Source organism: Nicotiana tomentosiformis, chromosome 2, assembly GCF_000390325.3.
Source record: "Nicotiana tomentosiformis chromosome 2, ASM39032v3, whole genome shotgun sequence".
Lineage (NCBI taxonomy): Eukaryota > Viridiplantae > Streptophyta > Magnoliopsida > Solanales > Solanaceae > Nicotiana > Nicotiana tomentosiformis.
In genome coordinates this window covers 166,671,910-166,743,998 of record NC_090813.1, presented here as the reverse complement: position 1 = coordinate 166,743,998, position 72,089 = coordinate 166,671,910, and the positions used below count along the sequence as shown (strand labels likewise).

General features: G+C 40.1%; 2 protein-coding genes across 2 annotated transcripts; both read right to left on the bottom strand.

Moving 5' to 3' along the window:
• Window positions 1-34,378: 34,378 nt before the first annotated feature.
• LOC138906022 (uncharacterized) lies at window positions 34,379-34,750 on the bottom strand. Its single transcript, XM_070194540.1, has one exon. It carries the CDS (start codon window positions 34,748-34,750, stop codon window positions 34,379-34,381), a length of 372 nt encoding a protein of 123 aa, XP_070050641.1.
• Window positions 34,751-39,198: 4,448 nt separating this feature from the next.
• On the bottom strand, window positions 39,199-49,100 carry LOC138906021 (uncharacterized). Its single transcript, XM_070194539.1, has 6 exons — window positions 48,770-49,100; window positions 46,753-47,082; window positions 46,369-46,527; window positions 39,861-39,964; window positions 39,657-39,767; window positions 39,199-39,594 (listed from the first exon to the last, which is right to left on the bottom strand). The coding sequence occupies exons 1-6, from the start codon at window positions 49,098-49,100 to the stop codon at window positions 39,199-39,201; spliced, it is 1,431 nt and encodes a 476-aa protein (XP_070050640.1).
• Window positions 49,101-72,089: the final 22,989 nt, after the last annotated feature.

Genomic DNA, 72,089 nt, shown 5'->3' with positions numbered 1-72,089 from the left:
CCAAAGTTGCCCGCGGACCGGGCTTGCTGGTACCCTCTCCCTCCATTCTGTTCTTCAACTAACGGTTCTCTGTAGCTTGAGCAAATGCTACCATCCTCCCATAGTTCATATTTGAATTCAAGGTAGCTGTAGCGGACTCATTGATAACCAAGGGGCTAAGGCCCTGTACAAACCGGCGCACTCTACCCTCCATAGTAGGCAACATGAGAATGGCATATTTTGACAGGTGCGCGAACTCCATGTGATACTCCCACACACTCCTACTCCCTTGCTTAAGATTCTCAAACTCTACGGCATGGGATGTCCTAGTCTCGACAGGCAAGAAATGGTCTATAAAGGCATCTGCAAACTCACTCCATCTCGCTGGAGGGCTACCCTCCTCCCGAGAGTCCTCCCACAGCTCAAACCAAGAATAGGCCACCCCTTTCAGGCGGTAGGAGACCAACTCCACTCCCTCCGTCTCAGTAGCGCGCATAACCCGGAGAGTCTTATGCATCTCATAAATGAAGTCCTGTGGGTCCTCCTTGGGATTAGCACCCGTGAACACTGGAGGATCCAATTGCAAAAATCTGTTCACCCTTGAACCACTAGAATCCCCTTGTTGGCTAGAAGATGTGGGTGCAACATTCGACCTTTGGGCCTGAGAATCCACTTTCTGAGTCAGCATATGAATAGCTCCCCTAAGATCCCCATCAAAAATACCAAAGACAGAAGCTGGGGCTAGAGGTGGAATCAGAATATCAGGTGGAGGAACCGTCGCACCCTCAGTAGGTATAGGAACTGGTGTGGCCTGGGCCGGTGTAGTAGAATCAGGTAGTGTAGCAGTCAGGGGATTATCCTCACCCCTCGGGTATTCACCCGCATCATCAAATAAAGGGTCAACTGCCATTCCTAAGGCGGCGTTGGCTTCTTGTCTAGTTCTTGCTTTATTCTTAGGTGCAATATACTGAAAGTTAAAGGAATGCATGAGTTAGAGGAGGAACAATTGCACAATTAGTTTCATCGCACGATCCAGAATATCAAAGAAGGGTATTGTTCCTAAATGTCCAAGTAGCCTCCAACTTATAGATGTGGTGGACAACAGGACTCTTCTAGACACGGCTCGAGATATCCTAGGATACTTTAAAACCTTAGGCTCTGACACTAAGTTTGTCACGCCCCAATATCGGGAAGCGTGACCGGCGCTCGACCGAGTGAACCCAGCCGAGCAAGCTGTTAGATACTTTCTACCCAATTAACCCATGATCAAGAAAAGACGTGATTTCATTAATTATACAGTAGGAATCTCATTCATATAATCCTAAATCGTTTCATTAGTCATTGCGCCTTTAAGTCTCAAAATATACATTTCTTATAGTTCGAGTGGAACAAGTGATCAAACACAACATAACTTGTTTAACATTCTCAACACCCATGTACAACCCACATAGTGTCTACGGATCCTCTAAAGATACAAAAGGGAGTAAAAATGGTGTCGGCAACAAGGCCCTGGCTATACCTCAAAAAGTGACCATAATATAAGCAAAAGGTATAATACATAACCCCGTAATGAAATGGGGCTCACCGAGTTCGTTGAGAAGCAGATGCAGCACTATCTGTGATCAACACTCTCTGCTATGTAATCACCTGCATCCATTTAAAGATGCAGCGCCCCCGACAAAAGGGACGTTAGTACCGTCGAATAGCACTAGTATGTATAGCTAAACACCACTCAATAGAATGAATAATAATACAAGAGGAACAGTCAAAAATTCAATAAGAGCTTTCAAATAATATTAAAACATCAATTTAAAGGTCACATAAGTTTTCAAGTAAACTTCCACGTTATTAGGTTGGGTGATCTTTTGTGCCGATATTCGACAATTCACAATGCCTCTATAATCTTATACGGATTCCGATCTTGACCCGATCGGTTAGGTCGTCTCATTTGAGACATCAACCATAACCATAATTTTAATTATCATTTCCAGCACAGTACCACCATGTGTGCGGCATGGCATCCAATCACGGCCCGATCGGCTAGGCCGTCTCACCCATGACGTTACCATTTTTAGTCAACCATCTCACATCATATTTCTTTCATATCTTTCAATTCATTGGCACTAGTGATCATGATTACAAAGTCATTCTTGGCACTTGGCCGTATTTCATAATTCCAGACCCCTTTTCCACGTTCAATATCATTATCATTATCAACAATAATAAGGCTTCCCATTCAATACATTAAATTCATATATGAGCAATATGGGAATCTTAGGCACATAGAGGCTTTTCATACAAATTGGGCATAACAACCTTTATTTCGATCTTGACATGAAGTTTTAACATTTCTAACACATATTCCACATTTTTGAATACATCCTCAATAATAAGATAACATGATAAAGCATTTAGAATAAATATTGAACTTACATCCTTCAACACAAACACATTAGAAATCGCCAATTCTATAATGATCAAGGGCTTACTCCAATTACATAAATACCGTGGGATTCGATTCTAAGAAGAAGGGGGTTTGACCAACATATCTCAATTGAGCTTCTTAAACTCTAAGATGTTCCAGAATATTAGCCACTTCAATCTATTTTAACAGTATAGCAAAATTGAACCAAAATTAGGAAGATGAACATGGTTTTAGCTCATTCGAGAATATTATCAAACACTAGGTGTGCATCAATGTTTTAAGGCCCTTTTTGTGGAGGATTCCATCATTCCCCAACCCATTCTCTATCATTTTTAGCTCACAATCTTCCCACATACTTCAAGGATACATGCATGCAAGACAACAACCCCCATACCCAATAATTACCTTTCCAATTACCCTATTTTTGCAAAATTTCGAAATTGAGAGCTAGGGCATAGACTCTTACCTTTAGGGTGAAGACTTCCTTTGTTAATCCTCAATGATTGAGCAAGAATTGATGGATAATGGTTGAAGGTTGCCCCCCCACTCTAAGAACTCTCCATCCAACTCTAAAATATCAGAAATGTGCTCAAAATGGTCTATGGTCGGGTTTAAAAACCCCAAAAACAAAGCTCCGGAACAGGTTCTGCGGTCGCATATGCGACCGCATAGTGGTTATGCGGTCCGCGAAATGACCGCAAAAATGGGGGCCAGAACTGGAAAGAATCTGATCTGGTTTGTGATCACTATGTGGCCCGTAGACCTTTTCTACGGTCGCATAATGCACCGTAGAACGGTTCTGCAGTCGCATAGTGCACCGCAGAACCTTGCACTCCATCACCACTACATTTGATGTAGCTACTTCTCACTCTTCCACTCCATCAACTTCATCTCCACCTTTACCATCACCAGCTACTGCTATATCATTCCCATCTTTTTTCACTCTTCCAACAACGGTTGCTACATCATCTCCATCGGCCGCACCTGACTATGAAGAAGGTATCCCTCCTCCACAATCCCCAATTCATGGGAATTTTGGGCAAAATTATGCTACCCCTTCTGAAGATCCACAAAGGAGGAGGAGTGTTACCCTTTCGGTCTCCACCGGGTACAACTTGCTTTCGAGGCCAGTGGAGCTTGCTAACTATTTGAAGCCTTTGGCTTCAGAAAAATACTAGGAGAAGATTTAGACACTCTCAGGGGAGTGTTTGTTGAACAATTCTATGCATAACACCACATCGGTATGTTTCTTTCTTCCTCTGTTATTTCCCCTACTTTTGAATGAATGCATTTTGAGTTTTACCTCTTCTGGTTTTGCAGGCCAATTTTCTTGCTTCTGATGGCCTTCAAAGTCTGATTCATAAGAAGAAAGAACTTACTTCTGAACGGGATCAGCTTTTGGCGGAATGGGACCAGACTGTTCTCCGCCTCTCAGAACTAGAAAACAGAGCCACCAAAGCCGATGTTTTGGAGGCTCGTTTGTAGCAAAGCGAGCAAGAAGTGATAACCCTCAGCCAAGAAGTTGGCCCGTTGAGGGTTAGATTTGATGAAGCCAAGGCTAAATGGGTTGAAGTCCTGGACGCCATTCTTGCTGCAACCGATCGTGAGGCTGCCTCCGCTGAAAGAGTGATTAACTTAGAGGCAGCCTTAAACTCCAAAAGCGAAGAGCTTGCTGCTGTGGTAGCGAAACATGCCCAGTTGGAGGAGAAGTATAGGAAAACTTTCGAGCATAATAGGCTCTATAGTTCAACTATCTGTGAGCTCGATGTCAGTCTCAAATCTGCTAGGTCAGCCCAGGAAAACCTTTCCGCCGAAATTAATCAAATCAAAGAAGAACGCAAGCGCCGAGCAACTTCCCTCATTGTTGAAAAAACTTATTCCATGTATAACATGAGGAGAAAAATCTTGGAAGAGTCCAAGACTAGTATCATTGATATTGATGCCAAAATTGCTAAGGCCCGAGAGCTTGAGTTGGCTACAAAAAATGGACTCCCGGCGCAGTCTAACGCTCCAGGTTCTTCTGATTCCGGTTCCGAGTTTTCGAAAACTGAAGAGGGATCAGAAGGTGATGATGTCGAAGACCAAGCTGGGGAAAATGTTGAGCTATCGGTGGAACCAACTCCCGGGGATGCAGATACTTCTCTTCCTCCTGATTCCGGAGATGTTGCAACTTAGTTTTTTTCTTTCTTTTTCTATTTTGTACCTTTATCACTCTGACGCGCCCTTGTAAATAACAACATATTTTTTGATCAAGTATCGTTTGAGTCTTACTTTTATTTTGAATATTCATGCATGCTTTTAACTTTCGTACTTGCTTAGGTATTCTACGCATGCTGTTCTGTTTGTGCTTTATTATGTGTAATCTCGGATGCTTTTTCTTCGAAGCATTTCGATTCCAAGAATTATCCCTTTTATATGAGGGTTTAAATAAGTATTTGCGCAAGTTTGCTTTTTGCGTCTTTTTCGTATGCAACTTCGGGTGTATTTTTCCCCGATGGCATTATGGATTTCGGGCATTTATTCTTCCAGAACCAACCCTTTAACATGAGGGTTTTTATAAGAGAGGGCCCTCTTATGTTTACGGTGCTCTTAAAGAGGACGTATCCTGTTCATTACGGCACAAACATTTGAAGTACTTGTTTAACTTTCAAATGATAAAATTAATCATCGTTCAGACAAGAAACAAGATAAAAACAAAAAGATTTTATTTCATTTAATTCCTTCTATTTTCAAACGTACATAAGCATTTTGCTATGCAAAAAATAAACTGCCATGACTTGTGGCTATAAAGAAATTGCCATGTCTTGTGGTTATCTTGTGCAACTTATTTCTACGGGGCTGGCTGCGCAGTCCCCGGTCCCGATGATGTATTCTGTTCCGGATTTACGTTCCCCGGTTGATGTGGCATTCAGTTTTTCCTGGCATTTAGTGTTTCCATAACCTCATATCATTCCCCCTAGTGTTCGAATACGAAGAATGCGAAGAATGTGAATTGGAACACTGGAAGCCTTGTACCTTCGAAGATCCCACCAATGAATTGCTTGGTAATCCTTCACTCTGCAACATATCTTGTTTCCCATTAGGAACCCATGCTATCGAGCGAAAGAATACCTAATAATCCTCTAGTGGTTTGTGCTCGTGAACGATCGGGTAACCTCTTTTCGGTAGCAAACTTAACTTCCCGGTGGGAATTTGCTATCGAAGCAAAGATTATCTAATCGTCCCCGAGTGGGAACTTGCTTATTGGCCTTGTTATCAAAGGTTTTATCACTGCTGTCTTCGTAGTATGATTTCCGTCGCTTCCTCGTTAAAAACCTTGCCAGAAAAATCCAATTGGGACAAAAACTGAACGAAGGAAAAAAAAGAGTGCAGAACATACTTTCCGTTTGACTGTTATTCGTCAGCAGTAATATCTTTTTGAGGTGAGCCACGTTCCAGTTGCTGGGCAACTTATCTCTATTTTTGTTCTCCAACTTGTATGATCATTTCTCAGTGATAGCTGAAACCTAGTAAGGGCCTTCTCATGTTGGGCCTAACTTGCCCGAGTTAAGTTCCCGGGTGTTTTGAGTTACCTTCCTCAAGACCAAGTTTCCTACTTTGAAATATCGGAGGCTGGCTCTTCGATTATAATAACACTCCATTCTCTGTTTTAGGGCCGCTATTCTGACATGCGCCAAGTCCCTACGTTTCTCGAGAAGCTCCAAGTTGATTAGCATTGCTTCGTTGTTCGATCCTTCACTCGCCTCGAAATACCTTAAGGTTAGTTCCCCCACTTCCACCGGTATCAAAGCTTCTTCACCGTATACAAGGGAAAAGGGGTATCTCCTGTGCTTGACTTGGCCATTGTTCGGTCGGCCCATAGAACCCCAGGTAATTCTTCGGGCCAGTTGCCTTTTGCTGCTTCCAACCTTTTCTTGAGGTTTTGAATAATCACTTTGTTTGTTGACTCCCCTTGACCATTTTTGTTCGGATGATAAGGTGAAGAGGTAATCCTCTTTATCTTCAAGTCTTCAAGGAACTTTGTAACTTTTGTGCCGATAAATTGCGGCCTATTGTCGCATGCAATCTCTTTTGCTATTCCAAACCTGCAAATTATATTTTTCCACAGGAAGTCGACCACTTCGCGTTCTCCGATCTTCTGATAAGGACCTGCTTCCAACCATTTAGAAAAATAGTCAGTCAAAATTAAAAGAAACCTTACCTTTCCAGGAGCCGGTGGCAGTGGTTCGATAATGTCCATCCCCCATTTCATGAATGGCCACGGGGACAGAACCAAATGTAGGGGTTCTGCCGATTGATGTACTAGTGGTGCGTAGCGTTGGCACTTATCACATTTTCGTTCGAAGTCTTTGGCATCTTATTCTATACGGGGTCAGTAATATCCTGGCCGAACTAATTTCAGTACCAAAGAATCTGCACCCGAGTGGTTGCCGCACATCCCTTCATGGACTTCTCTCATGACATAGTTAGCTTCTGATGCTCCTAAGAACTGGGCTAACGGGCCTTGAAAGGATTTTTCTGTACAATTGGCCTTTCTTGAAGCTATAACGTGCAGCTTTGGTGCGCAACGCTCTTGATGCTTTTGGGTCTTCGGGCAACTTTCCATGCTTGAGATAATCGATTATTTTGTTTCTCCAGTCCTAGACCAAACTAGTCAAATTCACCTCATTGTAACCATCTGTGTCCAAGGCTGAGTTCATCAGTTGTACTATCATCCCTGATTCATATCCTTGGATTTCTGTTGAAGAGCCCAAATTTGCTAATGCATCTGCCTCCGCGTTATCTTCCCTCGAGATATGAGTTATTGACCACTCCCCGAATCATGCCAATAGAGCCTGAACCTTTACCACGTATTGTTGCATACGTTCCTCTTTGGTGTCAAAATTTCTGTAGACCTAATTTACCACCAACTGTAAATCACATTTGATTTCGATGACTTCGGAGTCAAGTCCCCAGGCCAATTCGAGCTCAGCAATCAAAGCTTCGTACTCTACTTTATTGTTAGTTAAAGGAATTGTTCTGATGGCTTGCCTTAAGGTTTCCCCCGAAGGCATTATTAAAATTATTCCGAGCCCGGACCTTTTTACGTTTGAAGCTCCGTCCGTAAATAAGGTCCAAACTCCCGATGTCGATTCTGACAAAATTATTGCCTCCTTAGCTACCAAAGGCAATAGACCCGGACTGAAGTCGGCCACAAAGTCAGCCAAGACTTGCGACTTAATTGCAGTCCTTGGTTTATACTCTATATCGAATTCGCTCATTTCGACGGCCCATTTGGCCAATCTACCCTAGAGCTCGAGTTTATGGAGGATATTCCTGAAAAGGGAAAGTAGTTACCATAGCTATCGGGGTGGCATTAGAAGTAGGGCCTCAGCTTCCGAGCAGCGACTATGAGAGCTAAGGCCAGTTTTTCCAGATGTGGGTAGCGAGTTTCTGCTCCCGTTATAATATTGATAACATAATAAATGGGAGATTGCGTACCTTTGTCTTCTCTCAAGGCTTGCTGATACTCCGGTGTTCACTCGAAATTGTTTTTCTTTTTGAGTAGTGCGAAGAAGCGATGACATTTTTTCGATGAACGGGAAATGAACCTGCTCAATGCTGCCAATCTCCCTGTGAACCTTTGGACTTCTTTTATGTTAGAAAATTGATCCGGGATGTCGTCTATGGCCTTGATTTTGTCGAGATTTACCTAAATTCACCTTTGCGATAGTAGGAATCCTAGGAACATATCCAAACTGACCCCGAACACATACTTCTCGGGGTTAAGTTTCATATTATGCTCCCTCATGATGTCGAATGTTTCTTGCAAATGCTTCAAGTGGTCACCTGCATTCAAAGACTTAACGAGCATATCGTCTGTGTATACTTCCATAGTCTTTCCTATTTGTTTTTCAAACATCTTATTCACGAGCCGTTGATAAGTGGCTCCGGCGTTTTTTAGCCCGAAGGGCATAACATTGTAACAATATATACCAAAACTCATTATAAATGAAGTCTTTTCCTGATTTTCTGAGTTCATCTTGATTTGATTGTACCCGGAATAAGCATCAAGGAAACTCATTAACTCATGCCCGGCCGTAGCATCAATCATCTGATCGATATTTGGTAATGAGAATGCATCTTTCGGGCATGCCTTATAAAGATCTTTATACTCTAGGCACATGCGAAATTTATTATTTTTCTTAGGTACTACTACTACATTGGCTAGCCAGTCCGGATATCTTACCTCTCGGATTGAACCAATCTTAAGTAAACGAGTTACCTCTTCTTTGACGAATTTATTCCTTGCTTCAACAATAGGGCGCTTCTTTTGCCTTATCGGAGGTATGTTAGGATCCAAGCTTAACTTATGTACGGCTATCTCCGTTGGGATGCCTGTCATATCTTCGTGCGACCATGCAAAACAATTGGCGTTAATTTTAAGGAATTCAATAAAAGCAGACCTGTGCTCCGGGTGTAGTCCTGTTCCCAAAAGGAATTTCCATTCTAGGAATTCTTCAAACAATGCAACCTGCTCTAGTTCTTCTACCATGGATTTCATCGCGTTCATCTCTTCCGATACTTGAAAATACCTTGGTACCTGATATTGTTCTGACTCTTCTGTCCCTGAATTATCTTCCTCTAGCTCGAGGGCAGGTGCTGGTTCCGATAATTGCTATGTCACATGGTCCTTTCCTTTGCTACTGGAAACCGAAATTGCATTCATCTCCCTTGTTGTCGGTTGATCACCCCTTATCTGTTTGATCCCCTCGTGTGTCGGAAACTTTAACGGTTAGTGATATGTTGAAGGCACAACTTTCATCTCGTGTAGCCATGGTCTTCCCAAGATGATATGATATCCCATGTCTCCATCTACCACTTCGAAGAGAGTTGTCTTCATTACTCCCTCAGCGTTCGTGAGCAGCAAAATTTCTCCCCGAGTTGTCACGCTTGCGAGGTTGAATCCAGCATGGAGTTTCGTTGCCGGAATAATGCTTCCAGTGAGTTTAGCTTGCTCCAGTACTCTCCATTGTATGATATTAACGGAATTTCATGGATCCACTAAAACACGTTTAATTTTAAAATCCAACACATTTAAAGAAATTACCAGTGCGTCATTGTGCGGCAACAGTAATCTGTCTGCATCTTCATCCGTGAATGCGATATCGTCTTCCCGAAACCTTTTACTATGAGTTATTGATACTTTTGTCATCTTTGCTACCGAAAAGTTGACCCCATTAATTTCATTCCCTCTGAAGATCATGTTGATCATTTGGCGTGGAGGTTCTTCTCCTGCTTTTGACGTTTCAGCGTTGCCTATGCTCCGACCATAATTGTTTTTAGCTCAGTCGCTCAGGAATTCTCTGAGGTGACCATTCTTTAACAGTGTTTCCACTTCTTCCCGGAGGTGTCGGCAGTCCCTTGTCCGGTGGCCGTTAGTGCCTTGGTATTCACACCATAAACTGGGATCCCTCTGGCTGGGATCGGATTTCATAGGTCTTGGGAATCGTGTCTCTTTGATATTCCTCATGGCCGACAACAACTCTACTACACTGATATTGAAGTTATACTTTAATAACTTTGGGTAAGAAAAATCTCTCGACCCCCAGATTTCTTTATCCTTCAGCGATCTGTTGTTTTGGCCACGATCTGTCCTTCTATCAACGGTGAACTTGTCTACTTTCCGAAAACTCCTGCCGCGGCCTTCTGTCCGCTCGTAGGGCTAAAACTGGACCCTCAAAGTCCGTCTATCCGTGTCAATATCATCTTTCATTTTTTATCTGTTCTTCTCCCGTCCTTTGGTCGACGATGGGAAGCCAACCTGGTCATCTTCGATCCTTATTTTCGACTTGTATCGGTTGTGGACATCCGCCCAAGTCGTCGCTTGGAACTCGAGCAGACTTTCTTTCAACTTCCGGGAAGCGTCTGAACTTCTCGAATTTAAAACTCTGGTTAATGCTTCAGTTTCCCATTCATCCGAAAATGCCGGTATTAACATCCTTTCCTTCTGGAATCGGGTGACCTACTCTCGTAATAACTCGGACTCTCCCTACGCAATCCTGGATATGTCGGCCTTTCGGGCCTGCACCTTTTTGGCACCACATGAGCCTTGATGAAAGAATCTGCGAGCACCTCAAAGGAATCTATGGAATGCTCAGGCAATAGTGAATACCACGTTAAAGCTCCCCTCGTGAGAGTCTCACCAAATTTCTTCAGCAACACAGACTCAATTTCATGAGGAGCCAAATCATTTCCTTTCACAACTGTTGTATAAGTGGTTATGTGCTCCTGCGAATCTGAAGTTCTATCATACTTTGGTACTTCGGGCATTTTGAACCGCTTTGGGATTAGTTCCGGGGCCACACTCGGCTTGTACGGTAACTAAATATACTTCTTCGAGTTCGGGCCCTTCAATACTGGTGGTGCACCCGGGATTTGATTCATGCGGGCGTTTACTTACTTCATGAACCGCAAAAGTTCCTCCTTGAACGGGTTGTTATCATTGTTGAGGTCGGATCTACTCCCCCCGGCCCCATCGGAGCCAAATTTGCCCCTGGGAGTGTTGTTGTTGACTCTCTGCATTGTTTGGTTTGCGGGAACCTCGGGAGGAATTGGATCTCGCCTGTTCGCATTATTTGAAGCACCTGATAGTGCCTGTTTTAGTTCCGTCATAACCTGATCCTGCCACGTGAGATAGCCTAGAATGATTGCTTGTTTCTCTTGCAGGACCCTCACGACACCCGCTACATGTTCCTCATCAGCATCATCACGAGTCCTCTCCCGAACCTGTCAAGGGTATCGCCCGTCATGCGTCAGTGTGGCGTCGTTCTCCTCATTGCGAGTGTCACTGATTGTATCCTCGAAATGAGGATCCTCCCCTTGAATTTCAGGGTTGCTTGTGCCATTAATACTGTTATCTGCCATTTCTTTTGTGATTTTTGCTAAGACAAAAATAATTAAACTTGTTAGTAAGAAAGGCAAGGATCAATTTAATTGCACGGCTATCTAGGACCCACGGTGGGCACCAAACTGTTTACCCAAAAAATGGTACAGTTGAATTTATTCGTGATTTCTAGACAAGTGAATTAATTTGATCCAAAAGGTAATGAATTAACTAATGAAATATGAAATACTTAGCCTTAGAATATAGATGAAACAACAGAGCTAATGAGTCCGGGAACAAGGTTTACGGGCACAACAATGATAAGTTCAAAAGCGAGAGAATCAAATTGTATTAAAATGCTGTATAGAATGTAACATAAGTAAGCCAGAAAATTCCTCCCTTTACAATGATAACTGAGCTCTCTATTTATAACTATATATAGGGAAAGAGGTCATAGGATCATGCCCGTTTTTAATGTCAATTATGAGGGTCATTGATGAAGATGTAACGTTAGACATAAATGCTAAATTCCTTGTAACGGGCCATCATCCTTAATGCTGCAAAATATTCCGTATTAAATGTTACCGGGCGCAAAGCATTTAATACTCTTTTATGATCATTATTTCTTCCAGTGACAAACGGAATAGCTATGTTCGATGGCTATCTCCATCTTGTGTTTCACGTGTCCTTCTTTTAAGCAGCCACGTGTCATGTCGTATTTTCCCTATACAGTTATTTAATTCTAGGGAGTAGCTAGCTCCACTTCTGGTCTACCCCCACGCCTGGTGACAAATACAAATAATATCACATTCTCATCAATAGTTATCTATATGGATCTAATGAATTCAAGGTGGAATGCGTGTCCATGGTATGTGGCTCACCTCTCTCGATGACTCGTAGCTCCCCAAAATATTTAGTCACAATCATAACATATTCTATTATGTAATTTTCTAAGGCATAAGCCAATACAAGTCGCATGATAACATTTCTTGAAAGATTTCATAATCATCTTTCGAAATAATTGTCACATACTTTGTAATCATTTCAGTAAAACTCTTTCATGCAATGAATGCAAGACTTGGAACATATTAGCAGTGGTATTATAAGAGTTTCTAAGTTATATACTTCAATTAGCAATGGAGATCTCATGAGAGCTTGTCTGTCACGCTCATAGGATCCCTTTTAAACATTTAAAACTTTAAGTCCTGGCTTTGAAAGCCCAATAGAGGAGGCCGACTAAGCATACCTTATGCTTTTCCTACAACCTTCAATTGAATGCTTGACAATCGCTATTGCAGTCCTCAACTAACTCTATATAACCAAAAAAAATTATATTTTTAAGTCAAATTCTATAAATGGGATAGTTAGGGTTTTGGTTCATAGGGTTGAATTGGTTTCTAGGGTGTTTGGATTAATAAAACATTCGTATACTCCTCAATTAAACACTAATCAATCATTAATTTTATTTAAAACCAATCTACAATCCCGAGGATTTATCCTTTTTTTTTTAAATCTTGAATTCTAGGGTTTGTGATGAATCTAGGGATTGAATGGTATCTAATCTCCTTAGAATCAACTAGAATTAATGTAGGAACTTACCTCTCTAAAGCCCTTGATGACCCTTGGTGAAATTGACTCAAAACCCTTGTTACAGCTCTTAAAACAAAATGGGAGAAATAAATTTTGAAACTGGCATATTTATACCCGCCACTAACATACGATCGCTATCCCTTGACATATGACATGTATGTCCAATATAGGGTCGTATGCGGCGGCCGTATGTCGAGCCTCAAATTTTAACACTCTCAATACTCCATATACGGTGGCCACCTACGGTCAAATCTCGTATATTGCCCCATATGTTGAACCTCGAATTTCACCGCTCTCGGTATTCCACATACGGTGGCCATATATGGTGCATATCCCCCATATACGGTCCGTATGTTGCCCCTTATTTCCATTACCGACACTCACATACGATCTATATCTCAATTATACAGTCAGTATATTGGCCCGTATATATCCAAAAATGCCAACTCTCAGTACTCAACATGTGGAGCCCATATACGGCATGTATACCACTTCCGTGGACCGTATATGGCATCCGTATCTTCAAACCTAGGAACCTCAAATTTTCAACTCTCAGTCACTCAAACAGACAGTGGGCATATAGTATGTATGTCCATTCTATGTGTCCTATCTTCCACGTACATTGACCTTTGACACTTACATTGTTTCCCAAACTTTCAAATTTTATCTATGTCGAACATAGGGTCTCCCTTCAGAACTGAAACTTTAATTCCTTTGGTTCTTTTCAATTTCATCACTTCCGTACACTTCCTACATGACTTATTTATGAATTTGCACTGTCCTTCGGGTAATGGTTAATCCTGATGGGATTTAATGCATTTACGCTAGTTAGGACTTACGAGGTCTCACATTATCTCCCCATTGGAAACATTCATCTTTGAATGTCGGCTAAGTTTGGGAATTTCCATAATTTTTTTACAGAATTTCCTTTGTAACTAGGGCTATCCCAAAAGTCCAAGCTCAACCAAACCAACATCAATTAACAGCATAATCTCCTCATAGAGAGTTACACCATATATCATAGCCAATTCAACCAAACATAACCAAATTCACAATTCACTGATTATTCTAAAACTCATTTTCAAAGATTTACATACCTTCATTTGGAATAAGTGAGGATACCTCCTCTTCATATCTTTCTCTGCCTCCAAAGTTGGTTCCTCAGTCTTTTGACTCCTCCAAAGCACCTTTGTAGATGCTACATCCTCTGTCCTAAGCTTTCGGACTTGGCGATCAAAAATCTGAATTGGAACCTTTTCATAGGTCAACTCTTCATTCACTTAACTGTTTCCAAAGGAATAACTTGGTCTGGATCACGAATACAGTTCCTCAACATAGATACATGGGATACCAGATGCAGGTAATTAATCTATATGCAACATCACCAACCTTCTTAAGAATCTTATAAGGTCCTACAAACCTTAGACTCAGTTCCCCTTTTTACCGAATCACGCCTTTCATATGCGAAACATTGAGAAATTTCACATCACCTTCTTTGAACACCAAATCCCTATGTCTTCTATCAGCATAGGATTTTTTATGACTTTGAGCAGCTTTCAACCTTTCTTGAATCACCTTGAATTTTTTTATCGTATCGAACACTAAGTCTAGACCAATCAACTAAGCTTCACTGACGTCAAACCACCCAATAGGAGAACAATAATGTCTACCATACAATGCCTCAAATGGTGCCATCGTAATGCTTGAATGATAGTTGTTGTTATAAGTAAACTCAATAAGTGGCAGAGGTTCATCCCAACTATTCTTGAAGTCAATAACACAGACTCGCAACATATCTTCTAAAGTCTGAATTGTCACGACCCAAAATTCTAACCAAGGGGTCATGATAGCGCCTAACACCGCTTTTCTAGGCAAGCCAAAACATAGTAATAATAAGTAAAGCATGTTTAATAGTAAAATGTATTATAATAAAGATAAAGAGCAAACAATCATAAATATATAATAAGGCTACAACCCAACGTTCTTTATTCCTCTTTCCAATATTTGGTATCGCAAGTACATGTGCTACTAAGAGTACCAAATATAAAGTCTGAAAGAAAATACAATACTATCTGGTACAATGAACAGTAATGAAAGGATATGAAGGGGACTCCAGGGTAGCAAACGCCATGCAACACTAAATCAAGTCTCCAGAAAAGTCCAAGCTAATTACCCCTGGGAGCACCGCTGGGACCAACATTGGGATCAACATAAGAAGTATAAAAGTGTAGTATGAGTACAACCGACCCCATATACTCAGTAAATATTGAGCCTGACCTCGACGAGGTGGTGACGAGGCTGTGAGAAAATACTTACTATAAACCTGTACAAGTATTAAGCAGAAAGCAACGACAAAATAGAGAGACGAGTAAAGTCATAAAATTAAATAAGAGAATAAATAATAAGGTTCCCATAAATAACATCACGATACAACTTTATAACACAAACATCATAACAGAGAACAATAACCAAGAATAACTATAAGAAATCATATATGTTGCGGCGTGCAACCTGATCCAAACACATACTGTTGTAGCGTACAACCCAATCCAATCACAGTCCTATCAATACTTAATATCATTGCAGTGACAACCCGATCCAATGTCAATATTATTAATAATCAACACCATTACGACGTGCAACCCCATCCAACATACCAATTCATATGAAAACGCCTAATAAATAATCAAGTATGGCGAAACTCACAACTAACATAAACGAGAACTAAAATACATAGTTCACCAAGGAAATATGATCGCGAACAAAGAATGATTGGCAACCTAATATTCAAGAACTAGCCTCACACTTATATATGACAAGAAAGACTTCAGCAAGTCATAGCTACGAGAACAATCTAAAGGTCACACAATACGACATAGCATAGTAGAGTAAATCAAGAAACGAGTAAAGGCATAAGGCAAGTAAAGCATGAGACAGGTAACGACATTAAGCAAGTAGAAAAATCTATCTAATAACATGTAACAAATAAGGGCATACACATAATAAAGGCATAAAGCAAGTAGAAGCATGTGACAAATACGAAATGTAACAAGTAAAGGCATATATCAAATAGAAACATGTATCAAGTAAGAGCATATAACAAGTAGAGCATGAAATGAAATAAATAAGGACATGGTGTAATTAAAGGGATGAAATAAGCTAGTTCTCCCAGAATGACTTAACCCATGGCAACACATATACACTCGTCACCTTGCATATACGTCATCCCCTCACATAGATCAAGTAGAAAATAGATCAACCACATCTTAATTCCCTCAAATCATGATTAACCACAATACTTACCTCTTTCCGAAACAAAATCAACAATCCAACAAAGTTTTTCCTTTAGAACAAGCCTCCAAACCACTTGAATCTACTCAAATCATTCTCAATTAAGTCAAAACAAGCTTTAGAAACTAACCTAGTATAAAAAAAGGTCAATCATTAACATATTTGGAAACGTCAAGTAAAAAGTCAACCCGGACCCACATGGTCAAAATTTGAAATTAAGACCAATTCCCATTTATCCATTTTCTCCCAAGTCCAACTATGTGAGTTGCATCAAGATTGGACCTCCAATCGAGATCCAAATCCCTAAAATGTCACGACCCAAACTCTCTCCGTATAACGTCGTGATTACACCTAGTCTCTACGGCTAGGTAAGCCTAACAAATTATGGAACATAACAAAACGAAAGTAAAACTTGGAAACTAATAGCAGTGGATAACTAAATAACTAGTAACAATGCTGTTCAACATGTACAATAACCAATGCTCTATAAATACACAATTTTTCCAAAACCCGAAACATCATAAGTCACAAGCTACAGGAGGAAACTAGTATCTCTATACACCATAGGCTAAATAAAGAAATAGATGAGATAATGGACATGGGGAAGAGTAGAAAGAGACTTCGAGGTCTGCGGACGCGACAAATATACCTTGAAATCTCCAAATCTATCTCGACTCACTAATAATGCGGCTGGTAAGAAGTACTTGAATCTGTACCCGAAAATATGTGCAGAAGAGTAGCATGAGTACACCACAATTGGTACCCAGTAAGTGCCAAGCCTAACTTCGGTCGAGTAGTGACGAGGTCAGGTCAGGCCCACTGGTATATAATAAATAAGCAGGAGAATATAATAATATAATAAGAGACTGGAATTTAAACAAAGAGAACATAGCAAAGTAGCAATGCAAAACACAGGGATAAACTGTAAGGCCCCGGAAAATTTTTCTAATGATTTAATATTTTAAAGTATGCCAACGGTATTTGGGAATAACGTGTTAGAGTATTAAAGGAGACTCATGGGATAGAACCACATTATTTAGAAATTAAAAGTATATTTTTAAGGTGTGTTGAAACATATTAAGGAGTTTTGTGAATGGAAAGAATTCGTGTGGAACAAGTAGGATACATTAAGTGGAAAGGATGTCTCAATTCGCACAAGATCCTATTTCAAACGTATATTGCTACCAAACTATAATGACTTATGAGGTGATCTACTAATCAAATTAAAGCCCTTTGAGTCTTGTTTCTAACACTTTAAACCATTCGTTATTTAGACATTCCTACAAGAAGTTATGATCAAATACCCAAAGGCTGGCCTGTAGCTCGCTACAGAGCTCGCGAGGCCAGGTGTAAGACCAAGCCTGTAGCACGCTAAGACCAGGCGAGGCCAGGTGTAAGACCAGGCGAGGCCAGGCCTGAAGCACACTAAGACCAGGCTTTAGCCTGCCGAGGCCAAGTCTGTAGCCTTGTCCGGAATTTCAGAGTATCCATTCTTCTATTGTTATAACCCGACCCAACTTCAATAAATAACCGTTGAAGTTCATTTTGGAGCAAAAATCTGATATTTTTAGAGAGAAGTGAGAGTGTTCTAGAGAGAGAAAGAAGCTCAAGTGCTTTGTTCATCAAGATCTTGTCCAAGCCTTGAAATCCAACAAGAAATCCATCAAGTTCTTCATCTAAGATGTAAGGTTCCATACCCTAGTTTTCAATTTCGAATTTGGGTTAAAGATGATTGATTTGGAGTATGATTCTTGGGTGTGAGAGTATTATTTATACATTCATGTATCAATAAGTTTTATGGGGAGATTGTTGAGCTCAAATGGGTAAAGATTGGGTTGTGAAGTGAAAGAAACCTTGTGGAAGAATCTTGTAACCAATTTGCATATATATATATATATATATAAAGAAACCTTGTGGAAGAATCTTGTAACCAATTTGCACATATATTGTTAGATAAAATGCTCAAATGAGCTGAGACCATGAATATCTTCCTAATAATGGTTCAATTTTGTTATGTCTCAAAATAGATTGGGATTGCTAGAATTTTCAGATTGTTGTAGTAATTTAAGGAAAGCTCAAAGCAAGGTATGTTGGCTAAACTTTCTCTCTTAGAATAGATATCCATAATGTTTCCGTAAGATCAAGTATGATTGGCTCAAGATTCCTAACTTCTATATTCCGGGTTATTCCCTATAAACTTGTTTATTCCGAATGAGCCTTATGTCGAAAGATAAATGTTCAAAGTATGGTTTGCATATTAAAATGTTGTGGCTTTGAGTCGTGTTTTAGATGAGAACTAGTATACTAATTGTGTGACAAAATCTCAATATTCTTAAGACTCGAAATTGCTCATATGTATACCTAAAGTCTGGATAGGAAATGTATTATTGTTGATAGCCTACAAAGGTGGTTGGAAATGAAATAAGTGAATTGGGATATAAAGTGTGGCCAATGTGCAAGAGTGAAAGTTATACTTGTGGCCAATGGTGCCAATGAAATGAAATGATGTGAGAAAGGTTATGAAATGAGTCTCGACTCAAATATTTTAAAATGACTTCGAAAGTAGAATTGCCTAAAGGCTTTCATACTCAAGTCATGCCATAAGTGGCTGTTTTAACAAATACTATGCTTTGTAAGTATTTCCAATGTGTTTTGCGTTCTTACATATTCGTGAGTGGAAATTGTGTATTATCCTTTTTGGGGAAAAGTATTTCAAGAATAAATGGAGTGTTACTTGATGATGATTTTAACTTGCGCATCAATTGCCAATTATATTACTCCATTTCTCGAAAAGAAATCGATTGTGCTTAAATTGTTCATTTCTAATGAACTTAAAGTTGTGATTTCCGGAATATTATATGTACGTTGATATTTATGATGATGATACATGAGAGGGAAGAAATAAAAGTGTGGAATATCAAATATGTCCACTGTGCCTTGAATAAAGAATCTTGTGAATGGCCAAAAGAGCCAAGGAAATATTGTCGTTGTGAATGACTGAAAATACTAGTAAAGATTTATACAATGTAAAAGATGATGAGGTAAATATATTTGCACCTATGTTATTTTTGTGAATTATTTTCCTTATTTGGGATGAGATTGATGTGATAAAATTATTTCTCTTAATTGAAATAGAGATTTTGGTTGATGTCTTCATATAAGAAAGCCTAGCTGATCGGGTCGTGATCGGACTACGTACTAAAAATACGGTGGTATTGGTATTGATAGTAATTGTGGTTGATTCTTTAAAGAGATAGCCTAGCTGATCGGGTCGTGATCGAACTCCGTACTAAAATTACGGCGGTATTGGTATTGATAGTAATTGTGGTTGATTCTCTAAGGAGATAGCCTCGTCGATCGGGTCGTGATTGGACTCCGTGCTAAAATTACGGTGGTATTAGTATTGATAGTAATTGTGGTTGATTCTCTAAGGAGATAGCCTAGCCGATTGGGTCGTGATCGAACTCCGTGTTAATATTACGGTGATATTGGTAATGATAGTAATTGTGGTTGATGTCTTTAATAAGATAGCCTAGCCGGTCGGGTCGTGATCGGACTCCGTGCTAAAAGTACGGTGGCATTGGTATTATGAACACTGGTATTGCGAACATGGGTATTGTGAATAGTGATATTGTGAACAGTGGTATATCGGTGCTAATGATCTCCCAACCAAAATTGTATATGAATTTCTTTTTTTGAAAATTGTTATGTTTTAACTGAACATTTGGATATTGTTGATTATGACTTGTTGTTTCTAAGTATTGCCTTTTTCTAATATGGGAATTTTATTTTGAAAGAGGACTTTTAGCTATGCATACTAGTGCTATTCGAAAGTACTAACGTCCCTTTTGCCGGAGGTGCTGCATCTTTAATGGATGCAGGTGGCTCTACAGCAGGCGGCATTGATCACTGATAGCAGTCCACTCTTTTCAGCTGATTTGGTGAGCCCCACTTCATTTCGGGGTCATGTATCTTTTGTTTCTCATGTACTGTGTTTTGAGGTATAGCCGGGGCCTTGTTGCCGGCATTTTCATATTACTCTTCTATTGTATTTAGAGGCTCCATAGATAGGTTGTGGGTTGTGGTTGATGTTGGGAACTGAACTAGATATGTTGGTATTTGGAAATCATGTTTTTCATTAGTTCTATAAATTCGTAATATTTTGAAAATTATGAATGAAGCTGCTAATGGGAATGAAAATGAAGTTGTTAATAAAATCTTTTCAGTGTTTAATTAATGGAGTACATCTCCTCTTTATTCATGGATGAGTTTGAGTAGAAGAAAATCTAACAGGCTTGCTCGGCCAGGTTTACTCAGTTGAGCGCCGGTCGCGCTCCTCGGTTTTGGGGCGTGACAAACTTGGTATCAAAGCCTAAGGGTTTAAAGTGTCCTAGGATGTCTCGGAGCCGTGTCTAGTAGAGTCCTTCTTATCGGTGTTTTGTCGACCACATCTATAATGAGGAGGCCACTTGGACATTTAGGAATTTCACACTTCTTTGATACTCCAGATCGTGCGATAGAGCTCAAGATAAGAAACTAATTTCCTCGTCATGTCTCATTTTCCATTTGAGTAACCCGTAAGTTCGAGGCAGCCAGGAATGTATGAAAGAACCAGTTGCTAGGGGAAGTGTTCCTATTTTTATTAATGTTACCCCACCACCAGTATATGTGGTGAGAGCACCTAAGAAATGAAAGAGGATTATTGGCATTAATAAGTCAAAATGTTTAATATGAGAGGAGAGCCACTCGGGTTTAGCCACTCTTATTTATGTTGGATGATTCTTGAAATATGTTATGGTTGTGGAAAGAGGGGGCACAAGAAGAACAAATTCCCTTAGGTTGGATACACCTATTCCGATCTGCCCGATATGTGGGCGAAAATAATTTGTGTCATGTTGTGAGTATGCTTAGAAACGTGTTAGGGGTGGTAGATTTGGGTAATTCTAAAAGTCCATACAATGAGCTGTTGCAGAGATTGTTACTCCCGCCATGAAGGTTTGGAGGAAGACTAAGGGAAATGCTTAAGATTTATAAGTATCAGGTAATTGGGGCGAGTCAGTTTAACGGACCCCATCCTCGTTGTGTGAAGTGTATGAGATATCATTCGAGGGTATGTCACTATGGTACTAATGTATGTTTTGAATGTGGAGTAGAGGAGTATCAATTAAGGTACTGTCCTGTCAATCTAAAGTCATCAAGTGAGTCACTCCTTAGTACATCGTTATTAACACCGCATTATTTTCCTTGTTGTATATGTACATCCATATTGAAGAGCCTACATAAATATGGTTTTAACCAAAACGTTGAATCACAAAACATTGCATGTACCTACTTTTTGAACGAGACACGATATTCGTGAAGCCTCTTGATCACGATTCTCTTATTTACGACCTCTTGAGGAATTGAGCTCTATAATTGCGTCATTCAGTTGAGTTATAACTCTATGATTAATATTTCCCAGTTGCTTCCCTAAATTGTCAACAAGGGACTATACCTGATGAATTTCTTATAGAACATTTTGATTTAAATGGATAACATCTGCTCACTTGTGCTTATGCATGCACAGTCATGAAGTTTACCTATGTGGTATCAAATCCAATGTAAAGCAGCCTAGTGTTGAGATCTTTCTTGAGTCAATCCTTTTCTCTCTGGTGTATGTGGCTCCTATGGTTTGAACAATCACTTCACTCCTTTGTGAATATTATCATGAATCCTTTTCACTGTCTATTAACATGAGAGCATATCTTAGCACCTATCATATGTGTACCTGCCAATTGAAAGGGGACATTTGTCCGCATAATAGTTTCTAGGAAATTTGAGATTTTCACAAATTCATCACAGGAAGATCTTTTTGTTCGCCCATCTCAATATGACTTTCATGTTCACCTAGAGCATGCCTCAGTGACTAACCCACTTTGTTCCTAGTATTGTAGTTGCCCGTGAAGTGGCCTGATATGGCAGTTTGAGAGTTGTTATAGTAGAAACATGTCTAGCTCATAGTAAAGTGTTCACTCTATCTAGCCAATACATGATTTCACCCAAATATTACGATGTCCTAGCTATGTGGTTTCACTCGTGAAAGGTTGAAATTAGATGCTTTCAGATTTTGGCACATATCATGAGCATATTGATTTGAAAGATAAGTTTGTCGTATCTCTAGTCCTCTCATATAGGATCAACTATTGGCAAAGGTTAAGCTGTCAGAATGATAATAATCTCGCATGTGTTCAACTTCTTTTTCAACCTCATGGGATTGTGGCATATCTATTCTTTGTGTCAGTTAATGTTGAGAGCGTAATGCAACTACATGTATTTTGAAACCCATATCACATTCAGGGTGCCAGAATATTCTCATTTCGAGTTAAACTGATTTTTCCTACATTCCAAGAGGCAACTGGTATCACGTATTTGGCTATTTCTCTTTGAGGCCTACTATTGCTAAACAAGGCACATATGAAATGAAATAATTGTTATTGTCCCTTTCATAACTCATAGTCATCCAAAAATGACGGATGCTAATGTATTTATCCACCCGAGCATGCCTCCCATATGTCACATGTCTAAAAGGACGCACTTCTTTTACATCTCCGAATCATGTACATGTTTCCACGGTATTAATGTGTATAGATGCCTCATTTGTCGAATTTATGATGTCATCACAATGATTAATCATGTCAGTACTATTGGTAGTATCCTTCATGTCTCTTAGGATATAACTTCCTGAAATACCCTTCTTAGTACGTTGATGGATTCTTAAATAATTCTAGCCCAATCTTGAACCTCCTTATTCCTATTTATAGTAATCTATGGGGGTTGAAGGTTCAAATATGTCAAAGAAGCATCATCATCCAATGATCAAATATAATGGATAGGAAGTTTTATGGTCATATTCAAGCTAGCACATCTTAGAGTAATTGTTGGAGGTCGTCAAAGGTTTAGTTTGGGTGTTCGGCGTAGAGATTTAGAGTTGAAAAAAGTGAACAGGTTATTCTCAATATTTTCTCCATGAGGATGCTATGTGAATTGTTAATAAAGGTAAAGTATGTGTAGTCACATTAGGCCTTATGAAATCTTGAAGAAAATAGGCCAAACTAAGAGTATGATGTTTCCCTATTATTGTTCTCCGTGTACCCGGTGTATCATGTGTCTATGTCTATTAAGGTAGTCGTAAATCCTTTGTCTATCATTCCGGTGAAAGCTAGTGAAGATGAAGTTAATGGATAATTGGATTATGAGGGGTATCTATGTGCCATCCTTGTTAGATAAGTTCGAGAGTTGAGATTGCCTCCGTTAATGTGTTATGACGAAGTCTATAAGTCGAGGAGGCCACCTTGAGGTCCAAAAGTGTTAAGGAAATAAAATATTTTCCCTTGAGTGTATAGTCAAATGATTGTGGATCGAAAGGCACTTTATATGTGTTCTGATTTAAATATGTGCAGCTCATGTCCAGATATCACTCTTGATAATATGATGTATGTAATATTGAGATTAATGTTGTTGATATATATTGCGATGCTTTGTCGAGTTATGGAAGTGTTGTTAGGGTGGTTTTGATGTTACTCTGGCAGGTGGTTAGGCCCAAATGAAGGGGAGACTCTGCCGAAATTTCTGAAAAATAATTTGGGAGTTAGTCAAATTTGGGGACTTGAGGTATGTGAGAAAAGAGATAAATTATGTTAAGTGTTTGGGACGGACACTACTCCTCATTCGAGTACGAATGATCCTAAGCGGGGGAGAATGTAAAGCCCCGAAAATTTTTTCTAATGATTTAATATTTTAAAGTACGCCAACGGTATTTGGGAATAACGTGTTAGAGTATTAAAGGAGACCCATGGGATAGAACCACATTATTTTGAAATGAAAAGTATATGTTTAAGGTGTTTTGAAACATACTAAGGAGTTTTGTGAATGGAAAGAATTCGTGTGGAACAAGTAGGATACATTAAGTGGAAAGGATGTCTCAATTCGCACAAGATCCTACTTCAAATGTATACTTCTACCTAACTATAACGACTTATGAGGTGATCTACCTATCAAATTAAAGCCCTTTGAGTCTAGTTTCTAATCGTTCGTCATTTAGACATTCCTACAAGAAGTTATGATCAAATACACAAAGGCTGGCCTGTAGCTTGCTACAGAGCTCGCGAGGCCAGGTGTAAGACCAGGTCTGTAGTGCGCTAAGACTAGGCTTTAGCCTAGCGAGGCCAGGCCTGTAGCACGCTAAGACCAGGCTTTAGCCTGGCGAGGCCAGGTCTGTAGCCTGGTTCGGAATTTCGGAGTTTCCATTCTTCTATTGTTATAACCCGACCCAACTTCGATAAATAACCCTTGAAGCTCATTTTGGAGCAAAAATCTGATATTTTTAGAGAGAAATGAGAGTGTTCTAGAGAGAGGAAGAAGCTCAAGTGCTTTGTTCATCAAGATCTTGTCCAAGCCTTGAAATCCAACAAGAAATCCCTCAAGTTCTTCATCTAAGAGGTAAGGTTCCATACCCTAGTTTTCAATTTCGAATTTGGGTAAAAGATGGTTGATTTGGAGTATGATTCTTGGGTGTGAGAGTATTATTTATACATTTATGCGCCAATAAGTTTTATGGGGAGATTGTTGAGCTCAAATGGGTAAAGATTGGGTTGTGAAGTGAAAGAAACCTTGCGGAAGAATCTTGTAACCAATTTGCACATATATTGTTAGATAAAATGCTCAAATGAGCTGAGACCATGAATATCTTCCTAATAATGGTTCAATTTTGTTATGTCTCAAAATAGATTGGGATTGCTAAAATTTCCAGAACGTTGTAGTAATTTAAGGAAAGCTCAAAGCAAAGTATGTTGGCTAAACTTTCTCTCTTAGAATAGATATCCATAATGTTTCTGTAAGATCAAGCATGATTGGTTCAAGATTCCTAACTTCTATATTCTGGATTATTCCCTATAAACTTGTTTATTCCGAATGAGCCTTATGTCGAAAGATAGATGTTCAAAGTATGGTTTGCATATTAAAATGTTGTGGCTTTGAGTCGTGTTTTAGATGAGAACTAGTATACTATTTGTGTGAGAAAATCTCAATATTCTTAAGACTCGAAATTGCTCATATGTGTACCTAAAGTCTAGATTGGAAATGTTTTATTGTTGATAGCCTATAAAGGTGGTTGGAAATGAAATAAGTGAATTGGGATATTAAGTGTGGCCAATGTGCAAGAGTGAAAGTTATACTTGTGGCCAATGGTGACAATGAAATGAAATGATGTGAGAAAGGTTATGAAATGAGTCTCGACTCAAATGTTTTAAAATGACTTCGAAAATAGAATTGCCTAAAAGCTTTCGTACTCAAGTCATGCCATAAGTGGTTGTTTTAACAAATACTATGCTTTGTGAGTATTTCCAATGTGTTTTGCGTTCTTACATATTCATGAGTGGAAATTGTGTATTATCCTTTTTGGGGAAAAGTATTTCAAGAATAAATGGTATGTTACTTGTTGATGATTTTAACTTGCGCATCAATTGCCAATTATATTACTCCATTTCTCGGAAAGAAATCGATTGTGTTTAAAGTGTTCATTTCTAATGAACCTAAAGTTGTTATTTCCGGAATATTATATGTATGTTTTTGATATTTATGATGATGATATACGAGAGGGAAGAAACAAAAGTGTGGAATATCAAATATAGCCACTGTGCCTTGAATAAAGAATCTTGTGAATGGCCAAAAGAGTCAAGGAAATATTGTCGTTGTGAATGACTGAAAATATTAGTGAATATTTATACAATGTGAAAGATGATAAGGTAAATATATTTGCACCTATGTTATTTTTGTGAATTATTATCCTTATTTGGGATGAGATTGATGTGATAGAATTATTCCTCTTAATTGAAATGGAGATTTTGGTTGATGTCTTCAAATAAGACAACCTAGCCGATCGGATCGTGATCGGACTCCGTACTAAGATTACAGTAGTATTAGTATTGATAGTAATTGTAGTTGATTCTCTAAGGAGATAGCCTAGTCGATCGGGTCGTGATCAGACTCCGTACTAAAATTACGGTGGTATTGGTATTGATAGTAATTGTGGTTGATTCTCTAAGGAGATAGCCTAGTCGATCGAGTCGTGATTGGACTCCACGCTAAAATTACGGTGGTATTGGTATTGATAGTAATTGTGGTTGATTATTTAAGGAGATAGCCTATCCGATCGGGTCGTGATCGGACTCCGTGCTAATATTACGGTGGTATTGGTAATGATAGTAATTGTGGTTGATGGCTTTAATGAGATAGCCTAACCGGTCGGGTCGTGATCGGACTCCGTGCTAAAAGTACGGTGACATTGGTATTATGAACACAGGTATTGCGAACATGGGTATTGTGAATAGTGATATTGTGAACAGTGGTATATCGGTGCTAATGATCTCCCAACCAAAATTGTATATGAAGTTCGTATTTTGAAAATTATTATGTTTTAACTGAACATTTGGATATTGTTGATTATGACTTGTTGTTTCTAAGTGTTGCCTTTTTCTTACATGGACATTTTATTTTGAAAGAGGACTTTTAGCTATGCATACTAGTGCTAATCGACAGTACTAACGTCCTTTTTGCCGAGGGCGCTGCATCTTTAATGGATGCAGGTGGCTCTACAGTAGGCGACATTGATCAGTGATAGCAGTGCACTCATTTCAGCTGATTTGGTGAGCCCCACTTTATTTCGGGGTCATATATCTTTTGTTTCTCATGTACTGTGTTTTGAGGTATAGCCGGGGCCTTGTTGCCGGCATTTCCATATTACTCTTCTATTGTACTTAGAGGCTCCGTAGATAGGTTATGGGTTGTGGTTGATGTTGGGAACTGAACTAGATATGTTGGTATTTGGAAATTATGTTTTTCATTAATTCTATAAACTCGCAATATTTTGGAAATAATGAATAAAGCTGCTAATGAGAATGAAAAGGAAGTTGTTAATAAAATCTTTTTAGTATTTAATTAATGGAGTACATCTCCTCTTTATTCATGGATGAGTTTGGGTAGAAGAAAATCTAACAGGCTTGCTCGGCCGGGTTTACTCGGTTGAGCGTCGGTCGCGCTCCTCGGTTTTGGGGCGTGACAAACTTGGTATCAGAGCCTAAAGGTTTAAAGTGTCCTAGGATGTCTCGGAGCCGTGTCTAGTAGAGTCCTTCTTATCGGTGTATTGTCGACCACATCTATAATGAGGAGGCTACATGGACATTTAGGAATTTCACACTTCTTTGATACTCCAGATCGTGCGATAGAGCTCAAGATAAGAAACTAATTTCCTCGTCATGTCTCATTTTCCATATGAGTAACCCACAAGTTCGAGGCAGCGAGGAATGTATGAAAGAACCAGTTGCTAGGGGAAGTGTCCCTATTTTTATTAATGTTACCCCGCCACCAGCTTATGTGGTGAGAGCACCTAAAAAATGAAAGAGGATTATTGGCATTAATAAGCCGAAATGTTTGATATGAGAGGAGAGCCACTCGGGTTTATCCACTCGTTTTATGTTGGATGATTCTTGAAATATATTATGGTTGTTGAGGGGCACAAGAAGAACAAATTACCTTAGGTTGGATACACCTATTCCGGCCTGCCCGATATGTGAGCAAAAATAATTTGCGTCATGTTGTGAGCATGCTCAGAAGCGTGTTAGGGGTGGTAGATTTGGGTAATTCCAAAAGTCTATACAATGAGCTATTGTAGAGATTGTTACTCCGGCCATGAAGGTTTGGAGGAAGACTAAGGGAAATGCTTAAGATGTATAAGTATCAGGTAAGTGAGGCGAGTCAGTTTAACGGACCCTATCCTCGTTGTGTGAAGTGTATGAGATGTCATTCGGGGGTATGCCACTATGGTACTAATGTATGTTTTGAATGTGGAGTAGAGGAGTATCAATTAAGGTACTGTCCTGTCAATCTAAAGTCATCAAATGAGTCATACCTTAGTACATTATTATAAACACCGGATTATTTTTCTTGTTGTATATGTACATCCATATTGAAGAGCCTACATAAATATGGTCTTAACCAAAACGTTGAATCATAAAACATTGCATGTACCTACTCTTTGAACGAGACGCGGTATTCGTGAAGCCTCTTGATCACAATTTTCTTGTTTACGACCTCTTGAGGAATTGAGCTCTATAATTACGTCCTTCAATTGAGTTATAACTCTATGATTAATATTTCCCAGTTGCTTCCCTAAATTTTCAACAAGGGACTATACCTGATGATTTCTTATAGAACGTTTTGATTTAAATGGATAACATCTGCTCACTTGTGCTTATGCATGCTCAGTCATGAAGTTTACCTATGTGGTATCAAATCCAATGTAAAGCAGCCTAGTGTGTGGCTCTCCGGTGTATGTGGCTCCTATGGTTTGAACAATCACTTCACTCCTTTATGAATATTATCATGAATCCTTTTCACTGTCTATTAACATGGGAGCATATCTCAGCACCTATCATATGTGTACCTATCAATTGAAAGGGGACACTTGTCCGCACAGAGTTCAAATAGGCAATTAGGACACGTAGACATGCTATTCTAGGCTAACATGATAAATACACATGCTAGTATACTCAGATAAGATGAAAACAGGTTATTACTCAGTAAAAATCAGGTTTTTTCACAAATAGTCCGTGTACGCACACGTCACCTCGCGTACACGGCGCTCACATATGATAACAACACCAAATCCTAAGGGGATTTCCCCCACACAAGGTTAGGCAAGCCACTTACCTCGAACCAAGCTCAAATCAATCCGTAACAATGCTTTTTCCATGAATATCCGACTCCGAATGGCCCAAATCTAGCCAAAATCAATTACATATTATAAATATATCTATAAGAAACTAATCTAGTTAATGAAATCAAAGCTAAAGCGAGAAATTAGAAAATTGCCCCAAAATGTCTCCCCGGGCCCACATCTAGGAATCGGGTAAACGTCACAAAATACAAACACCCATTCAGTCACGAGTCCAACCATACAAGAATTTCTCAAATCTGACCTCAAATCGCCTTCCAAATCTCAAAAACTTAGTCTAGGAAGTTTCTACCATTTTTCCCAATTTCCAAGTCAAATCCTTAATTAAAGGGTGGAATCAACTATAGATTAATGAGATATAACCATAAAAGAGTAAAGAGTCCTTACCCACAAGCTTCCTCTGAAAATTCCTCGAAATTTCGCCTCAATCCGAGCTCTCTAGGTCCAAAAATGGAGAATGAAATCAAACCCTCGCACTTAGCCCTTTTCTGCCCAGCGATTTCGCACCAACGGGCTAAGAATCGCACCTGCGTCACTGCACCTGCAGTATTCTTATTGCAGGTGCAGATTCCACTTAAAAACTCAGCGTCCGCTTCTGCGATCAAAGGGTCGCACCTGCGTGGGCGCACCTGCGGACCAATGTCCGCTTCTGCGGTCTTCTTTCGCTCCTGCGGGTCGTTAAACGCTTCTGCGGGCATCTCCTTCGCACCTGCAACCCCAGGCAGCTCCTCTCCTTTCCGCTTATGCTCTTGACTCTCCGCACTTGCGATCTCGCACCTGCGGTCTCCCCACCACAGGTGCAAAAGCATCCGAAACACACTCGAGTCCCCCGGGACCTCAATCAAACATACCAACTAGTCCTAAATTACCATACGGACTTAGTCGAGCCCTCAAATCACATCAAACAATGCTAAAAACATGAATCACCCTCCAATTCAAACTTAATAAACTTGAAACTTCAAATTTCTACAACCGATGCCGAAACCTATCAAACCACGTCCGATTGACCCCAAATTTTGCACATAAGTCATATTCAACATTACGGACCTACTTTAACTTCCGAAATCGGATTCCGACCCCGATATCAAAAAGTCTACTATCGGTCAAAATCTCCAAAAATTCTACTTTCGCCATTTTAAGCCTAAATGAGCTATAGACCTCAAAAACACAATCCGGACACGCCCCTAAGTCCAAAATCACCCAACGGAGCTAACAGAACCGACAAAACTCCATTCTGTAGTCGTCTTCACACAGTTCTGATTACAGAAAATATCCTAAGACTTAAACATTTGTTTAGGGACTAAGTGTCCCAAAACACCCCAAAAACCAAAACAAAACCTCCCAGCAAGTCATATAAGCTGAAACAGATATAGGGAAAGCAGTAAATAGGGGATCAGGGCTATAACTCTCAAAACGACTGGCTGGGTCGTTACATCCACCCCTTTTAAAATAACCGTTCGTCCTCGAACGAGTATAAAGACATACCTGAAGTGGTGAAAAGATGAGGATAGCGGCTGCGCATATCATGCTCGGTCTCCCAAGTTGCCTCCTCGACCGGCTGACCCCTCCACTGAACTTTCACAGAAACAATGTTCTTTGACCTCAACTTTCGAACTTGCCTGTCCAAAATAGCCATTGGCTCCTCAACATAAGATAGATCTTTGTCCAACTGGACTGAGCTGAAATCCAACACATTAGCCAGATCACCGTGATACATACGGAGCATAGAAACATGGAATACTGGATGGAGCCCTACAAGACTGGGAGGCAAGGCAAGCTCATAATCAACCTCCCCAACACGTCGCAACACCTCAAATGGGCTGATAAACCTTGGGCTCAGCTTGCCCTTCTTCCCGAACCTCATAATTCCCTTCATAGGCGAAACCCGAAGCGAGACTCGATCTCCAACCATTAATGCAACATCGCGAACCTTCCGGTCCGCATAACTCTTCTGTCTGGACTGGGCTGTGCGAAGTCGATCCTGAATCAACTTTACCTTATCCAGGACATCCTGAACCAACTCCATACCCAATAATCTATCCTCGCCCGGCTCGAACCAACCTACTGGAGACCAACACCGCCTACTATACAGAGCCTCATACGGTGCCATCTGAATGCTCGACTGATAACTGTTGTTGTAGGAAAACTCCGCAAGTGGCAAGAACTGATCCCAAGCACCCCCAAAATCTATCAAACTAGAGCGGAGCATATCCTCCAGTATCTGAATAGTGCGCTCGGACTGTCCATCCGTCTGAGGGTAAAATGCTATGCTCAGCTCAACTCGAGTACCCAACTCATGCTGTACGGCCCTTTAGAATCGTGATATAAACTGTGTACCCCGGTCAGAGATTATAGATACCGGTACGCCATGAAGCCTGACGATCTCGCAGATATAAATTCGAGCCAACTGCTCGGAAGAATAGGTAGTCATCATAGGAATGAAATGAGCTGACTTGGTTAGCCTATCCACAATCATCCAAACGACATCAAATTTCCGCTGAGTCCATGGGAGTCCAATAACGAAATCCATAGTGATCCACTTCCATTTACACTCCGAAATTTCTAACTTCTGAAGCAACCCACCTGGCCGCTAATGCTCATACTTCACCTGCTGGCAATTTAGACACCGAGCTACATACTCCACTATGTCCTTATTCATCCTTCTCCACCAGTGATGCTACCTCAAGTCCTGGTACATTTTCGCGGCACCTGGATGAATGGAGTACCGCGAGCTGTGAGCCTCCTGGAGAATAAAATTACGCAACCCATCTACATTGGGCACACATAGCCTACCCTGCTTCCTCAATGCACCATCATCCCCAATAGTGACCTCCTTATCATCACCGTGATGAACTGTGTCCTTAAGGACAAGAAGATGGGGGTGATCATACAGATGCTCCCTGATAAGATCATAAAGAGAAGACCGAGAGACCACATCAATACTTGACTCGGCTTAGAAATATCCAATCTCACAAACTGGCTGGCTAAGGCCTGAACATCCAACACCATGGGCCTCTCTACTACTGGTAGATATGCTAAGCTCCCCAAACTATCTGCCCGACAACTCAAAGCATCGGCCACCATATTGGCCTTCCCAGGGTAATACAAAATGGTGATATCATAATCCTTAAATAGCTCTTACCACCTCATATGACGCAAATTAAGATCCTTTTGCTTGAACTGATGTTGCAAGCTCCGGTGATCGGTGTAGATCTCACAAGGAACACCGTACAAATAGTGCCTCCATATCTTCAAGGCATGAACAATAGCTGCTAGCTCAAGGTCCTGGATAGGATAGTTCTTTTCATGCACCTTCAGCTATCTAGATGCTTAGGCAATCACCCTACGGTCCTGCATCAACACCGCGTAGAGATAAACCCGCGACACATCACAATATACAGTATAAGATCCAGAAACTAAAGGCAATACCAATACTGGGGCTGTAATCAAAGCTGTCTTGAGCTTCTGAAAACTCTCCTCACACTCTTCTGTTCATCTGAACGGAGCACCCTTCTAGGTCAGCCTGGTCATGGGTGCTGCAATAGATGAGAATCCCTCAACGAACCGACGATAATACCCTACAAAACCCAGGAAACTCCAGATCTCCGTGGCTGTACGGTCTGGGCCAACTCTGCACTGACGTCACCTTTTTCGTATCCACCTTGATCCCCTCACTCGATATGATATGACCCAAGAATGCCATTGAGTCTAGCCAAAACTCACACTTTGTAAATTTTGCTTATAACTTCTTTTCTCTCAAAGTCTGGAGCACAGTCCTCAGGTGCTGCTCATGATCCTCCCTAGTCCGGGAGTACACCAGAATGTCGTCAATTAACACAATGATGAATGAGTCAAGATAGGGCCGGAACACACTGTGCATCAAGTGCATAAAAGCTGCTGGGGCATTAGTCAGCCCACATGACATCACAAGGAACTCGTAGTGACTGTATCGAGTCCTGAAAGCAGTCTTCGAGATATCTGGCTCCCGAATCTTCAACTGATGATAGCCTGAACGCATGTCAATCTTGGGAAACACCCTGGCACCCTGTAACTGATCAAACAAGTCATCAATACGAGGTAATGGATACTTGTTCTTCACTGTAACTTTGTTCAACTGGCGGTAATCAATATACATCCGCATAGAACCATCCTTCTTCTTCACAAATAAGACAGGAGCACCCCAAAGTGACACACTGGGCCGAATGAATCCCTTATCAAGAAACTCCTGTAACTGCTCCTTCAACTCCTTCAATTCAAGATGAGTCATACGATATGGAGGAATAGAGATGGGCTGAGTGCCCGGCAACAAATCAATGCCAAAATCAATATCTCTGTCGGGCGGCATGCCCGAAAGATTAGCTGGAAACACATATAGAAAGTCCCTCACTACTGGAACTGACTCAACTGTAGGGGCATCAATACTGATATCTCTCACATAAGCTTGATACACATCACACCCCTTCTCAACCATCCGTTGAGCTTTAAGAAATGAAATAACTCTGCTGGGAGTATACTCTAAGGTACCCCTCCACTCTAATCACAGTAAACTTGGCATAGCCAGCGTCACGATCTTAGCGTGACAATCAAGAATAGCATAATGGGGTGACAACTAGTCCATGCCCAAGATAACATCAACGTCTACCATACTGAGCAATAATAAATCGGCTCTGGCCTCAAAACCACTAAGATCAATCAAACACGACCGATACATACGGTCCACAATAAGAGAATCTCCCACGGGAGTAGACACATAAACATGGGAACTCAAGGAATCCCAAGATACACCCAAATACAGGGCAAAATAAGAGGACACATAGGAATATGTAGAGCCTGGATCAAATAAGACCGACGCATCTCTATGACAAATCGGACAATACCTGTAATGATAGAGTCGGAAGCGACTGCCTCTGTATGAGCCGGAAGAGCATAATATCTAGCCTGGCCTCCCCCTCTAGGGCGACCTCGACCTCCCCGACCTCCACCTCGAGCTGGCTGAGCATGTGGGGTGGTAGATGGTGCTGTAATCATAGCCTGAGGACCCGGTGGAGCACGCGGTGGCTGAGAAGCCTGTGGAGGTGCACCCCTCCTAAATCTAGGGAAATCCCTCACCATATGGAGGGTGTCGCCACACTCAAAACTATCCCTCGGAGGGCGTGAATGCTGTGACTGGCTCAGGCCAGATCTGCTAGACTGACCGCTAAAAGCACCCCATGCAGGAGGCACACTAGACACTGGCGGTGCATAATAAGGCTTATGGGGCCTAGAAGGGACTGGAATACCACTGGCGGCTGGAAGAGCTGAATGAACGGGGTGACTCCCATAGCCCCTACCATGGCGAACTGCAGCTGAGACACGAGTATCACTGTAAGAACTAGTCTTTCAAGACCTCTTGGCCTCTCTCTCCTCTATCCTAGGCGAGCATGCTCTCCAATCTCCTAGCAATACTCACAACCTGCTGTTAAGAAATATCCATCTCCAGCTCCCTGACCATACTAATCCTGATACTGGGGTGGAGTCCCTCAATAAACCGAGGAACCCTCTCTCGGACTGTGGCAACCAAGACCAGTACATGTCGGGCCAAATCACTGAAACGAACTGCATACTCTGACACAGTCATAGCACCCTGGTGCAACTGCTCAAAATCCGCGTGCCATGCCTCTCTAAGATTCTGAGGGACATACTCTCTCAAAAACATGTCCGAGAACTGAGTCCATGTAAGTGAAGCTGCCTCATCTAGAATACTCAACTTATAAGCACGCCACCACTGATAGGCTACTCTTCTAAGCTGGAAGGTGGTAAAAAAAACCCCACTCGTCTCTGCTATGCCCATCATACGGAGAATACGATGACACTCCTCCAGAAAGCCCTGAGCATCTGTTGTAGCCAATCCGCTGAAGGTAGGTGGGTGGTACTTCTTGTACCTCCCAAGTCTGAGCTACTCCGCCTCAGAAACTGTTGCCCTAACCTCGGGCTAAGCTGGAGCTACCGGCTGCATCGGTATAATCTCTGGACCCTGGTCGACCTGAAACCGCTGCTCTGGAGTACCGAGGATAGGAGTCTGTGCTCCTTCCCCAGCCTAAGATGTGGAAGGAGCAAGTGGAATCAATCCATACTGAGCTAAGGTGCTGAACATGCTTAGAAATTGGGCTAGAGTCTCTTGGAAGGCTGGTGCATCAACAAGTACCTCAGGTGTCTACCCTCCAGCTGTAGCTACTCGGGGCTCTTCTGTAGCAGCTCGTGCGGGTGCTCTGGCTGCACTGTGTGGACGTCCTCAGCCTCTACCCCATCCACGGCCTCTACCCCGTCCACGGCCTTTCGCAGCTCTAGCAGGGGGCACGGGTGCCTGGTCATTAGATCCGCCTATACGTGTCCTCACCATCGGTGAGAGAATAGAATACAGAAGTTTAGAATTTTGAAGTCAACAATTTTCGCATGACAAGGAATCAAGGAGCATAATTTTTCCTTACAGTTCCATATCCTCCCGAAGATAAGTACAGACGTCTCCATACCGATCCGCGAGACTCTAATAAACCGGCTTGTGTCTCACGACACCTATGAACCTAGAGCGCTGATACCAACTTGTCACGACCCAAACTCCCTCCGTATAACGTCGTGACGACACCTAGTCTCTACGGGTAGGTAAGCCTAACAAATTGCGGAAAATAACAAAACGGAAGTAAAACTTGGCAACTAACATCAGTGGATAACTAAATAACTAGTAGCAATGCCGCTCGGCATGTACAATAACCAATGCTCTATAAATACACAATCTTCCCAAAATTTGGAACATCATAAGTCACAAGCTATAGGATGAAACTAGTATATCTATACACCAGAGTCTAAATAAAGAAATACAGAAGATAATGGACATGGGGAAGAGTAGAAAGGAACTTCGAGGTCTGCGGACTTGGCAGATGTACCTTGAAGTCTCCAAAGCTGTTTCGACTGACTGGTAATGCGGCTGGTAAGAAGTTTCTGGATCTGCACACGAAAACATGTGCAGAAGAGTAGCATGAGTACACCACAATTGGTACCCAGTAAGTGCCAAGCCTAACCTCGGTCAAGTAGTGACGAGGTCAGGTCAGGCCCACTGGTATATAATAAATAAGCAGGAGAATATAACAATATAATAAGAGACTGGAATTTAAACAAAGAGAACATACTCGTAGCCTCAAAAGTAAATATGCAGGGGGATCTCCCGGGATACCGTCCTGTAGTCCCAAAATAAATACGCAACTCAAACAAATGAATATAACAGTTACAACATGAAACCTATGATTTAGACTAAGTACAAGTCAAGAACGAAGCAGGGCTTACTAAACATGCTGCACAGAGTTCAAATAGGCAATTAGGACATGTAGACATGCTATTCTAGGCTAACAGAATAACTACACATGCTAGTATACTCAGATAAGATGAAAACATGCTATTACTTAGTAAAAATCAGGTTTTTCCACAAATAGCCCATGTACGCACACGTCACCTTGCATACACGATGGTCACATATCATAACAACTCCAAATCCTAAGGGGATTTCCCCCACACAAGGTTAGGCAAGCCATTTACCTCGAACCAAGCTCAAATCAATCCGTAACAATGCTTTTTCCACGAATATCCGACTCCGAATGGCCCAAATTTAGCCAAAATCAATTGCATATACTATAAGAAACTAATCTAGTTAATGAAATCAAAGCTAAAGCGAGAAATTAGAAAATCGCCCCAAAAAGTCTCCCCGGGCCCACGTCTAGGAATTGGGTAAAAGTCACAAAATATCAACACCCATTCACTCACGAGTCCAACCATACAAGAATTTCTCAAATCCGACCTCAAATCGCCTTCCAAATCTCAAAAACTTAGTCTAGGAAGTTTCTACCATTTTTACCCAATTTCCAACTCAAATCCTTAATTAAAGGGTGGAATCAACTATATATTAATGAGATATAACCGTAAAAGAGTTAAGAATCGTTACCCATAAGCTTCCTATGAAAATCCCTCTAAATTTCGCCTCAATCCGAGTTCTCTAGGTCAAAAAATGGAGAATGAAATCAAACCCTCACACTTAGCCCTTTTCTTCCCAGCGATTTCGCACCTGTGGGCCAAGAATCGCACCTGCATCACCGCACCTGTGGAATTCCCATCGTAGGTGCGGATTCCACTTAAAAACTCAGTGTCTGCTACTGTGATCAAAGGGTTGCACCTGCGTGTGCGCACTTGCGGACCCATGTCCGCTTCTGCGGTCTTCTTCCGCTCCTGCGGGTCGTTGAGCGCTTATGCAGGCATCGCAGATGCAGCACCTCCTTTGTACCTGTGACCCCAGGTAGCTCCTCTCCTTTCTGCTTCTGCGCTTGCCTCTCCGCACTTACGATCACGCACCTGCTGGTGCGAAAACACCAGAACTCAGATAGCTTCAGCAATTGCATAAGTCCAAAACTCAATCCGTTAAGCATCCGAAACATACCCGAGGCCCCCGAGACCTCAACCAAACATACCAACTAGTCCTAAATCACCATACGGACTTAGTCGAGCCCTCAAATCACATCAAACAATGCTAATAACACCAATCACCCTACAATTCAAACATAATGAACTTGAAACTTCAAATTTCTACAACTGATGCTGAAACCTATCAAACCACGTCCTATTGATCCCATATTTTGCACACAATTCATATTCAACACTATGGACCTATTCCAACTTCCGGAATTGGATTCCGACTCCGATATCAAAAAGTCGACTACCGGTCAAAATCTCTAAAAATTCGACGTTCGCCATTTCAAGCCTAAATGAGCTACAGACCTCCAAAACACAATCCGGACATGCCCCTAAGTCAAAAATCATCCAACAGAGCTAACAGAACTGAGGAAATTCCATTCCGGAGTCGTCTTTACACAGTTCCGACTACGGATAAAATCCTAAGACTTAAACTTCCGTTTAGGGACTAAGTGTCCCAAAACACCCCAAAAACCAAAACAAAACCTCCCGGAAAGTTACATAAGCTAAAAAAAATATGGGGAAAGCAGTAGATAGGGGATCGGGGCTATAACTCTCAAAACGACCGGCAGGGTCGTTACACAAAATTAGCCCTCATGAATCTTTTCCCAAAACTCCAATTTTTACAATTAAAAGTATTATATTTAGGGATAAAGGATATATGGGAATTCATGAAAATAAATCAAAACTAGGATTACTAACCTTAAAATTTGGGATGAAAATCCTCTCAAAAATCTCTCAAATCCGTGGTCTAGGTCTCAAAAATGGTGAAAAGTGGCTAAATCCCGATTTTCAGCCCTTTATATACCTTGGCGTCTGGTGTTCTTCACGTCCACAAAGCACCTACTGCATCCACAAATATCAACAACTAACTGGCCATCGCGTTCGTGAAAGCCTCCTCTAATTTGCGAAGGCTACCGCCCCCAACCTTTGCGATGGAGATCCTATGGTCGCATTCACGATGAAGAAATTCCTACCATCCTCCAAGAGCATAGGATTATGGGTTCGTGTTTAGGAAACCGCGTTCGTGAAGGCCAACTCCATCAGGTTCTCGGGTTCACGAGCTTCACATTGCGTTCGTGTAGTGTAAAACACCCCTTCCCCCAATTAACCTTCGTGAACATAAGAAAAGCTCTGTGTTCACGATGCACACTACACCAGCAGCACATCTACTGCTACAAATTATGCAAAAATGCTCGAAAACCACCCCGAAACACACCGAGCCCCCGGGCCCTACTCAAAGATTCACACAAGTATATAAACTTTAAAAAACTAGCTTGGAAGCTCAAAATACTAATATAACATCAAGAATCAAGAATCAACCCTCAAAACTCAAAGATTTCAAAGTTCATAAGTTCAAAGTTTCAACTTTTCACAATTAGTGCCGAAACGGCCTCGGGTCACCCGGGACCCCAGTCGAATATGTGTACAACTCCAAAATCATCATACAAACCTACCGGAATCGTCAAAATACAAATTTGAGGCCGTTTACCAACAATGTTGATCGTGGTCAGCTCTAACCATTATAAAGTTCAAAAATCAAGTTTTCTTTGAAAAATCACATTCAAACTTTTCAAAAATCAAAACGGACCATGCATGCAAGTCATAGATCATCAAACTAGGCCATTAAAAGTCTTAAAGCATATAACGGAAAGCTAAAACTTAAAATGACTTATTAGGTTGTTATATTCTCCACCTCTAAAAGAAACGTTCATTCTCGAATGGACATAGAAATGTACCTGAAATAGTAAAGTTATGCGGATATCTACTCCTCATATTGGACTTGAACTACCAAGTAGCCTCCTCAGTCGGTTGAGCTTTCCAAAGCACTTTCACAGAAGAAACAACCTTAGATCTTAACTTTCGAACCTGACAATCTACAATAGCTATCTGCTCTTCTTCATAAGTTATATTCTCATCAAGCTGCACTGTGCTAAAGTCCAATACATGCGACTTGTCTTCATAATACTTCTGAAGCATGAAAACATGAAATATCGGATGTACCCCTGCTTGGTTGTGAGGAAATGCAAGCCTATAAGCAACCTCCTTAAATCTCTTTACGATCTCAAATGGTCCAATAAACCTCGGTTTTAACTTGTTCTTCTTCCCAATTCTCATCATTCCTTTCATAGGTGAAACTTTCAAAAGTACATTCTCACCCTCCATATAAGCAACATCAGGGACCTTCTTGTCCGCATAACGTTTTTACCTACTCTGCACTGAAGGCAATCCTGGATCAACTTTACCTTATCCAAGGCATCACGAACCAAATCTTTACTCAACATCTTAGCCTCATAACGCTCAAACCAACCAATATGAGAACGACACCTCCTACCATATAGAGCCCCATACAGCGTCTGTTGAATACTGTATTGGTATTTGTTCGTATAGGAAAACTTCGTTAATGGTAGAAACTGGTCCTACTGGCCTCCAATATTAATAACACATGCCCTCAGCGTATCCTCAAGGATCTGGATAGTTTTCTCGGACTGGCCATCTGTTGGTGGGTGAAATGCAGTGTTGAGCTCCACCTGCATGTCCAGCTCTTGCTGAACTACTCTCCAAAAGTGCAAAGGGAGCTAAGTGCACGATCTGAGATGATAGAAATAGGCACACCATGCAACCAAACGATCTCTCTGATGTATATTTGATCCAACCTCTATGATGTATACGAAGTCATCGCCAGAATGAAATGTGCATATTTTGTCTGTCTGTCCACAACTACACAAATAACATCAAACTCTTTCAATGTCTGTGGTAACCCTACCACAAAGTCCATAGTAATACGCTCCCCCTTCCACTCTGCTATCACTAACATCTGAGTTAACACTCCTGGTTTTTTGTTACACCCCATGTTTTCATACGTAAAAGTACGTTGTAAGTCAATTGATGTAAGTTCAAAAATGAGATCATCTTTGAAAATACATAAAGTAATTTAATCATATAACCTTTGAGGTGACACATATTTTAGATCATGAACTGCAAGTACCAAGAGGGTTGGAAGGTTTAGAAGCTAAACGAATAGAAGAAAATAAGTTTGTTCAAAAGTCGGCAAGTTGGGAATATTATAATCCGTACTTTTAGGGTGAGACTAGGGTGATTAAACTGATAAGTTTTCGGCATGATTTGGTTTAGATGTGTTCTAGCCTTTCTTCTTGATCTTTTAAGAGTTGTTCAAGGGAAATTTATGCATGTATTGTATACTTATATAGTATTCAATTCCATATGTGAAGTATAGAAGAAACTAGTTTATGTTGGAACTTCAAAACACAACATAAACAAAAAGGGTGAATCGCCCATTTGGCTTATGCCATCCGGCTTTCCGTTTGTTCCGTTCCTTTGATGTTTTAGTGTATACCTAACCCCAATATGATCCTAATAGATTCACTTACGATTATATAATTTTAATTATTATGTGTTGATGCTTATATTATTCCTAAATCATATTTAGACTTTCATATCACAAGTTAGCCACTATGAGTCGATATTACGTTCATAATTCCGTTTTGTCGATCGTTTCACACTATTCTGGATAACTGGATTTCCTTTAGTTTTATGTTATCATATTGTTCGAGTATCCATTCCTGTGTATGTTGTGGTGCTTGCTGTGTTTTTGGGGATCATCCAGTTTTAGGGGAAACTCTGCTGAAATTGTTGGAAATTCGAAGAGTTGGACAAATTTTGAGTTCCTTAGTTCTAAATTGATTATAGAGGGATACTAATGAGTCAATTAGCCTTATTATCTCATGTACATACTCAGTTTCTCCCTAAAATGGGGATAGTATCCTCCGTCCAACTTATGGACGACAAGCGTCAGATTACGTTTGTGATTCCGTTTATGGTTTCCTTCATGATCTCTTGAGTCCATATGATGCTGCCATATGTGTTATGCCTCATACATGCTTATATTGATTATGTTGGGGGGATATAGCCCATAATTCCAGTGAAGCTTATTGATTGTATGATGGGGGAGATAGCCCATAACACCAGTCGGGCCTATTGATTATATATTTACCTGCTAGGGGGATATAGCCCATAACACCAGTCAGGCATGTTATATACGTGTATATAGCTACAGTTTGCATTGCATGACTATACATGAGAATAGTTCAGATGTATAGTTACCTGATTGGGGGATATAGCCCATAACGCTAGACAAGTACCAAGTCAGATAGTAGTTCAGTTTCAGCTTAAACTTTGGTTCAATTTCAGATCAGTTGCTAGTTCAGAGTCTTGTTTAGCTTTCAACTTATATTTAGATTTTTAGCTTACAGTCATACTTTAGTATGCTTTACATATACTTTCAACCCTACATACTTTGTACATATCGTAATCACGTCCCTTCCGGGGTGCTGCGTTTCATGTCGCGCAGGTGCAGATAAATCTGCGCTTGAGCCACATTAGTAGGCCATCCACCAGCTATTGGAGTCACTTCGCTTACTCCCGGAGTTACTTATCTTTTAGTATATGTACAGTCAGTTAGTTTGGGTATGGCGGGGCCCTGTTCTGTCCAGTACTTGTTTAGTTCAGCACTCCTAGAGGCTTGTAGATATGCATCTTTGTAGTTAGTATGTTTTTATATGTCATCTTCTATTAGCCTTGCCGGCTTTCTAGATTGTACAATTCTTATCATCTATGCTTATGCTTGTTTAGTTTAATAGTTTATATTCATGATTAGTAGATTATCAATAGGTTTAGTAATGACTGACACTTAGTGTCGGTTATCCTTCGCGACCCTAGGCTGGGTCATGACAAACATGGTATCAGAGTAGTTCAGTCTTGGGATGTCTATAGGTCGTGTCTAGTAAAGTCTTGTTCAGGACTATATTGCGTGCCATACTTATGAATAGGTGGCTACAGGGTATTATAGGATGGTTGTCCTTCCTTCTTCTCTAAATCATGCGATAGAGCTATGTTATAAGAATTCAGTCTTCTAACGAAATGTTTTATATGTAGTGATGCCGCCAAAGAGACTCACAGCTCTAAAAATAAAGTTTTCTTTGAAAAAATCACATTTAAAATTTTTGGAAATTAAAGCACACCATGCATACAAGTCATAGATCATCAAATTAGGCCATTAAAAGTTTTAAAGCATGAAATAAAAAGCTAGAACCCAAAAGAACCTATTGAGTCGTAATGTTAATAGTCCTTTCTGCTTGACCATATGTCCGAAGATGGAAAGTCATGCTAAGCCTCACTTTGGTGCCTTATCCTCACTAAAATGACCCAAAAAATGAGCTTTAAATTGAGCTCCTCTATCCAAAATAATTGAAAGTGGCGAACCATGCAATCGAACTATCTCCTCGATATATAACTTAGCATACTGATCAACACCATTTGTTGTCTTGACTGGAAGAAAATGAGCTGACTTGGTGAGTGTGTCTACTATCTCCCAAATTGAGTCATAATGTCTTATCTTACGTGGTAAACTAACCATAAAGTCCAAATTGATTTCCTCCCACTTCCAAGTAGGAATAGTTATTTCTTGCTACAACCCTCCAGGCCTTTGATGTTCAACCTTTAACTGTTGACAATTTAAGAACTTCTCCACATACTTTGCGATATCATGATTTATCCTTGTTTCACCTGTATGGACTGAATATCGAGGGCTATGAGCTTTAGCCATAATTTCTATCTCAACATGTCCACATCAAGAACACACAATCTTTCTCTATACCTCAGAACCTCATCATTATCTCCAAGAGTGAAGGCGATAATTTCCTGATTCTTCACTTTCCCCTTCAATTCCAGTAAGTCTGGATCTTCATATTTGTAAGGACTCGACCGATCATTTTGCGTATTTGAGCCCTATTTCCCTATTTGATACTTCTTATATATGTGTTTGTTGTCTTGTGACTTGTGTGGATGGTTGGTTTGGTTTCTGAAGGGTTGAGAGGAATTTCTGACACTTAATCTTATTTTAGAATCTTATGTTGTAAGAGTTGATCAAGGTTTTGAATTTTGTATAAACAGTCTCGAATAAGTTATTTGAGGTCTCCAATAGGTTCATATGGTTATTTTGAACTTGGGCGTATATCCGGATTTGGATTTGGAGGTTCCTAGGAGGTTTTGGTGCTATTTGCCAAAAGTTGACAATTTGGAGGTTTAGAGAGTTCATTAGTTTGACTGGGGGTTAACTTTGAAGATATTGGATTCAGACTTGTGTACAAAGTTTGGATGTCATCGAGATTAGTTAGGCTTAAATCGAACGCTTGGTTGAAGTTGGGAAGTTAATGAGCATAAGAGAAGCTTAACTTACGTTTTGATCATCGATTCGTGGTTCTGATGTTAATCATGGTGTTTTGAGCATTCAGACAAGTTTGGATAAGGTAAAGAGATTTTTTTTGTGTTATTGGATGGGGTCCGGGAGGGGGAGGGGGATCGGGTGTGTTTCCGGGTAGTTTCAATTCATTTCCTCTTGGTTTGGATTGTTGGTTTTTTTATGAGTAACAGTGCTTCGCCATTGCGGAGCTTGCCTCACTATCACAGAGAAGAAGGAGTTTACAGGAGGATTTTCCTCTTTGCGTTCATGTAGGAGGTACCGTGTTCATAGAGAGAAGAGAGCTAAAGCATCGCATTCGCGTGCATGGGATGCATTCGCGAAGGAGTAATACCAGGAGGAAGGAATGACTTCGCATTTACGGAGCTAGGCTCGGGTTCGTGTAGGCTCAGTGGATCAGGCATCGCGTTCGTAGAGGGGGTATTCATATTCAAGAATAAGGGCAGCAACTGGGCAGTTAGCTTGGCCTTGGCGATTGCGAAAGAGGTCCCCTGATCATGATTAGAACAACTGGACAGTTTATTAAGTGATATAATTTTGGGAGTTTACCCATTCTCTCATATGTTGAACCCTAGACTTCGAGAGGTGGAGATTTTGGAGAGAAAATTTACTACTACATTGGAGATAAGTAATTTTCACTTTGATTTGACTTTATATTTTAATTTCTCATAGATTTCTACACCTAACACATGGAGTTTTAAAGGAAAATTTGGGGGTTTTGTCTACAACTTAAAAAGGTGTATTTTGTGAATTTGAAGGTCAATTTGGACTCGATTTTGGAATCTAATCGCTTATTTGGACTCATGGAGTTATGGGTAGTTGGAGTCTATCTCGATTCAGATTTTAACTGTGTGGACCCGACGTTTGTTAACTTTTGGGGATTTGTGTAAAGATCAAAGCTTTATTATTTTGGGTTGTTTTCTATGGCTTTTTTGATATTATTGAATTTTTCTTGACTAGATTTGGGTCATGTGGAGTTGAATTTGGACGGTTAGGTGACTTTTGCTTGATTTGAGGTTGCTGCATGGAGGTAAGTCTCTTTCTATCCTTGTAAGAGAGAATGCTCCCATAGGTGATATAATTGGTACTTGATACATGATTTACGAGACACGTATATGCGAGGTAATGAGCATATATGCATAGCTAGGTTTTGACCATGTCTGGTATTATGTACTTGAGTTGTGCTTTTATTGAATTATGTGAAGTTGTTATTCATGTTCAAATTGATTCTATGACTACGTGATAATTTATATTCATGATTTAGGAGCATGCCTAGGTTTATGACTTGTTGATTTGACATTTACATGTCATACTTTCTTATAAATTCATGGTCATATACTTGCCTTATTTACTTCATGATTTAGATGGGTTCTATGGCCTAATTAACTCATGATAATATTCTAATTAAGATAGGACATATTGAATAGCTTATTGAGCCATTGTGTTAAGTTGAGTTACATGATTTGCCAGCCATCACTTGGCCATTTGAGCTTTTATCCGTATTCTTACTATCCTGTCTTGTGCCCTTTTATTATATTGTTTCTTAAACATATGCATGAGTGAAAAAGTGGTTATTGAGGAAGTTGAGGATTTTGGCATTTCGGGCACTTGAGCGGATATTAGTACTGATTATTATATTGATGATATTATGAATTGGATCGGGTTTTACGCTGCAATGATTGATTGATGATCATTAATATAAAATGATCGACACTTGGATTATGGATCCATCCCTCTGAAGTTAGGCGATTACCCATGTTACCTTGGGCCCTGTGAGTGTAGGCACCAGTGATTCTTTTGGTGCTTGTTGGACATGTGGCATGTGTCAGGCACATGGATTTGTGCTGAGTTATTGAGAAAGGGATCCTGAACATGCACATGTATATTTGATTAGACTCACGCTATTAATGATGAAGGTTTTGTTGACTGGTATCATGTTTTATTCGGATATTGGGATGCTGATATCTTATTTGGTTTTTGTTAATAGAAAAGCATGACTAAATTTCGTATGAGTTATGTATTGAGCTTTTATACTTGTTGATGATATCATGTCTAGTTTCATGTTAGATTATTCTCTCATCTGCTTATTTTACTTCTAGTGAGTGTCCGAGTCAACCCCTCGCCACTACTTCTTCGAGGCTTGACTTGATAGCTACTGGGTACTATGGTTTGTACTCATACTACACTTCTACATATTTTGTATAGGTTCTGAGGCTGGTGTGAGTGGAATTCATCCGAGTTTATAGGATCTTTTATGGAGACTTCGTGATGAGCTGCTCTACTTAATCGATTCACAGCACATGGAGTCACCCTCCCTACTTTTTTATTATGTCTATCTACTTTATTCAGATAGACAATATATTCAGATGATTTCTCATACTCTTGTTAGATGCTTGTGATGATTGCGACATCCGAGTCTTGGGCGATATTAGCAGTTGTGGCCTGTTTAGACCCTACCTTGGATAATTATCTATGTTATCAGACTTGAGATTTTTTGGTTTTCTTATCTTATTGAGTATTTTGTTAAAGTTTGATTATTCAGCCTTAGAATTATGATTGTTATTGTGTTAGCTTGTCTAGCAAGCAGGTTAGGCAGCATCACAATCTTTGGTAGAATTTTGGGTCGTGACAATATTGCTTTTCTTTGACTTGAGAGATTAATGATGATGGAGACGAACCTTGTAGTATGAATCCACCATAATCTAGCTCAGATGTACAAACTCCTATATTTTCTAAACTACTCAACTCCCTACCCATCACCTTTTTTTCAGCTCTAAAATGTGCTAGACTTTCCACTGAATTACGACTTAGAGCATCTGCTACCACATTGGCTTTACCTGGATGGTACAGAATATCCAGGTCATAATCTTTGAGTAGTTCCAACCATCTTCTTTCCCATTAGTTTAATTCCTTGTGATTTGTGAAAACATCAACAAGAGCGCTATGTAAATTGTGCCTCCATATCTTCAAAGTGAATGCCACAACTTCTAGTTCTAAATCATAAGTTGGATAATTCTGTTAATGAAATTTCAACTTCCTTGAAGCATAAACCACAATCTTACCATTTTGCATCAAAACACATCCCAAACTTATAGCAGAAGCATCACAATAAGCTGTAAATCCTTTAGTACCATCTGGCAATGTTAAAACTAGTGTAGATGTCAATCTATCTTTCAGCTCCTTGAAACTGTTTTCGTAATCTTCAAACCAACGAAATTTCACCTTGTTTTGAGTCAATTTAGTTAACAGTTCAGATATTATAGAAAATCCTTCCATGAACCTTTTATAATAACCAGCCAATGCCAAGAAGCTTCTGATTTTTGTTGTCATCGTTTGTCTTGGCCAGTTCTTCACCGCATCAACCTTTTGATTGTCAACTTTAACTCCTTTACCTGAAACAATATGGCCCAAGAAGGCCACAGAAGCGAACCAAAATTCACACTTTAAAAACTTCATATAGAGTTCTTGGTCTCTTAAAGTCTATAGTGCTAGCTTGAGATCTTCTGTATGCTCTTCTTGACTACGAGAATATACTAACATGGCATCAATATCGATGATCACAAAGGTATCTAAATATGGCTTTAACACATTCTTTTAGAAATTCAGAAATGTTGCTTGAGAATTTGTCAACCCCAAAAGACATCATCACGAAATCATGTCCATAGCGAGTCCTAAAGACTATTTTTAGAATATCCTGCTCCTTTACCCTCAACGGATGATAACCTGACCTCAAATCAACCTTTAAAAAATACATTGTGCGTGCAATTAATCAAACAAATCATCTATCTTTGGTAGTGGGTACTTGTTCTTGATGGTTACTTTATTCAGTTGTCGATAGTCTATGCATATTAAGAGATAACCATCCTTCTTCTTGATGAATAAGAATGGTGCACATTGAGGTGATACACTTGGGCGAAGGAAACCTTTGTCTAATAAATCCTTCAACCGTTCTTTCAGTTCTCTCAACTCTGCTGAGCCATCCTATATAGCAGAATAGAAATCCGCTGAGTGTCTGGAAATACATTAACTTAAAAAACATATCTCTCTTTCTGGAAGAATACCCAACAACTCTTCAAGAAAGATCTCTGGAAACTCATTCACCATCGACATTGATTGAAGTGTTAACTTTTCTGCATCTGCCTCTATAACCCTTACGAGATGGCAAATATACCCTTTATCCAACATACTATTTTCCCTAAGATAGGAAATAAACCTATCTTAAGGCTCTACAACACTAGATATTAATTGGATCATAGGTTTATTTGGAATTGTAAGAGTAACTATTTTATCATGGAAACCTAGGGTAGCATAACAAAAGGCAACCAATCCATCCCCATCATGGCATCAAAGTCTACTATCTCTAGCTCTAACAAGTTTGCACGTGTGTCTCTACTCTAGACTGTTATTAGACATTTCTTATAAACTCTGGTTACAATCAAGGTCAGATTAACATGGGTAGTTATAGTAGTTGGGACATCTAATAGCTCTGACTTTTGTTTGAACTTGGATGCAATGTATAGGGTAAGATAGGAATAGGTAGAGCATGAATCAACTAATGCATAAGCACTTATGGAGTTTATGATAATAATACATGTGACGACATCTAGAGAAGCTTTGGCATCCTATCTAGCCACCATACCATACATCATGCATGTAGCACCCGAAGTAGCTGTAGTCCCACCTTTGTTTATATTTCAATTCTAGTGAGTCCGATTACCATGAGCAGGTGGTGCTGTCAAACCTGTAGCTGCATTATTATCTGGAACTATAGCACTTTTTTATCCTAACCTTGATGAAGCTTTGAATAATTCACCTTCATATGATTTGGATTCCCACAATGATAGCATGCACGAATCCCATACAAGCACTACCCTAAGTGGGGGCCACACTTCCCATATGTGATCCTTTATTGAAAATGCTGAATGTTGTTATTATGACGATAGGGTTGACTCTAGAGATTCCGGCCACTAAACTTCAGTCGAGGCGTCACAAAAGAAGAATTCACAGATTGCACATTGGACTGAGCTGGTGCAGAATTAACCTCATTGGATTGGTTCTGCTAGAAACCCCCAAATTTACCACTAACATTGCTGTTGAATCGAGCCTTCTTATGTTCGCTTTCCCTTTGCTGTCTCTTCCTCTCCTCCAAGTGTTTTGCAACACCAACAATAGAAGTGAAAGTGCAACCTGGAGCAAACGATGCAAAATAAGTTTCTCCATGAATATGGTCACCCAAGCCTGCAATAAACCTCTGGATTCTGTCTCTTTCATCGCAGATGACATCAGTTGCATACTTTGATAACTTCACGAACTCTATGTAATACTCTTTCACACTCATCCAACCCTGCCTCGATTTTTCAAACTGGACTAACTTTGCATCCTGGTCAGCCTGAGGTACAAAATTTTCCATAAAGGCATCCTCAAATTCCTTCCATGTGATAGGTAGAGTATTTTCACCTCAGTCTGCTTACCATGTGTTAAACCACACATCAACAACATCTTTCAACTTATAGGCAGCCAAACCAACCGCTACAGTACTTGTGAATTTCATAGCCCGCAAAGGCTTCTTTGCATCTTGAATAAACTATCGAGCATCATCTTGTACTCTGGTTCCCTAGAACTCACGAACCCCTAACTTGATGAACTAGGAAACCTTGGATTAATAGAACCCTAATCATTTGCAGCATGTTGCACATTAGCCTGATTTCCTTAAGCCGCAAGGTTGGTCAATAGTTGGATTGCATCCCTGGTACTACCAAACATTTCCCCTATATCTAGAGGCAACACAACCTGAGCAGCTTGAACATGCGGCTGTTGAGGCGCTTGAGCATTTGCAACATTGTCTTCAGAAAACCAGCAACTCTAAAACATGAAGAAATGGCCCGTAGCCCATCCGAAATACACCCGAGGACCCCGGGACTCCATCCGAACATACCAACAAGTTCCATAACATAATGCGGACCTGCTCGAGGCGTCAAATCACAACAAATAACATCACAACTATGAATTACACCTCAATTCAAGCCTACTGAACTAATGAACTTTCAACTTCTACAACTCGCGCCGAATCATATCAAATCAACCCGGAATGACCTCAAATGTTTCATGAAAGTCCCAAATGACACATCAGAGCTATACCAATTCCCGTAATCTCAATCCGAATCTGATATCAACAAACTTAACTCCCGGTCAAATCTCTTAGCCTTCCAAACCTTTAACTTTCCAACTTTCGCCAAAATGCATCAAATCAACCTATGGACCTCTAAATCGAAATCCAAATACGGATTGTCTAAGTCCAAAATTACCATACGAAGCTATGGGAATAATCAAAATACCATTTCGGAGTCGTCTACTCAAAAGTTAAACTCCGGTCAACTTTTGCCACTTAAGCTTCTAAAACAAGAACAATTCTTGCAACTTAATCCCAACTCATCCGAAACCGAATCCGGCGACACACGCAAGTCATAATACACAATACGAAGCTACTTGAGACCTTAAACCACCAAACAGGATGCTAATTCTCAAAATGACCGATCGGGTCGTTACATTTTCCCCTCCTTAAACAAACGTTCATCCTTGAACGTGCCAAGAACCGTTCTGAAGCCATGAAATCACTGAATGAACTTACCATACATATACTCGCAGGTGATCCCACGTCACTCCAATCAACATACACCCAAAAACACCATCTCAACAGAATATTATTCCTTCCACTCATACTGATAAGCTTTATAACCAAAATTTTCACCACACGATCATTTCCCAAAGACCCGATTCCCACAAAAACACACTGTATCAACCTCAACCAGCTGCCACAGCTCATACATACACCCACAAGGTATGACCACACGGCGTAATACATTGCCCATATAGGGGTGTGTATGAAATATGAATTATGGCCGACGTGCCGAGAATGATATTACAATTGTGGCCACTTGTGCCAATGAAATGGGAAGAAGTGTGAAAGATTATGAAATGACCTGTAAATCCTTTAAATAATAAATGTTTTGGGAGTATCGTTTTATCACCGAGGAAGGGTAGGTTGAAATAACCTAATCCCAAAACTACACGTGCCGGTGTAGGAGTGATGGAAGGGTAAAATCCCCGTGTTGATATGATGAGATTTTTCCCCTTACATGGGATGAGATTGATGTGTTAAGATAATTCCCCTTAAATGGGATGAGATGATTGCTAGTGGGTTTTGATGTGATATCGACCCACACGACATTGTGGTGAGACGGCTTAGCTGACCGGACTGAGATCGGATGCCATGCCGCGCACATGGTGGTGTTGTGAGTGGATGTCTCGGGATGAGATGACTTAGCCGATTGGACTTCGTGCTAAAAGAATGGTGGTGTATCGGTGCTAAAGATCTCCCAACTTAAAAATATTAAAATTTAATTGATACTTACCTTTCTCTTAACTTGACACTTTAATATTGTTTGAGGTTCCCATTGATTTCATGTTTCCTTCTCATTATACTATTACTCGTTCTATTGAGAGGGTGTTTAGTTTTACATACTAGTACTATTCCATATGTACCAATGTCCCCTTTGCCGGGGGCGCTGCATCTTTAATGGATGCAGGTGGTTCCACATCAGGCGGCATTGATCAGTGATAGCAGTATACCCTCTCCTCAGCTAACTTGGTGAGCCCTACTTCCTTTTGGGGTCTTGTATCTTTTGCCCTCTATGTATAGTGTTTTGGAGGTATAGACGGAGCCTTATTGCCAGCACCATCATACTACTTTGCTGTATCCATTAGAGGCTCATTAGACATAGTGTGGGTTGTATCTTATTTTGGGAAAGTTAAACTAAAGGTGTTGTATTTGTATCATATGTTCCACTTCAAACTATGAAAGTGTATGTATTTTTAGAATTATCAATGACGCAACTAATGGTAATGAACTGGTGTTGTTCACATGATCTCTCATTGTCTAATTAATGAAATATATCTTCTCTTTATTCATGGGTGAGTTTGGTTAGAAGGAATTGTACAGGCTTGCTTGACTGGCATATCTCGGTTGAGCGCCAGTCACGCTCCCCGAGGTCAGGGAGTGAAACTCAATAGGGGACAAACCGAAACATTAGACATGGGCTACCACTATAGCTTCCCTCAATAGAGGTAAGCACATAAGCAAAGTACAAGAATCACGAAACGCACCCATATATGAGGCAGATAGGAGGACTCATACCGATAAAATAGGAACAGATCAAAATAAGAATGATGCTCCTCTATGACAAATCGAAACCCTACCTGTAACGACACTATCTGGTGTAGCGGCCTCAGCCCTACCATGAAAAGCATATCAACGGGTCGGGCCTCCCAGTCTAGGGTGCCCTTTACCCACTTGTCCTCCACCCCTAGCTGGTTGTGCAGGTGGAGTAGCAACTGGAATGGAGCCCATAGCCTGAGTGCTCTGATGAAATCCACCTCTCCCTAATCTTGGACAATCTCTCATGATATGCCTAGTATCGCCACACTCATAACAACCCCTCTACGGGCATGGTTGCTGGTACTGAGTCTGTGCTGGATAACTGGAATAACTATTGTAGGAACCCCGCACAGGTGGTGCACTAAAAGATGACTGCCCATATGAGTACCTTGAGGTCCTTGACTAACTGGAGCACCACAAGTAGTCTGAAGTGCGGACTGGACTGGCCGACTGCCCGAGCCTCCGTCGTGATGGGTCATAGTTGAAGAGTAGATCTACTGAATCCTCCAGAACCTCAAGACCTCTTGGCCTCCTTATCCTCCCTCTCCTCACCTCGATTACGCTCTAACCTCCTGAAATATCCACAACCTACTAAAATGGTGTATCAATCTCCAAATCCCGAGCCATGCTGAATCTAAGACCATAACTGAGCCCCACAATAAATCTACATACTCACTCTCTGACTATAGGAACCAAAGTAGGTGCATGTCGGAATAGCTCGCTGAACCTGATGGGGTAATCTGACATTGTCATAGTTCCCTAGCGCAACTGCTCGAACTTCATGCGCCACGCATCCCTGAGGGTCTGGGGAATAACTCCCTCAAAATAATCTGTGAAAACTAAGTCCAAGTGAGTGGTCCCGCATCAGCTAGCCTACCTTCCTCATAAGCCTGCCACCACTGATACACTTCTCCCGACAACTAAAATATAGTAAAAGTAACTCCGCTCACCTCCACAATACCCATGATGTGGAGAATACAATGACACTTCTCTAGAAAACCATGTGCTTTCTTGGTAGTTGTGCCATTGAAAGTAGGTAGACAATACTTATTAAACCTCTCAAGCCTCTTTTGCTCCTCCTTTAATGCACCTGGCCTGACCTCAGGCTGAACCGAAACAACAGGATGTACCGGCACTACACCCAGAGTATGACCAACATGAGCCCGCTGCTCTGGAGTATGGGCGGCGAAGTGTCTGGGCACCTTCCCCAATCTGTGAAGTAGATAGTGCAATGAAGATCAATCTCGCTTGAGCCAATGTACCAAACTTAGTCAGGAAGTGCGCTAAAGTCTCTTGAAGTACAGGGGTAACAACAGGCTCCTCTGGTGCCTGTCCCCCAATTGGGGCTACCAGTGGCTCCTCAACTACTGCTCTGGTAGGTGCTCTAGCTGCAGCACGTGCCCCTCCTCGTCCTGTACCCTGACCCCGGCCTCTAGTAGCTCTAGGCAGGGATGCGGGTATCTGCTCGACTGATCTGGTAGCACGTGTCCTCGCCATCTGTGAGAGAAGAAGATATACAAATGCTCAAACATCGAAATCAACAAATCCGCACGACATGAATGAGAGAAGTAGAATATTCCTAATAGTTCTATAGCCTCTCTAAGATAAGTGCAGATGTCTCCGTACGGATCCGCAAGACTCTACTAAACTTGCTCATGACTCGTAGAACCTATGAACCTAGAGCTATGATACTAACTTTTCATGACCAAAATCCCTCCTTAGGAGTCGTGATGACACCTAGTCTCTAAGACTAGGTAAGCCGATTACTTACAATAATTAAGCCAGTTTAACAGTGCTATTTTAAAGCAGAGTTTAATATAAAAACTGAAATAAAGGTGAAACAAGCCTACACGACAATAATCACAACAACCTCCAAAGACTAGGTAATATAGAGTCATGAACTCTAGCTGAATACATAGAAAGATCTCAAAAATTGAAATACAATACTGTTCGAAAAACAAACTGACAGTACAATAAAAGGGGAAAGGACTCCAAAGGACTGCGACTACCAAGCAGCTCTACCTTGAATCCTCATGATCAAGAAGCTAACTCTGCCTGAGTCCGATATCTCCAATACCTGGATCTACACAAAATGTGCAGAAGTGTAGTATGAGTACACTACGGTCGGTACCCAGTAAGTATCAAGACTAACCTCGATGGAGTAGTGACGAGGTACAAATCAAGACTCCTACTAGTCAAAATAACATGTGCAGTATAGATGTATAAAGCTAATAATGAAAGCAGGAAACAACAAATGGTAACAAGAATCAACATGTGATATAAATAGTAAATTAATAAGAACATCGTAAAAGTACCAGTGAACTCAAATAAGGAAAACAAATGACAGCCCATTAATCAAGTCGTTCTTATACAGGTCTCACAACAAAATTACTCTAAGATACCTCATCTCATAATCACAAGTCACGAGTCCCAAATCATGAACCATACGCTCACGACACCTCGTGCCAACATTTTCAATCACCACTGCACGGATAACTCATGTGCCAATATCTCAATCCGCCCGGCATGGTTACAGGCTCACAATCAGAATGGAAGCAGATAATACAAGAATACATGGGCATGATCAATGAATTTCAAGTTTCGTACCCTTGAACTGGTATAAGTGGCATGCTATGGTGTATGCTTGTGCGAGTTTACTATCACGGTCCAAGTCAACTAGTAATATCAAAGACATTGAGTAGCTCATTAGAAGCAATACAATAAGTCACGTAAGGTGCATGACATACACAAGGAAAATCACACCACCACACTAATATCATCAACTTAATGTCCCCAAGCCATCGCATATCATCCCTGACATAGCCACCCTTATCTCTTTGTATTGATAACATCATAATAGCCACCTTTATCGCTCCGCCCAGACATTTAACATAATAGCCACCCGTATCACTCCAATAGCCACTCGTATCATCCCGCCCTGGCAATATTACACTAGCCACCTGTATCGCTCCGTACTATCATCAACAATAAGATGCCACCCTTATGCTCTACATAACGGCAACAATGAGATGCCACCCTTATGCTCCGCATAACAACAATCAATCCACACAACAAATTCACATGTGCTAACATCACAACTGCATGACATATCAACTCGTACCACAAGTGCCCATAGGCCACAACCTCTTAACAACAACAATACCAATATCACCACAACATATAACCCACGGCTCAAACACGATGTGTACAAAATCTCAATAGCAACAAAATGAACGGGGAAAGTAACTCAACAAATGTACAATATCCCATTAAACAACAACTTCAACTAAAATAGGTTAATGACTTTTAATAACTTCAACTTCAATTAATTGGTTAATAATAAACTCAAAAAATGAAGGTATTTCCATGAAATGACAAACTTCGAATTCTAGTGTATGACATAAGCTAACAATGAAAGAGATGACGTGAACTAGCAACTATGTGTACATGAGAATAACCCGGCAACGAAAGGATATCATGTAACAAAAATGTCAATTAAGAATAATTCAACAATAAAGGAAGTCACACAATAATAAAAGAGGTAACAACTTCAAAAAAAATATATAAGAGTAAACTTGACAAGTAAAAGATATGACATGTGCGAACAACTTCAAATAAAGCATGTGAGAGCAAACTTGACACCTAAAAGACATAACTGTGCTAACAACTTCAAATAAATACATGAAAGAAGCCGAGGAGTCTAAACCGGCCAATTTCTATATATAAGTTCGAGTACGCACTCGTCACCTCGTGTACACATCTTTCACATAATTTAAATAATACAATAAATCTCAAATCCTAACAGGTAGTTCTCCCACACAAAGTTAGGCAAGATACTTACCTCAAAGAAGCTAAATCAATACTATAAAATGACCTTCCCATGCGAAACAACCTCCGAATAGCCCGAATCAAGCCAAAATAACTAAATATCATAAATAAAAGCTATAGGAAATAATTCCAGATAATAAAGCTTTGATCTTTAATGAAAACCAAAAAGTCAACCCCGGGCTCGCACCTCAGAATCCAACAAAACCAACAAAATCCAAACACCCATTCCGATACAAGTCCAACCATACCAAAATTATCCAATTCCGACATCAAATCGGCCTTCAAATCATCATTTTTGTGTTTTAGATAGTTTTTACAAAAAACCCCAATTTCTCCAATTCAAACCACTAATTTAATGATAAAAACAAAGATGGATGTCACGCCCCGACCTCGAGGAGAATGACCGGCGCTCAACCGAAATACCCCGGTTAAGCAAGCCTGCTTGATACCTTCTACCCAACCTTGCCTATTAACAATATAAGAATCAGTACAAGTGATAGACATGAGAAGAGTCAAGTGTTCCACATTCTTTTTCCATTACTCAAAGGATATTCATTTATGATTTTCAAAATATTACAAGGTTATAGATGTGATGAAAAACATGTTTGCCAAATACCAACACTTACTAGTTTAATTCCAACATTAAACACCACCCATAACTTGTCTGCGGAGCCTCTAAGTACAATAGAAGAATAGTATGGAAGTGTCGGCGACAAGGCCCCGGCTATACCTTAAAACACAAAAAACAATGTCAAGTGACATAAGTCCCGGAACAGAGTAGGGCTCACCAAGACATGCTGAGTAGAGAGTGTAACTGCTAACGAGGACCAAAGCTGCCCGCTGATGAACCACCTGCATCCATTGAAGATGCAGCGCCCTCGACAAAAGGGACGTTAGTACATGTGGAATAGTATTAGTATGTAAAGCTAAATGTCCTCTTTCGAAATAGAACACCAATATAAGAAGGGGAAAACACCATGGAAGAAACAAGTAACAATTAATGATATCCAAATGCCAAGTTAAAACATAAATTTTTTAAAATACGAAAATAATGTATATTTTTGGTTGGGAGATCATTAGCACCGATATACCATCATGATTTTTTGCACGGAGTCCGATCACACCCGATCGGATAGGCCATCACCCCACGGACAATGTGGTTTGACATGTGATGCGAAAAAAAGTGTTACCAAGAGTAGTACCACCATGTGCGCAACATGGCGTCCGTTCTCCACCCGATCGGCTAGGCCGCCTTCCCACATATGCCGTGTAGGTTGACTTTCCAATTCACAGCTAGTAACAATCTCATCCCAATTAAGGGGAATAAGCACAATCACACCAATATTTCAATATCATCCCAAATAAGGAAAATAATCACAATCCACCCCTACACCGGCACGTGTAGTTTCGGGTGCGGGCCTTATGACCCACCCTTCCTCGATTTGCTAATGATACTCCCAAAAAACCTCAAATTCCTTGGTGAAATGTTTACGGGGCCTTACAATGGAATCATGAAATATAACCAAATCCGGGTCAAGAACACTTACCCCTATCGAAAGCGTGAAAATCTCCTCTAAAATCGCCCAACTCTGAGCTCTCTAACTCAAAAAGTGATAAAATAAAAAAAAGCTCTTGAAATAGAGTACTGATAATTCTGACCAGGTGTTCCTCTTACGCGATCGAAATATAGGCTGCCAAAAATCTCTTCGCGAACGCGTAAGTTCAGTCGTGAATGCGACTCACACATCTCCAGCACACTTCGCAAACGCAGTGCCTCCTACGCGAACGCGGACAGGAAATCTCTTGATGACACTTCCAGCTCTATCTCTATGCGATCGCGACATAAGGAACGCGAACACGATGACCATCGTCCCCTAGGCATCGCGAACACGATGATCAGCTTGCGAACACGATGAGTAAAACCTTTGCCACCACAAATAAACTTCGTGATCGCATTCATCCTCACGCGAACGCGATGAACTGCAAAACATCATAAAAGCAGCAATTATAAAACATGAATAAATAGTCCATAGCCCATCTGAAACAGACCTGAGGCCCCTGGGACCCCGTCTGAAAATACCAACAAGTTCTATAACATAACGCGGACCTGCTCGAGGCCTCAAATCACAACAAATAATATGAAAACTAAGAATCTCACCTCAATTCAAGCCTACTGAACTAATGTACTTTCAACTACTACAACTCGCGCCGAATCATATCAAATCAACCCGGAATGACCTCACTTTTTGCATGCAAATCCCAAAGTACACATCGGAGCTTTACCAATTCCCGAAATCGCAATCTGAACCTAATATCAACAAATTCAATGCCATGTCAAACCTCTTAGCCTTCCAAACCTTCAACTTTCCAACTTTTGCCAAAATGCATCAAATCAACCTACAGACCTCCAAGTTTAAATCCGGACATACGTCTAAGTCCAAAACTACTGTAAAAAGCTATTGGAATCATCAAAACACCATTCCGGAGTCATCGACACAAAAGTCAAACTCCAATCAACCCATGCCACTTAAGCTTCTAAAACAAGAATCATTCTTTCAAATCTATTCCGAATCATCCAAAAACTGAACCCGACCACACACGCAAGTAATAATACACAATACGAAGCTACTCGAGACCTTAAGCCACCGAACGGAATGCTAATTCTCAAAATGATTGGTCGGTTCGTTACATGAAGAATCTAGTGTGTGTAAATATGATGGTGTAAATAGTAACACAATTCTACAGCTAGGGCGCATTGGTCCTCATTTCATATATTTTTCAACATTGTGCTTGGATGATGACATGAAAATAAAAGTCATTTGAGCCTTTTGAGGAGCCAACGAATGAGGAACAAGGTGCTTATATTCTTGAATTTGTTGTGCCAAAAATACAAGAGTTACATGCCTCAGCTAAAGGCCAAGAAGTGCAAAATACTGTATTGGTTACATGGCCCAATTATATTTACCCCACCATTCTTGGAGCATAACAGAAAGCTTGAAGACAAATTGGGGGTACAATTCATAAGTTCGAGGTGGAGGCAAAAGTGGTTTAAGTCTTGTGCGGCTATAAATTAGGCGCTTGTTGGGATGTTGTCACGACCCAACATCTCACCTTCAAGATCATGATGGCACCTAGTTCCTAGAACTAGGTAAGCCTATTACACAACGATATTAGCGGAATAAAATAACTAAAATCGTTAAATAAAAACAAATAAATAACATAACAATGTCGAAAACTGATCAACGGTCATACATCCCAAAACTGATAGTACATAGTCATAAGCTCTATTGAGAGTACGTTAGAAAGCTTAAATACATCATTGGTTTTTAATAAAATAAATAGTAGTAAGAAAGACACTAGAAGATGACTCCGAGGTCTGCGAGTGAAACATCTGGTATACCTTGAAGTCTCCGCAACTCAGCTTAAATCTCTAGCAACCTACATGATCCAAGGTACCTGGATTAGCACAAAAGAGTAGTATGAGTACACCACAAATGGTACTATCAAGACTAACCTCGGTGGAGTAGTGACGAGGTTCGAGTGAAGACACTCACTAGACATATAACCTGTGCAGAATATAAATATAGAACTAATAACAGAAAGCATAATCAATATATGGCAACAACGAGTAAGCATGTGATAATGTGACAAATTAACCCTTATCAACAATAAGTGAATTTTGAAATCAATACTTTAAATATGTATACGAGTAATAGGATTCTTAAACGCTTTGAGTTTTCCTTCCAAAATAAGGCATAGTAAATTTGCAATTGAAACATGAATTTTAATCATAACATTTTGATACATTAGTCATACTTGAATACATTCCCGAAGGAGAGCATAATGTGATAGGAGAAATTGGAACACATTTTGAATATATAACTTTTGACACAATGCTTGTTTGGAATAACCGGATTTATTAGGAATGGCTCGGAACATGAGAAGTAAGAACTTGGGCCAATCACGCTTGAAACTTACGAGAACATCATGGAATTCGATTATACTAGAGAGGTTTATCCAACATACATCGATGGATCACTTTAGTGATACTAAAATCTCCCACTACTCTTAAAACTTCAATCTACATCAACATAATTCAATTGGACCAATATTAGTAGAAATTTCCAGGTTTTAGGTTATTTTGGCATTTTATCAAACACCTAGAGTGCATAACATTCTACTACCTCTAGTAATGGTATTTCTTCATCCAACAATCCCTCCTTCTCACCACCAAGATATAATAAAACATCCTTTGACTACTAACTACCTTCTTTAGCACCATCATAATCATCAATGAACTCACATCCACCAAATTTCACTAATTAACTCATTATAAAATCTCTGCAACACACAATAATCTAGGTTAAGTATTTATGGCTTCCAATCACCATCCAATAAGTTCTAATACTTATTTCTTGTTCATATATTCACTAACAATTCATGCATGTAGGTTTAAGAGTGAAAGATTACCTCTTGTAGACCAAATCTTGAAAGCCAACTTTTGGGGTGTTCTTGAGACTTTGAAGAAATCCTATGGAATCCAATGCAAAACCTTGTTGTAACTAGTGATTGAGAAGTGAAATCATCATAAAACACACTTAAAAACTCACCTTAAGTGTGTATTGGAAGCCTTGACTGGGTGGGTGATGGAGAGAAAAGCCCTAGTCTTGAAATCCTTTTATTTTTCTCTCTCCCCGCTCATGTATTAATAGGTCCAAGTACAGTATTTTTCTACTGGTGCTATAGCTGTGCTATAAGGCTTTAGCTCACTGGTCTACTAAAATTATTACTTCCCTCCTATCTATAGTTGTGCTATGGGGAGATAGTTCACTGTATTTTCTTTAGTTTTATTGCTTTGAAATTAACATCCAAGCGTTCCCCATTAATCCAACACACAAAGATTAATAAAATAATTATCCCCAAGTATCCAAATAACTTTATCTACTTCAGCGATTCTCATGTAGTTTGGGTGTAAATAAAATTGTATTCCTAAGCTTGAAAATGTTCGAATTAGCTGTGGAAATTCATTGATCCTTACACAATTAACTTCCAAACCTTCATATAATTATGAAATCATATTTACATGATGACACCCTTGTCCGTGGACATCCATGGCACGCAAAACAAAAAGTGAAGATCTCGAGGTGCGCTTTAAGGTCTTAAACTTTTTAGTAAATATTGAGGGCCTTACAACAATGAAGAATCAAAATTCATTGGAAAATACTTTTATACTGAAAGAGTTATACTTGTCTAAAGTTAAGGGATGCAAGACTTAGGACACCTTGTTCCACTTAATATTTCCGACTTGTTCCAACCAAACCCTTTTTACTTCATAACATATTAACACACAACCCCTACTTAAGCCACATTCTCAAACAATAACTCAACATAACAAGAACCATTTGAAACACATATTGAATGCATATTTTATTTAACACAGGGCTTATTCGAATTAATTAATTTATAATGTGCAGCGTGAAACTTACAAGGTCATTGTGGGGTTCAATTCTAAAAGAGAAGTTTAGCCAACATACCTCACTTTGAGCTTTCCTTAATTCAATACACAGTTCCGGAATCCTAGTAACTTTGATCTATTTAGAGACATAGAAACATTAAACAAAAATTAGGAAGGATTTCATGATTCTTGCTCATTTGGGCATTTTATCAAACACTAGGTGGCCATTATGATCTCAAGATCCTCCTATGGTGTATTCTTCAATTTCATTACCCAAAATCTACCCAATTTAGCTCAAAAACCTTCCCACAACCCTAGATAGTACCTGCATGCATAATGAATAACTCCCACACCCAATAATTGCTTGGCTTATTATCTATTTTCAGTTAAATCTCAGAATTGAAGGTTGGGGAATAGAATCTTACCTTTTGGTTGAAAACCTTGTGAGTTATCCTAGAGAAATCTTCAAGGTTTGTGTAAGGCCCAGTAAAAGTTTTCCAAAAACTCGGATTCCATGATGCCGAAGTAGGCGTAGAGGTTAATAATAGTAGAAATTCTTTGCAGCGAGTTTGCGAGCAACGGTTCAGACTTTTTGGATTGAACAGTGCGCTGGGGAGTTGAAGAAAATGTTGGGCAGAAGTAGGCATTTTTGCGGCCTATTCTGCGACCGCAGAACCACTCTGCGGATTGCAGAATGGTCGCAGAGTGGGTCAGTTTTCTGGGTCATTTTGATGTCAAATTTCACGTCCATTATGCGACCGCATAACCACTTCGCGGGCCACACTCTTGTCGCAAATCCCGCTTTGGGATTTTTCGGAGGGAGGTTCTGTGGTGCACTATGCGACCGTAGAACAGGTCTGCGGTGCACTATGCGACTGCAGAACAGGTCTGCGGGCCGCATAGTGACCGCAGACCTGGTCAGTTTCTTTCCAGTTTTGGCACCCAATTTCGCGGTCATTTCACGGACCGCATAATTATTATGCGGTCGCATATGCGACCGCAGAACCTGTTCCGGGGCTTCATTTTTGGGGTTTTTAAACCCGACCCTATTCCATTAAAACACCTACCTTGGACCATTTTAAGCTTATTTTCTGATATTTTTAGAGTGAGAGAGAGGGTCCTACAGGGAAGAAGTGATCTTCATCAAATTTCTCTTCAATTATCACTTAAAACCTTGAAGATTATCAAGAGAGGCACCTAGGTCTTCTTTCTAAGAGGTAAGATTCTATCACCCCAAACTCTCAATTTCAAAATGTAACTAGAATGGGCCATTAGTAAGGCAATTCATGGGGATGGGAGTGCTTACCTTGCATGCATGTGTTCCTAACGTATGTGGGGAGGTTGCGAGTTAAAGATATGAAAGAATGGGGTGTGGGTTGGTGGAGTCTTTGATGAAAAGGGCCATGAAACCTTAATACACACATAGTGTTTGATAGAATGCTCAAGTGAGCTAGAATTATGATTGTTTTCCTAATTTTGGGTTCAATTTTGCTATATTGCTAAAATAGATTGAAGTTGCTAATATTCCGGAACATCTTAGAGTTTTAAGAGGCTCAATTGAGGTATGTTGGCTAAACTCCCTCTTCTTAGAATTGAAACCCACGGTATTCATGCAATCGACGTAAGTCCCAAATTGAACATCCTAGAAATTGCTATCCCGAATGTGCTTGCTTTGAAAATATATGTGTAATATGTATTCCCATTCTTTCATCATGTTATCCCGTCATCTGAGGAAATGTTCAAGACTTAGAATATGTGCTACTATGCCTAGACTTCAAGTCAAATTTGATTAAAGACTGTTATGCCAAATTGTGTGAAAAGCCTCTATGTGCCTTGAATTATAAATTGCTCACATGTGAAATCAAAAGTCTTGTATGAAAACCGTGTTGTTATTGATGATAATAATAATGTTGGATTGTGGAAAAGAATTAGAATTATGAAATAAGGCCAAGTGCCAAGAACGACTTTATAATTAAAGCCACTTGTGTCAATGTGCTGAAAAGATGGGAAAGAAATATGAAGTAAGATGATCGATTGAAATGGTTGATGTCTCGAATGAGATGGCTTAGTCGATTGGGCTGAGATCGCACTCTGTGTAATAACACGGTGGTATTGTGAATGAAATACTGAATATGGTTGATGTCTCAAATGAGATGGCTTAGCCGATCGGGCCAAGATCGGACTCCGTGTAAGAACACGGTGGTATTGTGGACTGTGGTATATTGGTGGCAATTGACTTGAAAATCTAAGTGATCTTTCACTTGACGTTTTAGCGTTACTTACAGTTCATATTGCTTCTTGACTGTTTCCCTTGCGTTACTATTCATTTTATTTAAATGGTGTTTAGTTTTCATACTAGTACTATTCGACCGTACTAATGTCCCTTTTGCCGGGGGCGCTGCATCTTTAAATGGATGCAGGTGGTTCCATAGCAGACAATGTTGATCACAGATAAGTGCTGCATCCTGTTCTCAGCGGACTCGGTGAGCCCCATTTCATTCCGGGGTTATGTAATATATCTTTTGTTTATATTGTTGTACTTTTTGAGGAATAGCCGGGGCCTTGTTGCGGGCACCTTCTTTACACTCTTTTGTATCTTTAGAGGCTCCTTAGACGCTATGTGGGTTGTACATGGGTGCTAAAAAAGTCAAACATATTATGTTGTTCCACTTTAGACTATAAAAAAGGTGTGTATTTTGAGATATTAAAGATGAAGAAACTAATAGAAAGGTTTTGGTATTGTATATATATAATCTTCCTACTGTCTAATTAATGAAATCATGCCTTCTCTTGATCATGGGTGAGTTGGGTAGAAAGTGTCTAACAGGCTTGCTCGATCGAGTTCACTCGATTGAGCACCGGTCGCGCTTCCCGAGTTTGGGGCGTGTCAGTTTGAGCAAATATTGATGAACAATGACTTAGAATTTCCTTTTCTCACTCTAGACCACCTTCCTCTCTTTAAAATATAAGTTTGAACCTTTTAAAATGATCCCTAAGATTGTTTTATAAGAATAGGGTCGGGTTTATAAAACTAGAAAAATGAAGCCCCGACGCAAATCTGCGGTCATATATACGACCGTATAACGCTTCTGTGGTCCGCAAAATGGGCCGTATAATGGCCTTCCGGAATTGGGCATTTCTGCTTCACTCTGAGACCGGTTTATGGTCGCATAATGCACCGCAGAACATCCCTCCGAAAATTTTTATGTAGGATCTGCGATGGATTGTGCAGCCCGCAAAATGATTATGCGGCCGCATATTGGTCCTAAAATTTAGCTCAGGTTTCTGCTTCACTCCCCGGCAGATCTGCGATCTGCATATCAGTTCTGCGATCACAGAATGGGCCCCACAATGCCATGTACTTCCAAAATTTTTCTTCAACTCCCCAACACATTGTTCAACCAAAAAAGTCTGCGCCGTGGCGAGCAAGCTCGCCGCAAATAATCTCTACAATTATTAACACACAAGTCCACCTCGGCACCACGGAACCCCTAGTTTTCGGTAAAATTATACAGGGCCTTACTTGGTGATTTATGACTGAAACATGAACTCAAATCAAACGCACTAGTTACAACAACCATGGCCACGTCTTATATCTCACTCTCACTTCTTTCACTTCCAAATATTTTCATAGTTTATCAATAATAAAGGCATTTGGAGCCTGAAGCTATATATAGGCTATATGAGCCTGAAGCACATTGGGTTTCTTTCCAAGTTAAGCATAATAGACCTTCATTTGAAATACTAATTGAGGTCATAACATTTTAATACATAAACCATACTTGAATATATTATCGTAGAGGTCAAAATATGATAGGAACAATTAGGACGCGATTTGAGCATAGGCATCTTTCAACTCAACACTTACTCGGGATACTCGAATTTATTAGGAACAACTCGGAGCATGGGAATTAGGAACTTGGGCCAATCACACTTGAAACTTACCAGAACATCATGGAATTCGATTCTAAAAGAGAAGTTTAGCTAACATACCTTGTTTGAGCTTTCCTTAAGTTAATACAACGTCCCAATACTTTTAGCAATAACAATCTATAGGAAGATAGTGAAAATCGGTTAATAATTAGAAGGATTCTCATGGTGTAACTCTCTTAGGAGTTTTGTCAAACACCTAATATGCAAAATCGACTACAAATCTCTACAATGGTAATCCTTTCCTCCCCCAACCAATTTAAACAAGATACTACCCAAAATAGTTCAACAACCTCATATTCTACTGCCTATGGGCACATGCATGGCCTATATCCAACTCCACAATCTACTTAGACCCTAAACAAACTTGCATGGATGATGTATGACAAGAACTTACCCGGATAGATGGTGGTCTAGCAAGTGACTTCCATGATTCTTGAAGATTGGTGCAAGAATGGTTGATTAGAATGCTAGGTTTTCTCCTTCTCTCTCTAAAATACTCTCACTTCTCTCTAAAAGCATCAGACGTTAGCTTCAAAATGAGCCCTAAAGGCTATTTATCAAAACGGGGTCTGGTTATAAAAATAAGAAAATAGACCCTCCGAACTCAAGTCTGCGATCGCAGAATGGATCGCAGAACAGATATGCGGCCCGCAAAATGGATAGCGAAAGTGATGCCAAAAACTAGGATGGTCTGGACCGGTCTGCGACAGGTCTGCAGTCCGCAGACCACTTATGCGACCGCAGAATGGGCCGCGGAATTGCGCAACGAAATTCTTCATACAAAATATGCGATGAATGTGCGAACCGCAAAATAATTATGTGATCGCATAATGGACCGCAAAACAACCTTCAAAATTCAACAAATTCTCTACTCTACTCTGCGACGATTATGTGGCCCACATAATGGATATGCGGTCGCGATTCTGACCGCATAATTGCTTTCTTTTGCCAAAAATTTCATCGACTTCTTCAATGCATTCTACAACCCAAAAAGTCCGTACCACGTCTAGCTTGATCACCGCGAAGATTAACTACTACCTCCATACACATTACCCTACCTCGGCACCACAAAACTTGAATTCCTTGGCGAAATTTTACGGGGCCTTACAATTCTCCTCATCTCGAAGTCTACGACTCAAAATATGAAACAATGGGTAAAATCCCAAAAATGGCAACATAAGTACTCTGCCCAGCAGTACTCATCGCGACCACGGCCAAGACATCGCGATCACGAAGCACAAACAGCCTCGCCCAGAATTACTTCATCATATGCGAGAATCCATCACGAACATGATTACTAACTTTCTAGCCTTCCGCGAATGCAAGCAACACATCTCGAAGGCCTACACCCCCAGCCAAATACTTCTTCATCGCGAATGCGCCAAACTCTTGCGAGTGCGTAACGTTTGACCTTGAACCAATGTGAATGCAACTGACATCTCACGAACATAAAGTAGAGAAATCTAGTGGCCAAAATTACTCTATGCGAATGAGGCCCTTTGGCCACGAACGCAAAGACCAACAGAACACCAAAAAATCAACAATCACAAAGTGGTTCAAAATGATCAGGAACTACCCTGAAACTCACCCAAACCCCACGGGACCCTGTCCAATCATTCTAACAAGTTCATGTACATTATCCAAACTTATCCAAAGGTTTGAAATACCACAAATAATATCAAAACCAAGAATCGTGACCAATATCAATCTCTTAAGTTCAAAAACTTCAAACTTCGAACCAAACATATGATTCAAGTCTAACCAATCAAAAGTGAACTTAAATCATATAACACAAGTCCCAAATGACAAAATGGACCTATTACATTTTTCAAAACAACAATAAAACCCCGATAGTCTCAAAGCCAACTCCCACTCAAACTTATGAACTTCCAATTTTTGACAATTAGTGCCAAAACATCCCAGGAACCTCCAAATCAAAATCTGAACATACGCCTAAAGTCCAAAATCACCATACAGTCCCATTGGAACCATCAAAATACAAATCTAAATCGTTTACTCAAAATTCAAACCTTGGTTAACTCTTCCAACTTAAAGCTTCCGGATTGAGAAGTACCCCTCCAAATCAACTCTGAACTTCTTGAAAGTCAAAACCAACTATACACACAAGTCATAATGCATAATATGAAGCTACTCAAAGTCTCAAACCACCACAAAATGTCAAAGCTCAAAATAACTGGTCGGTCATTACATTCTCCCCCACTTAAACACGCGTTCATCCTCGAACGTGCCAAGAGTCATTCCATGTTACACTATATGTCTTCGTACGGGAGAGTACGTCGTAAGTCAATTAATGTAAGCTCAGAAATGAGATTATATTTGAAAGTGCATAAATTAAGTTAATCATGTTACCTTTGAGGATACAAATCTTTAAGATCATGGATAACAAGTACCAAGAGGGTTGAAAGGCTTAGAAGCTAAACAGATTGAAGAAAATAAGTTTTGTCGAATGTCGACAAATTGGGAATGTTATAACATATACTTTTGGGGTGATACTAGGGTGCTTAACATAATAATAAGGTTATGTTATTAGTTATTTTATTCTTATGATAGTTGTTTGTTATGTTTTGAAGTCAAGCAAGTCGTGAAACAAAAGTTGGCAAAGCTCATCATAAGTTACATTCATAATGTTCTAAATATTAGGTCAAATGTAGCTGAGCTTTTATCCTAATATACTTTGAATTAAGGGATAATCCACATATCTAATTTAAGGTCTACGAGTCTAGTTTCCAATGCATTAAACCATTTATCGATACGATATCGGAGTAGAGAGATATTTGCATTTTTGCGAGACTGCGCAAGCAGCTCCAATGGGACCTACTTAGGTGGTGGGTGATTCCCCAACCTTTAAAGATCGGGTCAAGGTTCATTTGGGGTCGTTTTTCGACCCAACCAGACCCTATACTCTCCCAAAACACTCTCAAAGCAGTCTCCATGGTTCTATAGTTAAAACCAAAGAGAAAAACATGAATCTAATGCTAGAGATCCCGTGGTGCTTGCTAGATCATAGTCCTTTATCTTGTGGCTATTTTGGAGGATTCTTCAAGTGAAGTAACCTCAGATTTTGGGTTGTTCTTGTTGATTAAGGCAATAATAAGTCTCTCCCTCATATATATTAGAGTTTCAAGGAGAAATACAATTATTTACACACCAACTTGAACACAAAAGTTGATTCATGAAGAGAATACAACTCCTATAGTGTTGTGGTGTTATTGAGGGCTGTCGCGAACTAAAACAGCTGGGGATTTAAAGTTATATATACTTCCTAAGGTAAGTAAATCATGTTCTTGGTTGTTCTTAAGGTTAATCATGTTTTGGTTGAGTTGTTTGAGAGGAAATCTACAAGATAGTAATTGACATGCCATAAAGAATCATTATCTCTTTTTATGGGTTGTGTTGAGGCTATATATATAGTTTGTTGTGGATGTCAATTGTTATTAAAAGTTTTATTATGTTATGGATGATGTTTTTAAGATTATCTATGTGATAATTAAGCTGATTGAAGAAGATAACATAAAAAATAAGAGGTTGACGATAAAGGTTAAGGTGCTAGGCGTGTAGACTATTTTTAAAGATTATTCTTATGATGTTTTGGACTGTAAATGATATGGTAAGCATAAGTATGATGTTATAGATGTTGTAGGCAGGTTCATGGAAAAGGACTTGGATTCAAACTATATTTTGTTAATCATAAATCGAGCTTGCCGCTCAAAATGGTTGTTGAAGTAATTGAAGAGCTTATTATGAATTATATTGTTGTTGTTTGGGCTATTTGGTGACTTCTAGTAACTTATGGGATGTAGTAAAAATAGGGGAGGTGTTTTCCATTTTATTGTAGAATATTGGTTTTGAAATATGAGAGTTACAATGCTTATATGATGACGACGAAGTCGGTTTACTCATTGTAGACATAAGAAGATCATATTGAGGTTGGTTGACGATTGAGGAGAAGATTGCAAAGGTATGTTAAGGCACATCCTTCTTTCAATTGGCATGATCTAAAGTGAAATGAACGTAAACGATACCTTATTTCATAACGTATCTACTCCTAGCAACTAAGGTTGTATATGTTGTTCTTTCCTAAAAGGTTATTCTAAGCAAGTATGTATGATCCTTAAATCCTATAGAGGTTCAAATTGATAGTATGGATGTCCATAATGTTAGTTGAAGGTGCAACGATCTTACATCACTCCGAAAGGTTTAGAACGTGATTCCATAAGTCCAGCATGCATTATATCTATGTATCTATTTTACTCTACCAAGTCGCGCTATAGTTAGCCGGGTATGGCACCTATTGTGCAACCACTGATTAGTTGGGTTTACCCACATGGCCGGGTATGATTCTACCGAGCCTTATGATGGCCGGGTACATTTTTACCGAGTCCTCTTCAAGGCCGGGTACGATATGATGATAATGATGCCCACAGAGGCGTATGTTTTTAAAGGTATATGTATATATATGTATCATGCATTTCATGCCAGTCGCCTTCAGAGGCACTCAGATGTTACAGGTTATATCTTCTTTATCTCTCTTTACATTACTGTTCTTGTTTATGCTTTCTTACCTTTCATACTCGGTACTTTATTCGTACTGACGTCCCTTTTGCCTGGGGATGTTGTGTTTCATGCACGTAGGTCCCGATAGACAAGTTGACAGTCCTCCTAGTAGGCTATCAGCTCAGCAGAAGGTGTTAGTACACTCCACTTGTTTCGGAGTTGACTATTTGGTCAGTATTCTTTGGACATGTATTGATTGGTATGGCGGGGCCCTGTCCTGACCTTTATGAAATTTATGTACTCTTAGAGGCTTGTAGTAGATGTCATATATATGGATGATTGTATGGCCTTGTAGGCCTATGTTTTGAGTGTACAAATAATCATTTCGGTCTTATAGACCCGTATCTCACTTGTATAAGTTTGTATACCATGTTGGGTCGTCCTATGTCGAGTATTCTCTTATGTTTAATTCTAGTTATCTCATGAAGGCCTTTCCGCTAATTTACCCATGATAGTATGATAAGAAGGATACGTTATGTTGGTACTCGGTTGAGTTAGGCACCGGGGCCCGTCGCGGACCTTCGGTTTGGGTCGTGACATTCCAAAGTTGCTGAAATCACTATAGGACTCATAATACACATAACCGTGGGTGATCTCACATCACCTCAAACCATGTAAGGCCATTACATTCCTTCCTTCAACCTTAGCTTAAGAATCCATAGGACCAATTTATAGCTTCTGGAGCTCCCTCTAAGATCTGATTCTTAAATATATACACTATATCAATCTCAACAAGTTGTATCAACCAAAACTATACTCCCAAGACGTAACCATACTTTGTACCACATAACTCATATGCCCATAGTAATATCTTTCAACCACAATAGCTGCTTATAACCAATCCTGGTACCGGTAACATACCTCATGACACCTGAAACCTTATTCCAACCCTTGCAATATAGAAAATGATGAAAGAAATATGTAGAAACTCATAACCACCCATCAAATCAATAAGTCACTGAGTTCTCTCACTCGACAAGAGACATTACCAAATTCTGAGTTGATTAGTGACATTCTCCTTCCAATATACAATATACAAATCTGATCGCACTAATTCCAGGTCTACTAACCCCATCTCACCTAGTACAAGATGATCGACCGATAGGCCACATCAAATGCCATAAAGAATCTCATATGATGTGATCCGCTCGCTAACAAGCAACCTCCCGAACATGACCAATAATTGAAAGAGAACCAAAAGGGAACTATATAACAAGTTCAACAGATACACAATTATGAGCATAATGCTATAAATCCATCCCTCAAGGGAGAAATAAAATACACAGAATGAGCATAAGGAATCTTATCCAACATAACTCTGTTGCGGCATGCAACTCAATCCAAACATAATACCGTTGCAGTGTACAAATCGATCCAAGTATATCAATCTACATGGGGATACTCATCAAGCCATCCTGCTCGTACTCACCAAACACATGTGTAACAACAACAAGAACGTATAGTGCATAAACATAACCATGGGGAGATGAATAGCATAACACGATACGGAAAAGTCCATGCACGACTAAGTTTGTGATGATCCGATAGGTCATTTTGAATACTAGAACCTTTTTCTATGTAATGAGACCTCCCGTAGCTCTATTTGATATTATATGACTTGCGTGCGTGGTCCGAGTCATTTTCAGAAAGCTTTTATGTGAAATTTTGAGGAAAATGTGATTTTTAACATAAAATAAGGTTTGAGTTGACCACAGCCAATGTTTTTTGGTAAATGACCTCGAATTGGTATTTTGACTATTCTGGTAGGTTCGTATGATATTTTTGGACTTGTACGCATGTTTGGTTGGGGTCCCGAGCGATCCGAGGACTTTTCGGTGCATTATGTGGAAGATTAGAAAAATTGGTTTTAAACTTGAAATCCTTGAGTTTTGGTGATCGATTCTTATATTTGATGTTGTTTTGTTGATTTGAGTGAGATAGCGAGTTTATATGATGTTATTATACTTGTGTGCATGTTCGGATTGGAGCTCGAGGTGCTAGAGTGAGTTTCAGACGTGTTTTGAATTTATAATGCTAAGCGGTTGCTGGTGTGAAGTTGCAGGTCTCGCATTTGCGAGATCCTAATCGCAATTGCGAGCCTTGCATTTGCGATGTCAGGCTCGCAAATGCGAAGGTGTCCTGGGACTGGAGACTTCACAAATGCGAAGAGGTAATTGTGTTTGCGGACTAGTGGGAGGTCGCATTTGCGATCCATGAGTCACATTTGTGACAACTAGACTGGGCAAGCAGCTTCACAAATGCAAAGCTTTGGCGGCTTTTCGATATAGGGGTCACTCGCAAATGCGAAGAGTAGGTCGCATTTGCGACATCTGTGCACCATTGCACTAAAGTTACTCGCATTTGCAGGCATCACAATTGCGAAGAAGATTTCA

Bases quoted from the DNA above. Each gene is read 5' to 3' on its own strand.
- LOC138906022 (XM_070194540.1), bottom strand. From the start codon at position 34,750: ATGGGCATAGCAGAGACGAGTGGGGTTTTTTTTACCACCTTCCAGCTT.
- LOC138906021 (XM_070194539.1), bottom strand. From the start codon at position 49,100: ATGGAAAATTTTGTACCTCAGGCTGACCAGGATGCAAAGTTAGTCCAG. The intron at 47,083-48,769 runs GTAAATTTGGGG...ATATTGTTTCAG, and splicing joins ATTCAACAGCAATGTTAGTG to GTAAAGGAGTTAAAGTTGAC. The intron at 46,528-46,752 runs GTAAGATTGTGG...TGTACCATCCAG, and splicing joins ATGTGTTTTGATGCAAAATG to GTAAAGCCAATGTGGTAGCA.